Consider the following 72,089-nt stretch of genomic DNA (forward strand, 5'->3'; position numbering starts at 1 on the left):
TGTTGATGCCTGAGTGTTTCCCATATGAAAGACAAAACTGCCCGTCGTTTTGGTTTGTTTCTCCCCCTGCCCAAGAACCTGCCCTGGACCCTGCTGATTGGAATAGTTGTACTCATCGATGCAGCAGCAGAAACACCTCTTGCCCAAGAACCTGCAGTGGTCCCTGGACCCTGCTGATTGGAATAGTTGCACTCACTGATGCAGCAGCAGAAACACCTCTTGCCCAAGAACCTGCAATGGTCCCTGGACCCTGCTGATTGGAATAGTTGTGCTCACCTACGCAGCAGCAGAAACACTAGTTTTGCTCCTTGACCACAAGGAGGACCGAAGAATGTCGGATTTAGTGGCCCTTACCAACACGTTCTCGAAAACCTGCACTCTTGCCTGTCCTCCTAGACCACAAAGAAGACTGAGAAAAATTGGATTTAATGGCCCTTACTGACATTCTTGAAAACCTGTTAGAGTCCTAAGCATTCCCCTGTTAGTAATGGGACTTAACCCATGTCCTATAAAGATGTTATGCCCCAAAAATGAAGTGGAGGGCCAAACTCTGAGGGAGGGGAGGGATACCCAGAGTTGGAAGAGTGCTGGCTTTTTGTCCTCACTTATATGAAAAGGAAGGATATCATTTCTGAAGCTCCCCACATCCTAGCTTCTGGAATAGCTTTTGTTAGGCCTGCTAGGCTGAGGAGGGATCCTAAAATTCCAGATAAGATAGTCCCCCGCCCTGACGGGGCTTTGGGCAAAAATTATGTCTTTCTGATTGGTGAGCCTGGATGCCTAAAGAAGATAACAGAGTCCTGAAGTTTATACTAGAAATCATTCTTAAAGGAGAAAGTAGAAAAGCACCAGAGACAGGGAGTGGTTTTTAGAAGCGGGACTAGCCTCAGAAAAGAGAGGCCCAGAGGAAGTTTGTCTGACAGGCATTAGGACCCAGGAGGCAAGGGTCAGGATAGATAGGATAGATGGGCGAGTCTTGCTTGGGCGACATGACTTTGAGAGTTCCCCTCATGGCTGCAGGGTCAACCAAGTTGTTGTCAGGACCCTGAAGCTGAATGACTTTCCTCTGTGTTGACCTTTGGCTTGGCCCAGAAATACAGGAAAATCTGAAGCTGGTTCCAGACAAACCAATGCTTCCAACTCTGAAGAGTCAGGAGTTGTTAGAGAGCCCTTTCCCAGAAAGCCTGACACCCGTGTCTTTAGTCCAGGGGCCGCACTAGGTGCTTTTAACTGGCCAACAGGTGCCCGGTATTTAGCTCCCAAATTCTAAGGAAAAATCAGACAGAATAGCAAGTGAAAGTAGTCCGATGATGCTCACCGCTTGGCGATAGACGATAGTCCCATCTGGGTCACCAAAATGTGTCTGGAATAGTTCCTTCTGGTGGGTTTGTGGTCTCGCTGACTTCAAGAATGAAGCCATGGACCCTCGCTGTGGGTGTTATAGTTCTTAAAGATGGTGTGTACGGAGTTTGTTCCTTCAGATGTTCAGATGTGTCTGGAGTTTATTCCTTCTGGTGGGTTCGTGGTCTCACTGACCTCAGGAGTGAAGCCACAGACATTTGCAGTGAGTGTTACAGCTCTTAAAGGTGGTGCGTCCGGAACTGTTTGTTCCTCCCAGTGGGTTCATGGTCTCGCTGACTTCAGGAGTGAAGCTACAGACCTTCGCAGTGAGTGTTACAGCTCATAAAGGTAGTGCCAGACCCAAAGAGTGAGCAGCAGCAAGATTTATTGTGAAGAGCGAAAGAACAAAGCTTCCACAGCATGGAAGGGGACCCCAGCAGGTTGCCACTGCTGGTTCAGGTGGCCAGCTTTTATTCCCTTATTTGGCCCTGCCCACATCCTGCTGATTGGTCCATTTTACAGAGTGCTGATTGGTCTGTTTTTACAGAGTGCTGATTGATGCGTTTACAAACCTTTAGCTAGACACAGAGCGCTGATTGGTGCTTTTTTACAGAACGCTGATTGGTGTGTTTACAAACCATTAGCTAGACACAGAGCGCTGATTGGTGTGTTACAATCCTTTGGCTAGACAGAAAAGTTCTCCAAGTCCCCACCCAACCCAGAAGCCCAGCCGGCTTCACCTCTCAATGTGACGTGAAAGTATTACTTTAACTGTATCTGTATACTATGACTTTTCTTTTAAAATAAATTATGTGCTTGAACTATTTTAATACAAGTTAAAATATTTAAAGAAAGGGCTTTTATAAAAATAAAGACAAAGTATAAATTAAAATCATGCAATGAGTAGAGTACTTAAAATCAATAAAACGACACATTCAAAAGGTACATTTTTCACTTTGCTTCTTATATCTTTGGTTTGATTATAAGAAACAAGAGTATAGAGGCAGCTCTATGAACCAGGGCATTTCATGAAAGAACTGTTATGGGGACTACGAATATAATGTTAGCTGGTTCATTCCTGTAGTAGCTAAGCAAAGATGGACTTCCTAGAAGAGCTGGACTTTATAGCCATTGTCAAGAGACTTTCTGTCCATCCAGTTCCACCATTTTAATAGTCATGCATGGACAAATCAATCAATCTGTTATATCTTCCTTTTTGACAAAGCAATTGGGTTTAAAGTACACCACATATGAGCACTTGATCTTGCTCACATTTTAACATTAAGTAGCAAATGTTGAGTTGTTATGAACAATGAGATTTGTGTAATCGTTTGATACCTGAACTATCTTCTGCCATAGGGTGGCTAGGACACTTCTTAGAGAGATTCCTGTATGACATCTTTCCTTGCTGACGAAAGTGTGTTTCTTCTGATCCTAAATTCGTGATGCTCCTGTTATACTGGGTCCTGCCAGAAGATGGGTATCACTGTGCTGTCAAGAGAGAAGACATCAAACCAGAGTTACCTGATTGTCTGCAGAATCACGGCAGGCTTTTCTTTTCCTAGGCAGCAACCTCAGGGGAGGAAGCACTGGATTTATAGTTAAGCCCAGTTCAAATCTCGTGTTTACGATTTACTTGCTAGGCTGATGTGTGCAGCTTATAACCCTTCCAAACCTTGGCTTCCTCAGCTGTACACCGAGAACCCTCCTAGGGCTATTGTGGAATTCAAGAGAGAAAATGCATTAGCAGGAACTTGGCACAGGACTTGCCTAGCACATGGGATGGGATTGGCGAGCTACAGTGTCCAGTGAGAAGAGTGGTTCTCATCCTGGCTGCACGTTACCTGGGTGTCTTTGAAGAAAAACCCCTGTCCGATGCCAGACCAACGAAATAGAACATTATTGAGGTGGGGGGCGGGGGGCGGTTGAGGAAAAATAGCCTTAAAAAAACCCCAAAAACGCCCCCCAACCAACTCTTCCCAGGTGATTCTTAGGAGCCGGGCTGGGAAACACTGCAATGGAAGATGAAATGCAGTAGGGTCTATGGGAAATGGAGGGAAAGATTGAGAGATGCAAATCAACCAGAATTCTAAAGTAGTCAAATATTTGCCTATGCTTCAAATTTCAGGGGTCTCAAATGCTCCCTGATCCTAGTTATGTTTTAGCTGTAAAATACCCATAACAGGCCGGGCGTGGTGGCTCAAGCCTGTAATCCCAGCACTTTGGGAGGCCGAGACAGGCGGATCACGAGGTCAGGAGATCGAGACCATCTTGGCTAACACGGTGAAACCCCGTCTCTACTAAAAAATATAAAAAAACTAGCCGGGCGAGGTGGCGGGCACCTGTAGTCCCAGCTACTCTGGAGGCTGAGGCAGGAGAGTAGCGTGAACCCGGGAGGCGGAGCTTGCAGTGAGCTGAGATCCAGCCACTGCACTCCAGCCTGGGCGACAGAGCAAGACTCCGTCTCAAAAAAAAAAAAAATCCCCATAACAAAAAATTTCATTTAAAAAATGTAAATGTATAGTTATATTTATAAGTTACATCTTACATGTAACTTAACAGTTAATTAACTAAATGTAACTATACACTTAGATTTTTAATTGTTTAGTTTAGTGGTTTTAAGTATATTCACAGTGTTGTATAACCAATCTCTGGAACTTTTTAATCTTGAAAGCTGAAACTCGATACCCATTAAACAATGACTCCCCATTCTCTCCTCCCTTCCACCCTCCTGGCAACCACCATTCTACTTTCTGTCTCTATGATTTCAACTACTCTAGATAACTCATATAATGGGAATCATATAGTATTTGTCTGTTGTAACAGATTAAAAAAACAGCAAAACCCAAACTCTCCCCAGGTGATTCTAAGAAGCTAGGCTGAGAAATACTGCAATAGAAGTTGAAATAGGCCAGGTGCGGTGGCTCACGTCTGTAATCCCAGCACTTCCCAAGGCCGAGGTGGGCAGATCACTTGAGCTCAGGAGTTTGAGACCAGTCTGGCTAACATGGTGAAACTTGGCTCTACAAAAAATACAAAAATTAGCAGGGTGTGGTGGCATCTGCCTGTAGTCCTAGCTACTTGGGAGGCTGAGGTGGGAGAATCGCTTGAACCCAGGAGGCAGAGATTGCAGTGAGCTGAGATCATGCCACTGCACTCTAGTCTGGGTATGGTCTCAAAAAAAAAAAAAAAAAAGAAAAGAAAAGAAAAAGAAAAAGAAGATAAATGCTGCTGGGTCTATGGGAAATTGGTGGAAAGATGGAGAGATGCAAATCAACCAGAATTTAAAATGCCAACATTTCACACAGCATAATGTCTTCAAGGTTCATTTATATTGCAGCATGTGCCAGAATATCCTTTTGTCTTAAACTTGAATAACATCCATTGTATGTACAGACCACATTTTGTTTATCTATTCATCTGTCAATGGTCATTTGGATTATTTCCACCTTTGGGCTGTTATAAATAATGCTACTGTTGAATATAGGTGTACAAATACCTGTTTGAATCCCCGTTTCCAATTCCCTCTCTCTTTTTTTTTTTTTTTTGAGACAGAATCTCGTTCTGTTGCCAGGCTGGAGTGCAGTGGCGTGATCTTGGCTCACTCCAACCTCCACCTTCTGGGTTCAAGCGATTCTCCTGCCTCAGCCTCCCAAGTAGCTGAGACTACAGGCGTGTGCCACCATGGCCAGCTAATTTTTGTATTTTTAGCAGAAACAGGGTTTTACCATGTTGGCCAGGATTGTCCATCTCTTGACCTCATGATCCTCCCGTCTCGGCCTCCCAAAGTGCTGGGATTACAGGCATGAGCCACCACGCCTTGCCCCAGTTCTTTTGGGTATATACCCAGAGGTGGAATTGCTGGATCACCTGGCAATTCTGTGTTTCACTCCCTGAGGAACTGTGGGATGCGAGTAGATGATGGGAGGTTGCTCAGGTACAATGTGCATTGCTCCAGAAGTGGATGCACTGAATGTCCTGACTTTACCACAATGTAGTATATCAGTGTAGCAAAACCGTATTTGTATTCCATGAATATATAAACTCAATTAGCTGGGCATGGTGGCATGTGCCTGTAGTCCCAGTTACTCAGGAGGCTGAGCTGGGAGGATTGCTTGAGCCTGGGAGGTTGAGGTTGCAGTGAGCTGAGATGGCGCCACTGTACTCCAGCTGAGGCGATAGAGTGAGACCTTGTCTTAAAAAAAGAAAAACAGAAAAACCAAACAAAAAACTGTTAGAGGAACTACTGTTTCCTGCAGTGGTTGCACCAGTTTACATTCTCAACAGCAATGCACAAAGATTGAATTTGTCCACCTTGTCTCCAGCATGTGTGATTTTGTTTTTGATAATAGCCTTCCTATCTCATGTTAAGAGATACCTCATGGCGGTTTTTATTTGTATTTCCCTTCCTACTGACTAGTGATGTTGAGTGTCTTTTCACGTGCTTTTTGGCCATTGGTATGTCTTCTTTGAAGAACTGTCTATTGAAGTCCTTTGTCCATTTTAAAATTCAGTTGTTTGTCTTTTTGTTATTGACTTGTAGGAGTTCTCCCACATACATTTTAAAATTCTGTTTCCCGGCCGGGCGCGGTGGCTCAAGCCTTTAATCCCAGCACTTTGGGAGGCCGAGACGGGCGGATCACTAGGTCAGGAGATCGAGACCATCCTGACTAACACGGTGAAACCCTGTCTCTACTAAAAAATACAAAAAACTAGCCGGGCGTGGTGGCAGGTGCCTGTAGTCCCAGCTACTTGGGAGGCTGAGGCAGGAGAATGGTGTAAACCCGGGAGGTGGAGCTTGCAGTGAGCTGAGATCTGGCCACTGCACTCCAGCCTGGGTGACAGAGTGAGACTCCATCTCAAAAAAAAAAAAAAAAAAAAAAAAATTCTGTTTCCCAAAGTGTGTTCCCTGGAACACTGGTTCGGTAGGATCTTAATGGCTTTTGGAGGAAAAAGGGTTCTGAGACCAAACTTATGGGATCCAGTGGGTTAAATAAAATTTAAACTTGTTTCTTTCCTATAAAACAGCTTAGAATATTAATACACTAAATATATATGCTGAATCTCTAAGATGGGAGAGTATAAAATATTTCTCAAACTTACTTGACTACAGAATCCTTTTACAGTATGATGTTTTGCAGGTCTAGAGTTTGGCAGGCCAGGATCTGGGGAATGCTGTCCTTTATTCGCTAAATTGGCTGTTGGAAATTTCCTTTTTTTACCTTATGGCTCGATTTTGTTGTCTCTTCGTGTCTTCTGTTTACTTATTATGGCTGGCGGCTTTCCCTGGGTCTCCTCTCTTCCTTTTCTCACCTCTCTTAATGGCCAGCAAATCTTGTTGAATTTTTTTCCTCCGCAGGCATATCTTAAATCCATCCCTTTTACTGTTTCCCAGTCCTCGTATTGGTTGCTTTAACTTCTACAAAAATATGAACCAGTCTTGCTTGACTCCAAGCTACCAGAATAATCTTCTAAATATGTAAATTTGATAACACCTCTATTTAAATTCCATATTAGCAGTTAGCAGTGGTTGTGTCACAAACTTTTGAGCTGTGTTAGAAAATGTTATTCAAGTATTAGATTTAATGCTGTCTACTTAGAAAAGATACAATACAGCAGAATCAAAGGCGTTCCTAAATCTTTACTCTCAATCACTTGCATTCTTCTTGAAATGAGTGAAAGCATCCTTTCTTGAGGGGCAGCGTTAGAGGGGTGTGATATAAATTACATATAATCTGTAGTCGAGTGTCTGTGTACCATAGTAACCAACTGTTACTGTTGCAGCATTTGTTTTATGACAATCATTGTTTATTACAATGATTTATGTCTTGTTTGTATTTTTTGAGTTTTGTCAAAATTTGATTATGCTTCATGTGTCTTAGAAAAACAGATTATCCTACTTACCAATGATTCTCAATACGGCACAGTATTCTCCCCATCTCTGAGGGTGCTTAGGATGGATATGGGGATTGGGAATGTCATAATGGCTGTGGGTGCTATGGGTGGTCTGGAGCCCATGGTGTTAAATATCCTGCAATACATGAGACGGTTCCATAATTGTCCCACTCCAGGTGTCCTCATTGGGAAGCATTATTAGTCATCAAAGCACAAATTTTAGCAAGGCATGTAGAACCTCATCACACCCAGTCCCTGACTATGTTTTCCGCCTAGCATAATACCCTGTACTTCTGTTCCCTGCTGCTCTCCAGAATGTGAGATTTTCTTGTGCAAATGAGTTTTTTGTGTGCTGTTTCCTCTATATGGAATGCTCTTCCATCCCTGACTGGTTAATAAACTCTTTTTTCTTTGTATTTATTCCTTTGGAAGCCATCTCTGACACCTGTCCTCTGGGGAGAGTTAGTTGGTCTTCTGTGTTCTCGTAGCACCCAGCATACATCTGGTCGCCACTGGGATGTTCACAAACTTCCCCTTCTCTAGGAACATGGTAGCATCGTATTTCCCTGCTTTTCCTTAAACTTCAGCACTATCAAATGACTTGCTTTGGGCAATGAAATATGAGTGGAATTGACATGCGTAACTTCCAGATGGAAACTTCAATAGGCAGTCATAGTGTGCCATTTTTTCTTTATTTCTGCTATGGTAAGCCAGATGATGGCTGCTCTGTGATACCAGGTCTTAGAGTAAGTGGAGCTCCCTGCCAATGCACAATTGATATATAACATGAACAAGAGATGAACTATGTTGTTTTAAGCCACTGAGATTTTTATTTTTATTTATTTTTTTGAGACAGAGTCTTGCTCTGTCACCCAGGCTGGAGTGCAGTGGTGCCATCTTGGCTTACTACAACCTCTGCCTCCTGGGTTCAAGCAGCTCTCCTGCCTCAGCCTCCTGCGTAGCTGGGATTACAGGTGCCCGCCACTACACCCAGCTAGTTTGTGTATTTTCAGTAGAAATGGGGTTTTACCATGTTGGCCAGGCTGGTCTCAAACTACTGACCTCAAGTGATCCACCCCCCCTTGGCCTCCCAAAGTGCTGGGTTTACAGGCATGAGCCACTGAGCCCGACCGCCACTGAGATTTTTAGGTTACTTGTTAGTACAGTATACTCATGCTCATCCTGATGGATATACCTCTATTATAGTAGTTATCACATTTGTTTTTTTTTTTTTTTGAGACAAGGTCTTGCTCTGTTGCCCAGGTTGGAGTCCAGTGGCATGATCTTGGCCCACTGCAACCTCTGCCTCCTGGGTTCAAGTGATCCTCTTGCCTCAGCCTCTCAAGTAGCTGGGATTACAGGTGTGTGCTAATTTTTGTTCTTTTTTTGTTTGTTTGTTTGAGACGGAGTCTTGCTCTGTCGCCCAGCCTGGAGTGCAATGGTGCAATCTCGGCTCACTGCAAGCTCCGCCTCCCAGGTTCACGCCATTCTCCTGCCTCAGCCTCCAGAGTAGCTGGGACTACAGGCACCTGCCACCATGCCTGGCTAATTTTTTTGTGTTTTTGGTAGAGACAGGGTTTCACTGTGTAAGCCAGAATGGTCTCGATCTCCTGACCTCATGATCTGCCTGACTCGTCCTCCCAAAGTGCTGGGATTACAGGTGTGAGCCACCGTGCCAGGCCATTTTTGTATTTTTGGTAGAGACGGTTTAACCATGTTGCTCAGGCTGGTGTCGAACTCCTGGGCTCAAGTGATCCAGCCACCTCGGCCTCCCAAATTGCCTAGATTACAGGCGTGAGCCCCCGTGCCCAGCCATGTGGTTTTGTTATTGTTGGCTTTACCAGACTGTCTCCACAGTAGACACAGTAGATGGTTGGGACTATCAGCTTTTTGCACCTGTGTTGCCAAAACTTTGCACAGTGGCAAACTGTATTAGTTATCTGTCAGTGTGTAACAAATTAGTCCAGAATGCAGTGGCCTAGAAAAATAACAAGCATTTATTATCCTCGTGGTTTCTGGAATTTGGGAGCAGCTTGTCAGGGGATAGTTCTACCTCAGTCTCTCTCATGAGGTTGCATTAAAGATGTTGGGTGGAGATGTAGTCATCTGAAGGTTTGACTGGGGCTGGAGGAGGAGGGGCAACCAACAGTGTCAGAATATGTGAGGGACTGAGAAGCTGTGAAATCATCGTGTTTCAGAACAGGAGGTCAGTAATTCTGAGCATGAAAGTAACAGCTGCAATGGAAAGTAAGATGAGGCACACAGGCAAGTGTAGAGGGATGAAAAAGGACTTTGCTATGAAGAAACAAATGCAGAGCCTCCTGGAGATAGTGAGCTATCAAAGATACAAGAAAAGATGTTTGCTAAAAGAGGTTGCTGACTCACTTGGCTGGCAAGTTGGTGCTGGTTGTTGGTGAGAGACCTCTGTTCTTCCCCACATGGGCCTCTCCACAGGCTGCTTGAGTGTCTTCACAACATGGCGGCTGGCTGCCCCTGGAGCAGGTGATCCAAGAGAGATATGATGGAAGTGGTGATGTCTTTTATGACTTAGCTTTAGAAGTGACACACTGCCATCATGCCATGTTCCATTTATTACATGTGATTCACTGAGTCCAGCACACATCCAAGATGAAGAGGATGAGGGTCTACCTTCTGAAGGGAGGAATGTAAAACACAAACAAAAAAAAATTGTGGCCATACTTTAAAATCACCCCACAGGAACATATTGGGTTCTCTGTAAATACTCCGGAAGGAAATATCAGCTCTTTTTATTCGGTTTGGTGAGAAGTGCCTCAGCTGTTATCCTTTTTAACTCCAATAAATCCCGTTTTTTTTTCTCCCCCTCAATTAACCTTTATTTCAAACTTCATCTCTTAGTTTCTTATTCTCAGCTCCAGAGAATGAATTATGTATAACAAGTTCCAGACATTTTTTTTGTGTGTGTGCCTAAGGTGCTTAAAATAGTAAAGAGCTAAGTCTCACCAACTTTGTAAGTTAGACCCAAAAAAATTGTCCTAGGAAATAGAATGTAATTTAAAATTTTATCATTTCCACAGATTGACAAAATCATCTTTACCTTGTTATTAGAGGGGTTTTTCCCAAGTTGGTAGTGACATTTGGGACTCTGTCATCACCAACTTATTACTGGAGAGGACTATTTTCCTCATCCGTGGTGTTTTGGACAAAGCCCTGGCTAGTCTTCTTAGTCAGGTTGGGCTGTCAGCCTTGAGCTGGTTTCAGATTCTGGGTAGCGATTCTGTCAGCTGCATTGTCTCAGCATGGCCTTCAGTGCTAAAAATTGTCCTTTCTGAGATGCTGAGCTTCTAGGTTTGTTAAAGTGGATCCCTTTAAACATGTTCAATTCCAGGACTTCTTCAATTCCAGGACTACTACCAACCTCTAGTTTTGTTAGGGAGAATTAAGTTTCCCCTTTGCTAAAGCTCCATAGCCACAGCCTTCCCACCACAGAACACTTGCTGAGCCACAGCTCAAATTTCTCTTGGCCCATGGCTGTTTCTCTCAGCTTGTCAGAGTGGAAATGGGTTACTTGGAGATCAGAGGTTGCACACAAATTGAGATGAGGACACCCACATTGGAAAAGGAAAGGTAATAGCTAGAGCCACACACTTGGCTTTTCATTACCTACCCTCTCTGTGGGAAGTTTGGAGGGAGAAGTTGTCCAACCTTCAAAAGCCAATCCCTTGTCCTTCCCTACAGGAACTCATATAGAGCCCTGCCACCTCCTGTTCCACAGCTGAAGTTTCTCTCCTTTGCTGACTTCTCCTCTCCTCTCCTCTCCTCTCCTTTCCTTTTTTTCTTTCTTTCTTTTTTTTTTTTTTGAGACAGAGTTTCATTCTTGTTGCCCAGGCTAGAGTGCAATGGCACGATCTTGGCTCACTGCAACTTCTGCCTCCCGGGTTCAAGCGATACTCCTGCCACAGCCTCTGGTGTAGCTGGGATTACAAGCATGCGCCACCACGCCTAGCTAATTTTTGTATTATTAGTAGAGATGGGGTTTTACCACGTTGGCCAGGCTGGTCTTGAACTCCTGACCTCAGGTAATCCACCCGCCTCGACCTCCCAAAGTGCTGGGATTACAGGTGTGAGCCACTGCATCCAGCCACTTCTCCATTTCTATGGATGCCAGTTTTCTTTATTGTGGGAATAAACCTCTTTACCCTACTGCCTTCTTTTAGCAAATACCTTTTTTCTTGCATCTTTTATAGCTCACTACCTCCAGGAGGTTCTGCATTTGTTTCTTCTTAGCAAAGTCCTTTTTTATCCCTCTACACTTGCCTGTGTGCCTCATCTTGCATTCCATTGCAGCTGTTACTCTTATCCTCAGAATTACTGACCTTACATTCTGAAATATGATGATTTCACAACTTCTCAGTCCCTCACATATTCTGATGCTGTCGGCTGACCCTCTTCCTGGAAGCTTGCATTTTTCTCAACTTAGTGATGTCGGACCCTCTTAATCACCTCTCTGACTTTGCTTTTCTCGCCTTTTCTTCCACCTTCTCTTTCTTGTCTATTTCTTTTTTCTCTCTGCATTCAGAGCGTCCATGCCCTCTCCCTCTCTTCAAGGCCCCTTTGATGACAGCCCCCGCTCAGTGACTCTCAGATGCTTATTCTCTTCCTTTCTCCCCCTTCTTTCAGTCTCATTTTAATTGTCCAGCCTATTCCTGGATCCTGATGGAAATGAAGCTTTTCTTTCCTGCAAAGTTGGTAATGTTTTTCCAGTTTCTTGCATCAATCTCTTCCTGAAGCAAAGAGTCCTTGACTCGTGTGTGAATCATGACAGTCCTTTTATAATATAGCATAGACTTGGCCAATGCTCCCCATGAATAAAGTTCTGTTCCTGGCCTCTCTCCTTTTTACTCATGACTGGCCTTCTTGCAGTAGCCTCCTGTGAGGAGTCTGTGGTTCTGATCACTCCTTATTCTATTAGGACCTTGATTTGGTGCAATGAGTAGGAGCTCGAGGCTTTGAGACATCCTGGGTTCAAACCGGGACTCTGCTGCTTAGCAGTTTAAGCTGCACTGGTCTTCTTGTGTCCAAATGGTCAACCTTGACACCTTTGATTTCTTGATAGTGGTAGAGAACTCAGCTGCCCCTCTTTGAATTTGGAGAGATTTGGATATTGGCTGTTACTGTGACTTGCAGTGGGCTGAATGCAGTTTTGCTCTACTCACGTGGTTGCTGCAACCACCAGTGGAACTGAGTTCAGAACTTAATAACATCGTTGATTCCCAGTCTGCTTCCAGACCAACTTGCTCCTGAGTCTGCCGCATCAGAGCCCAGATTGTGGAGAGCTGAAGGAATTTCCTTTTTCCTGAGGCCATAGATGCAGGATGTTTCCTCCCTAGCGTCAACTACTTCCTGGGACCATAGAACGAGAGATGTGCAAAGCTTCAGGAAAAACTTTACAGCAGAGGTCCTCAGTGGGGCAGTGCTGCCTTCTGGGAGGTGCTTTGGGAATTGGTGGGGTCCTCAGAAGGATTGCAGGGCTCTAATGGCATACGATGGGTGGAGACCAGGGATTGCTGATGCCCTGCAATGTGCGGGATAGTTCTACTCAAGAGTGATTGCCAGAAACCCTGTATAGCTCTGAAACGCCCTGCTGGGTGTGCGTATGGGAGAAAAACCTGTGTAATTATCTAGACATTAACTCTTTTTTATATAATAAAACCTTTTTCTCTTTTCTTCTTCTTCTTCTTTTTTTTTTTTTTTTACCGTTTGAGTATATGCCGAGCTTTCCAATAATGCAACCACCAAGAGTTAGCATTTTAGGAAGTTCCCTGGCTCTTGGAAGCTACTTGTATTTTTAGATTGTCAATTCTACATGCCTACTTCAGTCTGCACTTTTAACAATGACATTTATTATGATTGTACATACAGGTGCAAGTATGTGTCTGCATCATTATGTCTTTCAGTGTGTTTTGTCCCCCATATCTACCTATTAAAGTAATATTTTCAATCCCTGTCCTTTTGTTTATTGTGTATATTACAGTTAGGCTATTATATTAATTTTTAAAAAGTACACACATAGGTAGATATTATCTATGAATTTCATTTCAGCCTGGTAAAGAGCTCATGGTTTTATAAGGAGAGCCACGAGTCAACAGGGCCTATGCTTGCTCAGGGAGGTGTGGGTTTGCTACCATGGCTGAAAGGACAGTGACAAAAATACCCTAATTCATCAACTCCAAGAGGATCATTTCTTCATATTTCAATGATTTTACAATCATGTTTTCTAACTGATGTGCATGTTTAGATACTGTGACAGAAAATTCACATACCACCTTAAACCATGGTGTTCGAATTAGGGAGAGATGTGAATATGAACTTTGTGTCATTTTAAAGTTCCTGATAGTTTAGGCTTGTTCATTGTCTTCATCTTTTTTTTAAATTTCAGACTCTTTTTTTTCCTCTTTCCGGCAAATATGTGTATTTTTAGGGCTCTGTACATTTGCCAAATTAATCTAAGCCGCAATGGATTTAGGTCGCATGTTACTTTTAGGTGGAGAGGCAGTATGGCATATGGTTAAGAATATACAAGCCACAGCCACATGGCCTGGGTAGACATCCTGGTTCTACCTCTTAGCAGCTGTGTGACTTGGGGACCATTGTCCCCATCAGTGGATAACAAAACCCACTGAAGAAGTTGGAGGAGAGTGAAGGTTAGCTACTTATCTATACTGTCTCTACCAGGGTATACTGTATGACAAGGTGGCCTCAGATAAAATCCCATCACTCGCACAGAGATTCGTTAGCCAAATAGTCATGAACAGACAGATAACAGTGCGTACCCTTTTTTCTGCAAGTGTGAGACGCTCTCAGCACTCTGTGATTTTTAGCTGTCTTGGCTAGCACCTTTCATGCAAGACTGACTTGAGACTCTCCTGCAGTTAGCATCAGGCAGCCAGAAATCCTCCTACCACAATGGACAGACATAGGACCATTTAGGGATTGAGATTTGGCTGCCATTCCAGAGGGTGCACATCACAGGTCTTGCTAGATTCTTACACCTTGTTGAAGAGAGGAGAATATCCCCCAAATGTTTTACTTTAATGTTGCCTTCCAAGAGTACTTCTTGAACATTCATTATGCCATTTATTTTTTATTTATTTATTTATTTTTTTGAGACAGAGTTTTGCTCTTGTTGCCCAGACTGGAGTGCAATGGCATGACCTTGGCTCACTGTAACCTCTGCCTTCCAGGTTCAAGCAATTCTCCTGCCTCAGCCTCCTGAGTAACTGGGATTACAGGCATGTGCCTCTATGCCTGGCTAATTTTGTATTTTTAGTAGAGATGGGGTTTCGCCAACCATTTCAACAGTAAGAACCTGTTCTGACATTCACTATGCTAATTAGCCCAACCTTGAGTGTTGATGGCAATATAAATAACAGAAACTTTGTCGCAGACGCCTCTGGGGCAATGGTCCTTCTGATATGACATTAAACCACTCTTTCTGTTTTTTGAGACGGAGTCTCACTCTGTCACCCAGGCTGGAGTGCAGTGGCACTCGCTGCAAGCTCTGCCTCCCAGGTTCAAGCAATTCTCCCGCCTCAGCCTCCTGAGTAGCTTAGACTACAGTCATGTGCCACCAAGCCTGGCTAATTTTTGTATTTTTAGTAGAGATAGGATTTCACTGTGTTGGCCAGGCTGGTCTGGAACTCCTGACCTTGTGATCTGCCTGCCTCAGGTCTCCCAAAGTGCCAGGATTACAGGTGTGAGCCACCACGCCCTGCCACCACTCTTGAGTGTTCTTTTTTTATGAAAACAACCAATTGGCCTTAGAGTTAAAGGTTGGACTAGCCAGCACATGCTTAGCATCACAGTGTGTATATAAAAGCATTTGAAAGTAAATTCCTTGTACCAGTACCTCTTTGGGCTGTTAACGATGTTCCTGTGAGTTACTTTATGTAATGTGTTCATAATATCATCTAATATTAAGTGCTATATAAGTATGTGGTATAATTATTATTGCAAGTGCTTTGATCTATCTTAAGAGCATGTGGTTTTATATGGTCATGTTATTTTTCCCACCAAATATCTGGTCTCCCATATAACATACCAAAAGGAACTTGGTGCGATTGATCCTCATTATTTGTGGATTGTGTATTTGTTAAGTCATCTACTTGCTAGATTTTATTCATAATCCCCAAACCAATACTCAAGGGGCTTTCACAGACATTTGTGGACATTGCACAGAGTGGTGACATTTGAGTCACCTGATATACATGCTCCCAGCTGAGGTGGAACGATGTGACACTCTCCCTTCTCATTTCAGCTCTCATGCTGTCAACAACATCCCTCTCATGGTCTATTTAGAGCTGTTTTTCACATTGTTGCATTTTTTTCTTGGTGACTTCACTGTTTACAATGGTCCCCAAGCATAGTGCTGAAATGCTGTCCAGTGTTTCCGACTTCATCTGGTTACTGGAAGGAGCAAGTGGCACAAGCAACTACCACACTTGGCAAGAGTAGGTGGCTCCTGCCTTGCTTGGTGCAGTGGCCCTGCCCAGGACAACAGTGGCCCAAGGGATGTCAGGTTGCATGACTATTTTGACCCTGCATGCAGGAAGGCTACAATGTGTCTTACACAGAAAATATGTGTGTTAGATAAACTTCATTGCAGCATGAATTTTAGTGCTCTTGACTGTGAGTTCAATGTCAATTAATCAATTGTTTATATTAAATAACGTGTATCGAAACAGAAACCACATAGAAAAAAGGTTATGTATTGATTTGTTGATGAAAATGTTATGAACAGAAGCTTGCATAAACCTAACCTTATATTTTCCGTAGAAGCAGTGGTTCAGTATTCACTAATTCAGTGTTTGCAAAGGCTTTATAGAACATAACTATCATGAATAAGGAGAATCAACTGTACTTACTTCTTAAGGCCTTCTTTTCGATGCTATCACTCTGCAATTGTTCAAGAACCTCAGGAGCAGAACTGGCTACATAATTTGTGGGGCTTAGTGCTAAGTGAAAATGCAAGACCCTTGTTGAAAAATTAAGACTTTTGCTGGGTGCTATGGCTTACACTTGTAATCTCAGCACTTTGGGAGGCCGAGGTGGGCAGATCACCTGAGGTCAAGAGTTTGAGACCAGCCTGGTCCAACATGGTGAAACCACGTCTCCACTAAAAATACAAAAATTAGCCAGGTGTGGTAGTGGGTGCCTGTAATCCTAGCTATTTAGGAGGCTGAGGCAAGAGAATTGCTTGAACCTGGGAGGCGGAGGTTGCTGTGAGTTGAGATTGTGCCACTGCACTCCAGCCTGGGCAATAGACTAAGACTCTATCTCAAAAAAATAAAATAAATAAATAAAATTAAAATTAAGACTTTCAAGATGAGCATTAAACCAAGCCTGTGGGCCCTCTGTGGTTGCACATGTCACGTGCTTACAAAGACAGCCCTGAATTCTGGGGTTAGTCAGTCTGAGAGACCACCTCTAAGCACCAGGCTGGGAGAGAGGGGAGAATCGGCTGCGCCCACACAGCTGTTGCTTCTGGTGGCCAATGATGTTGTAGTTGAAGGTGAAGGCTGTATATTTCAATAGATGCTACTTAGCCACAGTGCATTGGTGCCCTTGCTTGCCCAGGCCCTACCCAGGTTGCCATGCTCCTATTCCTGGAGCTCCCACCACATGACCAGTGACTTCTCCCCAAATCACAAACACTATGAAAGGGCCAGCTCTTGGTAGAGCATGGAATGCTCACCCAGATGTCTACCGTGGTTTTGAAGCTTTGTTCAGGCAACTTTGGTGGCAGAACTCACCTAGTCCATCCAAATTCATCCTGATGAGTTGCTCCAACTTTAATTTTGGGAGAATAGAATTTGGGATCACCAATATTTTTACCCAGGAGTTTCCTAGAGCTTGATGTTAATTTGACTTTTCTCATTCTAGAGGTCTTTGTAGCAAGGTGGAGGACAGCTCTGCTAACTCAGAGGACCAGTAGGCTCATCCCCTCAAAGTGCAAATACCTATTAACCATGTCTGCATCATGCACAGGCTACTTACGTGACCCGACATAGAATAATGACAATTTTCTGGGTCTGCTTTGGAAAAGCAGTAACAGTGATAGCATGAAGGTCATATATGTGGTTTGGCCTGTATCTTGTTCCATTCTGGCCATAACAAAATACATGAACAGGGTGGCTTCTAAACAAAAGTTATTTATTTTTTTATAGTTCTGGAGACTGGGAAGTCCAAGATCGGGATGGTCAGGTTCTGGAGAGGACCCTTTTCCAGGCTGCAGATGGCTGCCTTCTGGTTCCTCACACAGTGAAAGGAGTGAAGGAGCCACCCCACTCGCCCTGCCCCTAGCCTCCTTGATAAGGCACTAATCCCATGCATGAGGGTTCCACCCTCATGACCTAATCCACCTCTCCAAAGGCCACAACTCTTAATATCATCACCCTGGGGGTGAGAATTTCAGCATATGAATTTCGGGAGAATGACACAAACATTCAGACCATAGCAGCTTGCAAAGATATTTTTGTAAATATTCAAACTAGTTGCTAACATTTAAATCAGGAAATTTCACAAATTTCATGGCAGCCTCTCTGGGAAAAAAAAATTCTATTTTTTTTTTTTTTTTTTTTTTGATAACATTAGGCTTCCATTCCCATGTCCTCCATTGCCTGGAGCTGGATAGCAGCTCCCTCTTTACATGAAGCATGAGTTGTCCTCTTCCACAGCCCCCACCTGTCCATTCCTCCCACTCACCTGCCTGGTTTGTGTGAGCAGGGCTGGTATCGATGGCTGACAGGGCCTGCTCTGAGCCCACTGGGCCCAGGTGGTTCCAGTTATTAAATATTTTGAATATCTCCCCTGCTTGGAGCCATTTGAGTTGCTAACCTTGCTCTACAAAGAAGCAGCTGTCAGCTTCTTGCTAAAAAATAAATTTAAATTCTGACTCCAGGGTCATTCTGTTACACTGATTAATCTGTTAGATTGTCAGTATTTGCCACCATTTCATTTGTGGGAAGCAGAGCTTCTAGATTGAGTCTAAGAGGAATTCAGAAAGTCTGGCCATGTCTGTGCTGATAGAGTGGGTGCCCTGGAAAGCCAATTTGCATGAGGGCTGAGGCCCCTCCTGGGGGACAATTCATCCTGATGAAATGGGAGAACCAGGTACGGAGAGCCTGGCCTTGTCAGAGAAAGCTCAGTTGTCAGATAATGGCATGGTGCCTGACACCTGATTTCTCCCAGCTCCTATTGGCTTCTCTGTAGCCTTAGAGCACAGAGCAACAGGGAGGGAAGGAAGAGTTTTTCTTTACAAACTCTGGGGTATCTCTCTGACAGAGCTGGACATAAAAGAGATGAAGAGACATTCTTCCCTACACCACAGACAACCCACCTGTGTTTTATTCTACACACTATGAGCACACCTGTTATATTATTGGCAGGGCCTGGCAGACACTTTAGTGCTGTTGGAGAAGATGTGTGGGCTCCTGTTGATGGTTTTGGGTCCTATCTAACCTCCCCCCACACCCTTCCATGTCCTTAACTTGTTGGAAACAGACACAGGAGGCAAATGGGCTCAGATTAAATGGAGCATGTGGCAGGACAGTTATACTGGCTGTAATTTTCTTAAAATACTTTGGTGTAGATGATGTGCATATGTGTGAAGTTAAGTTTAATATGTACCCTGGGAGTGTAGGTTAACATTTCAAGCATTTGTAATCTGTTTACCTATTACTACATAGAAATCCACCCTAACATTTGGTAGGTTAGAAAGCAATATGTGAATCTCTCTCATGGTTCTGTGGTTGAATGGTCTCAGCTGGGCAGTTCTCAGAGTCTTTCATGTGCTTGCAGCCTGATGGCAGCAGGGGCTGGAGGCATCTGAAGGCTCATCTGCCTGGATATCCAAGATGATTTCTTTCCTCATGTGTCCAGTGCTTGGGCTGGGATGGCTGGAACAATGAGACTAGCTGGGCATCTCTTTCTCCATTTGGTCTCCCCACGGGGCTAGCTTGGGCTTCCTCACATTATGGTGATCTCAGGGAGCCAGACTTCCAAGAGAACATTCCAGGAGACCCATGCTAAGGCTTCAAGGCTTCTTATCACTTAGCCCTGGAAGTCACGTGACATCACATCTCCTGCCAACAATGCTGACTGTGATGGTGGACTTTGTGTATCAAACTGGCTAGGCTGCGGTACCCAGATAGTTGTTCAAACATTATTCTAGATGTTTCTGTGAAGGTATCTTTTAAAGATGAGATTAACATTTACATCAGACTTTCAGAGTAAAGCAGATGGCCCTCTCTAGTGAGGGTGGGCCTCATCCAATTAGTTGAAGGCCTTAAGAGAGAAAAAGGACTGTTCTCCCTTGAGGAAGAGGGAATTCTGCCCATTGACTGCCTTTGAACATGAATGACAGCGTTTCTCCCCTGAGTCTCCAGCCTGCCGGTCTGCCCCATAGATTTGACTTGTCAGCCTCCCTAGTTTCATGAGCCAATTCCTTAAAATCCCTCCCTGCCTTTCTCTCTCTCTGTTTCTCTATCTTTATTTCTATTTCTATCTATCTATATCCTATTGGCCTAGTTTCAGAGGGAGGGGAATTAGATTTCCAAATAGAGGAGCATAAAAAATGTTCAGCCAGCTCTAATCCATCATAATTCTCATCTGAAATTCCCACTGTCTGGGTAATTAGCTGGGATTTGAAAGAGCCTAATGAGGACTCCACCTTCCAGAGGTGGCTTCAAATATCTTGATCTGAAATCTCCAGTGAGGGGTTTTTATTTGCATAAGGGATGTGTAGAAATAATAATTTTCACCAGATGAGTGATTGGTTAAAAATATTTGCCTGCCAGAAAGACTCTGCAGGCATCACCACCTTTGAGTCAAGGAGATTTAAGACCCCGGCCAGGAAAATACGCCAGCACAAACTGAAGGTTAGAAGGTCACTTAGCTGTGTGTCCTCCAATTCTCAAAGGCACTTGTTTGATCCAACTAAAAGGGAGTTGATTACAAATGAATGAAATTCTCTTGAAATTTTCTTATTGGAGAGCCCAAGTATAGAAAACAAGATGTCTCTGAGTTTACAGAACAGGTTGCATGATTATTTTGAGCCCACATGCTCTAAGAAATGATTACACAAACAGAAAATTTGGTCTAAGACTTGTTTTTGTTCTAACATGCTACATAGCAGTGAGCTATGGGGGAGGAGTCACTTAGCTCCCAGCTACCTCTAAAGGTTGGCTGTGACCAATATTGCCTCCTTGTTCCAAATCTGACAATGTTGGGCAGCCCTATGGGCTTAGGTGAGTTGGCAACAGAGCTTCTCTTTCTCACATAGACCTTGAGATTCACATGACTTTGCTTTGCATATTTAGTTGCAGGCTAACGAACTGGAACTGGGAAATTGGAAGCTTGGCTAGGCTGGCCCGCAGCAGGCCCTACTTCATCTGATTACTGGAAGGAGCAAGTGGCACAAGCAACCACCATGCTTGGCAAGAGTAGGTGGCTCCTGCTGTCCTTGCTTAGTGCAGCGGCCCTGCCCAGGACTAAGGTGGCCCAAGGAATGTCAGCTGGGCCCATCTCACCAATCATATTCATTACTCCTCCTTCCAACGGGAGGAGCAGGGAAGAGCTGGAGGGGGTCACTCTACTGCTGTTCCTTTCTGGGGAATAGGGAAGAAGCCTCCCCTTGGAAATAAGAGAATAGAGGAAGGGATATCCCAGCAAAGGTATTTAAGACTCTTGCTGATAATCCTAGATATAGCTGCAGAGACAATGATGGAATCCTGCAGGGGCAGTGTAGACATGAACCACTGACATTGAGGATATTATTGTGACACTGTCCTCACACTGGTGATGGCTGAGGAGAGCCCTATTTTATCCACATGCATTAGTTGTTTCCTGATGGAGACATGAGGCTCAGGTCTGACATTCCCTATGAACTGCCCTTTCTTCAGCCACTTTGCGCCAGTACAGTTCTCTGACCATGGTGGGATCTAAATAAGTATTTGTTGAGTTAATGAGCCCAGCAATAAGAGGCCAGGGCAGGCAATGGGTCTGGTATGAACATTAGGGAGGTTCTTGGTATGTAATTTTACAAACTTGAATGATGTGCAGAGAAACAACGTCCTTTTAAATGAAAGCTGACTTGTGGACTTCTAGGGTTGATTTACCATTTTAATTTAATTTTTTTGTATGTTAAGGTATTTATTTTTAATTTCAGAAACTACAGTATTTTTGATTTTTAATTAAAATACATTTTAGAATTTCGAGATAGGACTTTGAAAATAAACATAGCACAATATACACAAAAGTAAATGACATTACATTAAATTTTACATTGTTTTGCAGTTTCAAATTTCATATGAATGTTCTAAAACAAATTTTAAAATTCTTTTCAATGTTTTGCTTCCCTCGGTGTTCATTATTGCCTATTTATAAAGTCATAAAAGGCCGAAAAATAAGTTTTTACTCATATTGAAAACCTGATTTTTTTTTTCCTTAAAATGGGGGTCTCTCACTATGTTGCCCAGGCTGGTCTCAAACGCCTGGGCTCAAGGGATTCCCCACCTCAGCCCGCTGAGTAGCTAGAACAATAGGCCTTCATGGCCACACCCAGCTGAAAGCCTGTTTTTTTGTTGTTGTTGTTGTTTGTTTGTTTTTTTGAGACAGAGTCTGGCTCTCTCACCAGGCTGGAGTGCTATGGCATGATCTTGATTCACTGCAGCCTCTGCCTCCCTGGTTCAAGCAATTCTCCTGCCTCAGTCTCCCGAGTAGCTAGGACTACAGGCGCACACCACCACGCCCAGATAATTTTTGTATTTTTAGTAGAGAGACGGGATTTCACCATGTTGACTAGGATGGTCTCGTTCTCTTGACCTCGTGATCTGCCTGCCTTGACCTCCCAAAGTGCTAGGATTACAGGAGTGAGCCACCCTGCCTGACTGAAAGCCTATATTTTTATCCTCTGATGGACGAGAATGGAGGGGTATCTCCCACTCTCTAAGCTGGTCCAGTTCTAGTCCTAGGCCTGTAAATGTAGATCACAATCCTGATGAAGTCATGGGTTCCATCAGTGTTATTCTGGCATTGTTAGCGTAATTGTCATGAACATATTTAAAATAGTTTAGGCCACTGAGCAGGTGTAGGTTGTCCCCATAGTCAGTAAGAGGAGAAAGGCCATTTCCTGCCTAACTTGATTCCACCTGAAATTATCCATTTGACTTTGGGACTTGACTGAATATTGGTATGTTGGCTGAAATGACACCAAAATATTGACTGTAATGGCAAGGGTAAAATGTACTCCTCTGTTTTATTAATAGCTACTAATGTAATTTTATATATATATATATATTTTTTGAGACAGGGTCTTGCTCTGTCACCCAGGCTGGAGTGCAACAGCATGATCTCAGCTCACTGCAACCTCTGCCTCCCAGGTTCAAGCAATGCTCATGCCTCAGCCTTCTGAGTAGATGGATTACAGGTGCGTGCCACCACGCCTGGCTAATTTTTGTATTTTTAGTAGAGAGGGGGTTTCACCATGTTGGACATGCTGGTCTCGAACTGCTGGCTTGAAGTGATCTGCCTGCCTTGGCCTCCTCAAGTGCCAGGATTATAGGAGTGAGCCACTGTACTTGGCCAATTTTATAATTTTTTTAATAAAAAAATTAAACAGTAGCATCCAACCATATATACTTAAATATTATATATATATATATTTACATTCATAAAAATAATTATTAGTTTTCTGGATGAAGAACTGAGGCTCCAGAGTTAACTACATCAGTGGCTCAAGCTAGGCTGCATTTTAGAATCAAGGGCAGTGATGTCCAAGTCACAGTGACCAGTGGCATCAGAATCTCTTGGGGTGGGATCCTTTTATTACTATTTTGTAAAGGTCCCCAAGTTAAACTTGAAAAGTGAATTAGGTGATATTAGGTCAGAGATTAATACAAGTTATACTACTGATTATCTTACCCTAGCAAGTATAGGTTAGTTTTTGTGATTTTCTTATGGATGCTGTTTCTAATAAAAGAAGAGGTTGATCTCTTGCTCGATGCAACTAAAAGGTGAGCTATAAAATCACATAGGTGATCACAACTCTACCCAAAGAACAGTGGCGCACCATACTTAATCTCAGCGCTAGTTCTTATCCTCAGGTGCTTGTCATTCATTCTTGGGACTTCAAAATAAATATATAGATATCCAGCAACCGCCTTAGACTAGATAAGTCAAAATCATTCATAAGGAGAGATACCTGAGCATATGAACTTTTAAAAAGGTTCATGATTTTGATGCCTCACCCTGGATGGAACTCTCTCATAGTATGCCACACGGTATGTCCTTAGCTGTATTCAGTAAAATTACAGGGGAGCAGATTCCAGTTTAAGAGAAGACAATGAAAATAATTTAGAGCTACCAAGTAAGAATGGTTTTTTTTTGTTGTTGTTGTTGTTGTTTTAAAATATGGAATGCTTCACGAATTTGCATGTCATCCTTGCGCAGGGGCCATGCTAATCTTCTCTGTATCGTTCCAATTTTAGTATATGTGCTGCCGAAGTGAGCACTGTTTTGTTTTTGTTTTTGTTTTTGTTTTTTTTTGAGATGGAGTCTTGCTCTGTTGCTAGGCAGGAGTGCAGTGGCATGATTTTGGCTCACTGCAACCTCCGTCTACCCGGTTCAAGCGATTCTCCTGCCTCAGCCTCCCAATTAGCTGGGACTACAGGCATGAGCCACCATGCCCAGCTAATTTTTGTATTTTTTAGTAGAGATGGGATTTCATCATGTTGGCCAAGATGGTCTTGATCTGTTGACCTCGTGATCCGCCCACCTCTGCCTCCAAAAGTACTGGGATTGTAGGTGTGAGCCAGTACGCCCTGCCTGGAATGGTTTTAAAGCAGTGAGCTCTCTGTGGCTGGAAGAATAAAAGCAAAGGTTGAATTATCACTCACTGGGAGTGCTATCAAGGGGTTTCAGTAAGTACTTGGATCACATGATATTTGAATTTCCTCACAATTCTTAAGTTTCTATAGCCAAAACTTCCAGCAAATCACAGTTAGTGGATCACATTGTCATGAAAACTCATGATTTTACCAGAAATTATCACAGTTATTTTGTCTGTAAAATGGATTAGAATTTAGTTGTACTGGTGGAACATTGCCTCTGACATCAGTCTTACTGAGGGGAATATGTTTCCCCTCCTCTTCATGCTTGGATGGAGGGAAGGGAAATTCTCCTTGCTCCTTCAAAGCGAGAAGTGTAGGAAAAAGCTCTCTGTACCCTAATTCATTCCTTCCTAACAGAGAACTGTCTCATCCCATGGGTGATACAAGAAGGAACTGAGCATGTGTGGTCCAGCCCTTGGTGGACCTTGAAAGCTAACTGGTCTCAGAATGCAAAGATGGGCTCTGCCCCAACAAGGCAGAGGCTCGCAGTTCTTTCCAATCAGGGAGAAATATTAGTGTCTGGAGAAAAATTCAGCCTTCTCTATTTCAGCTTATTCACTGATAAAGTGGATATTTTTCTCTTCCTCTGACTCCCATTTCTTATTTCTCAACTTGTTCCAAAGTGAAGAGTGAAAGAGACCAAATGAAATCTACAGGCAGGCAGCCCGGGCGACGCCTTGAGCCTAGTTAGAAGTTGACCCTACAGGCAGACAGCCCGGGCGGCGCCTTGAGCCTAGTTAAAAGTTGACGCCGGACCTAACCGATAATGTTATCTATAGATTTCAGATGTTGTATAGACAAGCAATGTGAAAGTCCCTGTCTTGTTCTTTTTCTGTTCTAATTACTAGTGCTTGCCATATATCTCTCAACTTCCTGAGCCCAGTATAAACATATCCCACCATATGTCTCCCCTCCATATATCCCTCAACTTCCTGGGCTCATCCCACCATATGTCTCCCTACCATATATCTTTCAATTCAAAGACTACCATATATCTCAACTTTAGAAGGACACCACCTGGAAAATCCCTGATAAGAACACAGCCGTTTGTGAGAGCGCGGGAACCAATAAAAAAACTGCTAAATGTATAAACTTAAAATGTTAACCAATTGTAATGCTGTAACCTAGAGAATTCCCTCGTTCCTCTGCAACTTTACAAGTCCTGTTTACATTAGGCTATAAAAGGCAAGCGCACGCATTGTTCTGGGCCCTCCTGTATGTTGTGGAACGGAGGGACCAAGTTCGAACTTGCATTAAAGATCCTTGCCGCTTGGCTTTGACTCTGGACTCTGGTGGTCTTTTTCGGGGAACAAACGGTCTGGGCATAACAAGAGGGGAATAAGAGAGTTACCTGTTGGTGTCCTTAAACCCCTCACCTATAATACAGCAGTAAACTGTAACTGTCCATCTCTATGATACTTGGGTTCTGAAAGGTATTGCATTATTTTTTTCAAGTCAGTGAACTCTCATATTCTAAAGAATAAAAAGAACAAGACATTATATAAAATCCCTCTTTCTTTACTGGCATAAAAAATTTGGGATTTCTAACTGCTGAATTGTCTGTCCCTAAGAAATAATAACATTTTTCAAGTTTCCAGTTTGTTGGGAATAATCTTAGTCATGACCTGTAGAAGTTGGTCCTGGACAATCTGGAGATGGGTCTTCTTTATCTTTGTAGGCTGTTCCAAACCAAATACAATACAGAAATTCTTCTCTCTTTTTTTTTTTTGAGACGGAGTCTCGTTCTATCGCCCGGGCTGGAGTGCAGTGGCCAGATCTCAGCTCACTGCAAGCTCCGCCTCCCGGGTTCACGCCATTCTCCTGCCTCAGCCTCCCGAGTAGCTGGGACTACAGGCGCCCGCCACCTCACCCGGCTAATTTTTTGTATTTTTTAGTAGAGACGGGGTTTCACTGTGTTAGCCAGGATGGTCTCGATCTCCTGACCTCGTGATCCGCCAGTCTTGGCCTCCTAAAGTGCTGGGATTACAGGCTTGAGCCACCGTGCCCGGCCGGAAATTCTTCTCTTAAATAACTAGTCAATATTTATAATTTTTCCAGTACACTTAAATCTTCACTCTTATATATTGGGGACCGCGCCGGGGGTGGTGGAGAATGAACAGACACAAGAGACAAAGACAAACAGAGAACATGGCGGCCGCGCCTAGAGCCTCCGCCTCACTTTATTTATATTCCATAAATCCCACGTCAGCAAAAATAACATAATGTAAAACAAACTTTCTGCACCCAGATATAACCTGCTTAGTTCTTTGTCTCTAAGTTCTTTCTTATTTTGTCTGTCTTCTTGGCGCCTACTAGAGTTCATTAAAAGTTTAACTAGAGATACTGTCCTTGACTACTGGAGTTCATTGAAAGTGCAACTAGCTAGAGATACTGTCCTTGAGCCTTATCTATTCTTAGCATATTATTTTCAATGGCCCCTGCACTTATATTCATCTTCATCCCATTCTTTTTCTTCTTCTTCTTCTTCAGTCTCTTCTTCAAGCCTCAACCAACCGTGCTTCCCTGGGAACCTGAATATTTTTCTGGGTGTCCAATTGTTGACAGACTCACTGGCTTCTTCTGAGATCTTCTTCTAGCTTCGTTTCATCTTGCCTATTTTTAAGTTGCATTTGAAACTGTTCTGCAACTTTTTCTTCAGCTTGGTTATTCATGTGAATCTTTTTTCTGTAGCTTTCTAATTTTTCCTCTGCTTTCCGTTTTACTGATGCCTCATGACCAAATGCCACTTTTCCGTGTTTTGATATTGAGAGGAATCGGTTCAACAATACCAACCCCACTCTCACCAAGTGCCTGACCACTTTTATAGCCCATCTTTTGGAGCAAGGCAAACCCTTTGTTTTCACAGCCTAGCGCATTTTTCAACCCATTGTCCACGTCTTTCTTGTTCTTCTTTTAAACTCTTCTGCCTGAATTTCAAATTAGCTTCCTGTTGCTTTTCTTCTTTTCAATGGGCTTCTCAGATTTGCCTTAGCATTTGCAAGCCTGGTCTGATATGCTCTTGGACATTAATGAAGGAATCAGACATTAGTCCTCTTCTTCTGCCATGTTCAACTTCATATGGCTATAGTATCTGACAGCTCTCTACTCGCCCTGGTTCAGCTCCGGGGAGTGTGTGCTGGGCATGCACCCACCGACCAGTGTCGGACTTTCGGGCCTCGGCTCCCTACCATTTTTATAATTTCTTAAATTCTCAGAATTGGAGAACTAGGTGTGGTGGATGTTTTCTCTTTGTCCTTCCAACCTACGCTATGTTCCCCCCTTCCACTCTGCTCTATGTCCTGGGAGGCTGACCTGTCTGAACCTTATCAGTGGGCTCCCTTGTCGTTTGGCACCTGATTGGGTTCAGCTCATGGGGAGCCCAGACTGTGAAATCAGGGCATTAATTTTCCACTTTACCCTTTACCTATAGGTCTCAGCTTCTAATAGGATGTCCCCTCTGGAATCTATGCCTCATCTCCATCTCTGCACGCCCTTCTCCTCCTTCCCTCTCTGTGTCTCCCTCAACCCCCAACATGCTTCATCCTTATTTTGCCCCTTTAGGACTTTGGTAATTGTCTTTCCTTACACTCTCTTTACACTTTTATAACTAGTATCTCTTTAAAATTCTCCTTAAATTACTTAACCTGAGTATGTATCTCTTTCCTGCCTGGACCCCAACCCATATTTTAGGTCAGTGGTTTTAAACTAGGGGTGATTTTATCCCCCAGGAAACATTTGGTAATGTCTAGAGACACTGTTTTGTTTTGTTTTAAATTTTATTTTAGGTTCAGGGGTACATGGGCAGGTAAACTGCATGTTGGATGGGTTTGGTACACAGATCATTTTATCACTTAGGTAATAAGAATATTATACAATAGGTAGTTTTTCAGTCCTCTCCCTCCTTCCACCCTTCACCCTCAAGCAAGCCCTGGTGTCTGCTGTTCCCTTTTTTGTGTCCATATGTGCTCACTGTTTAGCTCCCACTTGTAAGAGAGAACATATGGTATTTTGTTTTCTATTCCTGTTAGTTCACTTAGTATAATGACTTCCAGCTCCACCTATGTTGCTGCAAAGGGCATAATCTTGTTCTTTTTTATGGCTGCATGGTGTTCCATGGTGTATATGTACTACATTTTCTTTATCTAGCCTACTATTGATAGGCACCTAAGTTGATTCCGTATCTTTGCTATTTTGAACAGTGCTGCAATGATCATATGAGTGCAATTGTCTTTATGGTAGAATGATTTATATTCCTTTTGATATATAACCAATACTGGGATTGCTGGGGTGGAATGGTAATTCTGCTTTGAGTTCTTTGAGAAATCACAAAACTGCTTTCCACAGTGGCTGAACTAATTTGCATTCCTACCAGTAGTGTATAAGCATTCCTTTTTTTCCAAAACCTTGCCAGCATCTATTATTTTTTTGACTTTTTAATACTAATCATTCTGACTGATGTGAGCTAGTATCTCATTGCGGTTTTGATTTGCCTTTCTTTAATGATTAGTGATGTTGAACATTTTTTCATGTGCTTGTTGGCCACATGTATGTTATCTTTTGTGAAGTGTCTGTTCATGTAGAGACCCTGTTGATGGTCACAACTGGAGGTGGTTTGGGGATGTTTGCTACTGGCATCTAGTGGGTAGAGGGCAGGGATGCTACTAAATCCTGCAATGCACAGAACAGTCCCCTACAACAGACAGTTATCCAGCCCAAATGTCAGTGATGCTGAGGTTGAGAAACCCCACTTCAGATGTTCACTCACATCTGCTATCACATCACAACCATAAAATCAACACATGTTTACAAACTGCATATAAATAAGAACCACTGAAATTCAAAGTTACGATGTTAACTGAAAGTTAAGGATGGAGTTATTTTGCTGAAATTAAATTGCTGCTCACAATACAAGTGTGGCCCTGACTGCTTTGGTGCTGGTTGTTTTTCATTTTGTTGTATCTAAACTCCATAAGCTGGAGGATAACTCACTTCTCTTAGTATGTCTCTCTACAAAAGCTACCAGAAAAGTATAAAATGGTTGTTCCTAGGGCATGCAGCAGGATTTTGTTGGCTTTTACTTTGCACCAATATAATTTTTATCTAAAGTCTACCATTATTATTTTTCTCATTAACCCACATCAATTGAAGCTATGTTCATTGGTGCCAATATGTTCATAAATGCAACTGCAAAGGACATGGGGTCCTATAGTCCTATGGCAATACTTAGTCCTTCAGATATTTTTTAAGCTATCATAAAAATTAAGGCAGGATATTTAAATAAAATATGGAAGACTCACAGAAACTTTAGAATCTATCCTTGGAGTCCTGTGAGAAAAACACTGTTCTGGTGTTTGATGGAAAACGGGAGTAGCCCCTAGTTTCTCCCCATGGTTGGTGATGGAAATGCGGAAAGCTTCTACTGTGGACAGAAGGTTTTGATAATGGGCAAATAGAGCTTTCTTCTTGGCTGTAATTTTTTTTTAATGCCTCAAAGATAAAGAAAGCTCTTTCTAATAAAATCTTTATCCCCAAGCGGTACACAGCGGGGGGTTCTTACGTATTCCAATCAACATGTTTTCCTTTCTCAGCTATGGCTTTCTAGATGAACTTCCTTTGTAATAGGAAGGAAGATAGTAACATGAGGTTTTTCTCTGCATGAGAAAGATTTGTTTAGTTTCCTCCTTTTTCCCCTGACTGGGGAGGTGTGTAAGCTTCTAAAGGCTGAGGAGTTTTCTCTGTACAGACCTGCTTTGCCGAGGGCTGTATTCCAAATTCCATGAGGACAATACAAACCTTATTCCTGTATCTAATAACACATTCAACTGACCATATCAATCACAAAATCTTGTGTTGCTTTTTATTTTGTTCAAGTGTTAGCACCTTTTGCAAATCTAAAACAATTATGAAACCATTTAAAAACAATAATGCTTAAGTGCAAATACTTAAATGTTATTAAACTGTTAGCATCTTGCTGAATTATTTCCTTATGGTTAATTACTTCATTTCTTTATAGCCAGCCATGATGGATTGCCAGTTAGGGTTGTTTCCTACTTTGTAAGAAAACATAGTTAATGCTTTGAAACTGCTCTGGATACCCACAACAACTTTCAAAATAGTCTCATAGCAATTTTTTGTTTTTTATGGGGGGCCATTAGTTTTAATTTGATTTTTATTTTTAAATAAATATTTAGCTACCGTGATTTTGATGAAAAGCTCTTTACTGGCTTAATGAAGGATTTTTATGGATCTATATAACATCAGTGTCTTAATTACTACAAATGGATAATAAACCCTTTTTCATAGATGAGAATGGGAAACACACAGAGTGAGCACCATTAGGAACAATTGGATTTTCACTTGATAATTCAGTAAAAAAAAAAAAAATGTAAATACTGCAAATAACAGCCCAAGGGGGAGTCTCTGCAGCTCCACCAGAAACCATAGAGCATAACTAATTCTTACAGAGATTTTCTCTGTGTTTTTCGGGCTGTGACAAAAGCAAAATATAAATTCATGCAGGGAATGAAGTAGTTGTTCATTTGGTGGGTGCTAATTAATTTCTCTCTGTTCACTGGAGACATTTAATTCCTCATCATAAAAGGTTCTTGAATTTAGGAAAATACCCAGAGAGGAATATATGACTCTAGGCAAGTAGCCGCAGTATACCAGGAGTATTGAAGATTCTTAAGATGTGTGTATGACTTTAAGGAATTCACTTGGTTTTAGAAACTCACTTCTTGCTCATTCATATTGGCCCATGTCTGGTTAGCAAAAGGCCAATCACAAAATAGTCTCAGAAAGGTTGTAGTTTCACTACTTCACATAAGAAAATGAAGAGCCATTTAGTAGATCTTGCATGAGTTACTGAAATATCTCACTCTTAATAATTTCCTAAGCAGAGATTTTCAAACTGGAGTGTGTCCAAAAATGTTCTGAAAATGAGGTAAAATGCAGATTTGGGGGCTCTGCTCTTTGATAGTGATTCAGTAGTTTTGGGTAGAGTCCAGGGATCTTTGGTGACTACCACACACATGGAAACACATTTTGAAAACACTGGTTTCTTTTGGTAGATTAAATATTCCCCTTGGCATGACTCCTCTTCTTTTCTTTTTATTGTTTTTCTACTATATAAAAGTATATACTTTTTCCCACCCCCCTAGTCAGGTGGGCCCAAATTTGGAATATTAAAGTCTGCTTATATGTAGAAGCATGTTTTTCCCTCTTCTTGGCCATCCATTGTGTTCAGAGACTTTATATTATAGTATCCCAGAGATCATTCTAGAAACGGAATGATAACTGTTTGCAAAAAGTGACTCATACATTGAGTACCTAACTGTTTCTCTACCTTTTTCATAGGTCTGGCTTGAATTGAGGTAGGGGGCCTAAAGACTCTAGGGTCTAGATTTGAAGAAAGATTGTGTTCCCAGCTCCAAAAACTTAATTTGTAGGCTTTTTCTTGTAAGATTTGGGGCCTGTGTTTACAATGACATTTGATTAAAGATAAAGTTTAAAGATTTAATTGGGATTTAGCATCTATTTCCAATAGCATAAAGCATTTCCTTTGCCTGTACTTTGCTCACCTCTGTACCCTACCCCATTTAAAAATTCTCAATGTTCTATAGTGCCTCATTTATTTTCAAACGAACTGATTGCAAAACCAGAACATTTTCTTTTTCTACTTCAATTCCAGAATCTATGAAGTTGTCCTATTTTTCCCACCTCATAATTGACCTCATAAGATCAAACATCAAAAATTTTGATTCAAAAAGTAACACATTTTGAATTCTTAAAAGATCAAGAAAGTACAAAGGAGAAAATGAACATTGTTCAGTTCTACTTCCCTCAGATAATTCAGTTAATATTTTGGCACAGTTGACTCTTAATTTTCCAAACTTAGATTTTGTTCAAGAGCTTACATCACTCACTGTTAGAACGTTTTTGATAACATCTGATCTATATAGCCACACTTTGCCTTTCCTTTGGAGTACCTCTTAAGAGGAGGAAGAACTGTGGAGTTCTTAGAGATGCCCCCAAAGCCTTGTAACAATTCTGTTGCTGACTCCTTTCCAACTTGGTTCTCTCTCCTCATTCTTTTGGAAGTTTTATGAGATCCAATTTGGGACTAGTATAATAAATCATCTCCTCCCCCTCTTCTCTCTCCCTCTCTCTTCCCTCCCCCTTTTTTCTTCTCTTTCTTCCCCGCCCCTCCTTCTCCTTCCTCTTTTTCCTTCTCCCCCTCCTTCTTCCTCCTCCTTCCCTCTCCCTCTCCTCTTCTTTTTCCTCCTCTTTCCTCCTCCTTCTCCTGCTTCTTCTCCCCCTCACATCTTTTCTCAGCTGGCCCTGTCTGGATGAAAACAACCCTTCCCATGGGACTCTCATCCATCAATACCCACGTGACACACTAGTGATGTGGATTTTTCTCTCTGTTGTGACTGCTGTAATTTGATATTTGCCATGCCAATAGCCACCACATGTTTTCTTTTAGTTAAATGACATTTATTTGACATCCTTTGTCACATGAGTAATCTTTATCCTATGCAGTCCATCTATCTTCTTTTGGCGGCATTTTTTTGTTCAAATAATAGCAGTGGCATATATCCGCCAGTTATTGAACACTTTCAGTGTGCCAGGTGCTGGGGTGAGTAAATATATTTACTCACATAATCCTTGCATCTCTTTCTGAGGTCAATGGGGGCATCATGATTTAACAGGTGAGACACTGAGGCTCATAGGGTTAAGGAATTTGCCTTACTGTGGCAGAGCTGGGATTCCACCCCTGGTCTCCTGGATGCTAAAGTCAGTGAATTAACAAAATGTCCTCCCCAAAATTGAAGGAGCTTTAGAAAATGGCATTAAGATGTCTGCCAGTTGAGTGACCCCCTAGAACAGAAAAGATTTATTCTGCCAGGAGTTTCAGTGCAATGAAAACACTCCCATGGAATCTCAAGAGGTCCAAGTTCTAATGGAGTTATTGTCAAGGTCCTACCAACCCAATCTCTCACGCTCAAGGCATCCCAGACTTTAGGTCCACCCCGGAGGCTTTGTCTATGTTCAGTGATGCCTACGGCTCTAATTTGGCATCTTGAACAAAGCCCTTGGAGGATTCAGACAGTGAAGGGCTTCTTGTTACAATCACAAACAGTCTTACTTAGGAACTGTTGTCTGACTGAGCCAGGAAGCAGACAAGACGGTGTAGGTTGTGAAAATACTCCATTTGTCTGGGGTGAGACTGGACATGGGATGAGAGCTAGTGAAATGGGACCTGCTGTATTTCTCATATAGAAAGAGAATAAATCTTTAGGCAAAGGGAAGGTGGAAATCTGGCTTGGAGTCTGGGAAGTCCATCCTAGAAGAGAGGAGGTAGTCACCAATGGCATCCCAGTGTAAGCTCTACTAAGTGACCCTTAAAACCTGTCAGACCCTGGCCGGGCATGGGGGCATGGGGGCTCACACCTGTAATCCCAGCACTTGGGGAGGCTGTGGAGGATGGATCACGAGGTCAGGAGTTCAAGACCAGCCTGGCCAAGATGGTGAAACCTCATCTCTACTAAGAAAATACAAAAAATTAGCTGGGCGTGGCGGTGGATGCCTGTAATCCCAGCTACTTGGGAGGCTGAGGCAGGAGAATGGCTTGAACCCAGGAGGAAGAGGTTGCAGTGAACTGAGATCGCGCCACTGCACGCTAGCCTGGGCGACAGAGTGAGATTCTATCTCAAAAAAAAAAAAAAAAAAACAACAACAACAAAAAAAACAAAAAAACCCCAAACAACCAAACAAACAACAAAACCTGTCAGACTCAAATTTAATTTTAGTCAAATTTAGGAGAGAATTTCTTTGGAAAAATAAAATCAAGAATTTCAACTCTTGTTTTCATTGTTTGGAGGCTGACGATGAGAGGGGAATAAACAAGATGATTTTCCTCTTCAATAAAGATTTACCTGCAGGAGAGACCTCCTATATTTGACCCCTCCCTTCTCTATAGAACAAAATTATTTTCAGGAACAATTATGAAATGAGACAAAGGAGAGACATGGATAAAAAGGATATTCAGTCTAAATTTTCTTTTATCAACTTTGTGTATGGTCATGCTATTAAAAAATAAAGATAAATGTTACTGCACCAAATTGGAAAAAAGTAATGAAGAAAAACTTGATTATGTTAATGTGTTTTTTTTTTAAATGGGGGAGAATCTTTATACGGATATTCTTTTGTAGTAATAGATACAGTTTTTCTTTTTAAAGCTTCTGCAAATCTGTCAAGTACTTCCAAAAGGTGGATCTTCACATATGCAGGTTTAGTAGATGGTATAGCCAGTTTTGTCAAACTATCTTTGCTCATGATTGGTCACAGAACAGTTATTAATTTTAATTTTAAAACATTTCTTTCACACACAGCAACAGATACACAAATATTTGGGAAAAGTCAAATATAAGGCTAAATTTGACAATGATTCATAAAAATATTGTTTCACCACACGTTCTAGAATTCACAACATTGCCCATGTCTTTGTTTATTCAGGATGGGTTTTAGGGGGTTTCAAATGTCTTTGCACTTGAAAAAATTTAAACACAAACACTCCAAGTGGTCATGCTGAATGACACAATTGAATGAACTCGAATTTTGTTTCTTGGTCTTTAGAACCACTGTGTTGTCTTTGTCTTTATTCTGGAGCTTCTGGGTAAACACAGAAGTATGTTGTCCTCTGGGGATTGGAAATAGGAACTGTGACCACAGCAAGCTCAAACTATTGGGAACTTTTTTTGTGTGTGGGGGACAGTGTCTTGCTGTTTCACCCAGCTTGAATGCAGCGGCGCGATCTTGGCTTACTGCAACCTCCGTCTCCCAGGTTCAAGCGATTCTTGTGCCTCAGCCATATGAATAGCTGGAATACAGCTGTGCACCACCATGCCTGGCTAATTTTTGTATATTTAGTAGAGACTGGGTCTTGCCATAGTGTCCAGGCTGGTCTTGAACTCCTGACCTCAATTGATCCACCCACCTTGGCCTCCCAAAATGATGGGATTACAGCCATGAGCCACTGTACCTGGCCTGGGAACTTACTTTTGATACCAACACGAGCAGTTGAGTCCCTGTGTGTTCAGAGATGACTATAATGCATTCTCAGAATTTACTTTCATGTAGAATATGATGTTTATTAAATAGGAAAGCCATGCTAATTTGAACCTTACACATTTGTATTATTGAAACCGAACAGAGTAACCACAATTGTTTAGACTCAGACCAATGAAAGTTTTTTGTTGTTTCTGTTTTAGGGATAATTTTTTCATTAACATTCTTTAGAATTGCCAGTGCATGGTGATTATGAAAAGGAGACCAACTCCTAGGTACTGTAGTTTTATTGTTTTTTATTTCCAGGATCATATACCCTGCTGGGCCCTCAGTAATCTCTATTGAAAGGATTGCTTTGGCTTCAGATGTTTTGAGCTATTTCTAGGCCATTTCGAGACTCTCTTTTCCCACCACTTTTCTCCAATGAGAGGTCCTCAAGAACAGAATCTGGGCCAGGGTTAGGATTCGTTGGAAATGCAGTCTGTTGGAGGATGTAGTCCAGTCTGAGTGTATGAGCCCACTGCTCCACCCCCATGAAAACAGGAGCTCTAAGTCGCCCACCAGAGGGGGTGAATTTGTCTCATTCACTGTCATGCTCACTCCCGGCCCCCAGGTGTCTCACTGTGGTCAGAATTCCCTATGACTCCGGTACAGAGCAAAGTTCAATTGTAGATATCAAGATTGGATCCCTTTACCAAGGTGCCTCAATATACCAGCCCTCCCCCTTGCTACCTGAGGCAGAAATGGTGCCAACCCAGCTCTTTGAGCCATGCCAGCAAGTTGTTTTGGGTTTTGCTTTTTTTTTTTTTTTCATCAGCTGTGCTTATCCCCCCCACCTCCAGTTGCAATTTTTCCTAAAATGGCTGCTGAATGGCACCATGTATCAGGAGACAATCTTGATCAGCTAATTCCATTAGGAGATGGCCCCTTTGCTGGACAATCTCATCAGAAATTCCCCTGGAGGAAAAATTAGTATTAAATTTGGTTGAGGGAATCCTAATTACATACGAAGACAGCCCCTATAAAATATATCCTTTGTGTGATGAGACCAAAAAGACCCAGGCATTCATCCTTATTTTGCTAGTGCTCACTTCTTAGAGATTTTATTTTTACCATAGAAACAATAAATACAGCAAGTAGTGTTCCATGTTCAGTGTGGGATAGAATCCTTACTGAAATTAGGAGCATTGGGAGCCTCTGAGACTAATAAGTCCACAGAACATCTGGAAGAGAGGCAAATAAAATGTTTCTCGCAGTTTTTTAAGGGAGAAACAAATGGGATTTGGGGAGTAGGAGGTAGGTGACTGAAAGTGCTTTGTTTCACATGAAAGATGAAACGTGATTAGGCCAGGAGGTTCCCAAGGAACCCTGAATAATACAAACCAAAGCCTATTAGGCATCACATACTTCTTGTGTGAGGGGTTGTTTGCCAGTCCTGGGCTTATTTGCCTCTGCTCCATTCTTTGTCACTCTACTACTGTTCTTAAGGAAGAGGGGAATGACCCTCGCAGGCTGCGTTTCTCAGGTTCCTTTATCACCTGTCTGGGTTGGGCCAATGGGATGCAGGGGTGGGAGGTTAGAGGCTAGGAGGCAGGAATAAACAAGGGAATCTCCCCCACTAGCCCTACCTTTTTGCTTGGGCAGTGTTTCTGGCAGCAGCTGTGTCTCCATTACATGCCTGAAGGCATGTGATGGTTCTAGCTTATGCTGGTGGCCCCAGACCCGGGGCTCAGATAAAGCCACCCCGTGTTAGTTCATTTTGTGTTGCTATAAAAGAACACCTGAGACCGGGTAATTTATAAAGAAAATAGGTTGATTTGACTCACCGTTCTGCAGGCTGTATAAGAAGCATGGTGCTGGCATCTGCTTCTGGTGAGGGCCTAGGAGGCTTCCAGTAATGGCAGGAGGTGAAGGGGGAGCTGGTGCATCACATGGTGAGAGGTGCAGCAAGAGAGGGGATATCCCAGGTTCTTTTCCAACAACCAGACCTCATGTGAATTTATCACTATGGGGAGGGCACCAAGCGAATCACGAGTGATCTGCCCCCATGACCCAAATGCCTTCCACCAGGTCCCACCTCCAGCATTGGGAATCACATTTCAACAGGAGATTTGGAGATGGCAAACATTCAAACCATATCACACTCCTTCCATTCCTTTTTTACAATTTTTTTTTTTTTTTTAGATGGAGTCTCGCTGTGTTGCCCAGGCTGGAGTGCAGTGGTATGATCTCGGCTCGCTGCAAGCTCCGCCTCAGTGAGTCCCAGTGATTCTTTTGCCTCAGCCTCCCAAGTAGCTGGGACTACAGGTGCGTGCCACTATGGCTGGCTAATTTTGTATTTTTAGTAGAGATGGGGTTTCACCTTGTAGGCCAGGCTAGTCTTGAATTCCTGACCTCAGGTGATCCACCTGCCTCGCTCTCCCAAAGTGCTGGGATTACAGGCGTGAGCCACTATGCCCAGCCAGAAAAGTTTAAAAACACTTTTTAACTTTAATTTTAGATATAGAGGGTACATGTGCGGGTTTGTTACATGGGTATATTGCACCCAGGTCGCGAGCATAGCACCAAGGAGGTAGTTTTTCAACCTACCCCTCTCTTCCTCTCCCCCTCCAAGTAGTCCACAGTGTGGACTATTCCCGTACAACTAGATTATTTCTACTAACTTAGAGTTAAGATGGTTGACAAAGAACTGTACCTAACTTTCTTGGGATTTTAATTACTTTTTAACTTTTAAGTTCAGGAGTACAAGTCCTGGTTTGTGACATAGGTAAACGTGTATCATGGTGGCTTGTTGTACAGATTATTTCCTCATTCTGGTATTAAGTCTGGTACCCACTGGTTATTTTTCTTGAGTCTCTCCCTCCTCCCACTTCCCACCTTATGAAAGGCCCCAGTGTGTGTTGTTTCCCTCTGCGTGTCCATGTGTTCTCATCATTTAGCTCCCACGTGATTCTTTTCTTTTCTTTTTTTTGAGATGGAGTCTCTCTGTTGCCCAGGCTGGAGTGCAGTGGCACGATCTCAGCTCACTGCAAGTTCCGCCTCCTGGATTCAGGCCATTCCCCTGCCTCAGCCTTCCAAGTAGCTGGGACTACAGGCGCCTGCCACCATGCCTGGCTAATTTTTTGTATTTTTAGTAGAGACGGGGTTTCTCCATGTTAGCCAGAATGGTCTCAATCTCCTGACCTTGTGATCTGCCTGCCTTGGCTTCCCAAAGTGCTGGGATTACAGATGTGAGCCACCGTGCCCCACCCCCCACCTGTTTCTTTAACCTCCAGGCTGTGATGGTGTCCTGTTGTTGCTAATCTCTGGACTGCCTCACTGGCCCCTGGAGGCATCTCAACTCTTTTCTCCATTGGGTGGCCAGTTCCCTGCTTTAAATTCCCTGTTTCAAATATAGAGAAGTTTCTGGTTTTCAGATAGGATCATGAAGGACACACCCCAGTGAGAACCATACACGAGGCAGCTGTTCAGTTTATTCTTCACTTCCAGAAATGTCCATTCCTGTTCTTCTCATCCTCCTCCTTGCGATATACCTCCTTGGATTCCATCAAGGACCAGACCTAAATTATTCTGGACTTATGTCTCTGCTGCTCTGTGTGCTATTGGTAACAAATATTGTTCATGTTTAGAAGATTAATTGATTGGATGGATTTAGGGGGCTTAGTAAATAAACTGGATACTAGAGCTGTGGACTTGGGAGTAGGTGGAAAGCCTGGCAGCCCCTTGGGAATAGGGATGCTCCTGCTACCCCCACATGGCTGACTCTAACCTCATCTTCCAGCGTGGTGACCCCCAAAACTCAGAGTCCCAGCAGAGAGAATCCTAGAGGCTGAGCTTGAGTCACAAGGCCCCCTCTGTCTGTACCAGTGGACACGGATATGGGAAGAAGGAATTTTGTGATTCGGATTCCATAATGGGCACAAGTGTCTGTAATAACCATCCCACTAAGACTACACACAAAGAGGTGATTCCCTGGAGGGAATCTGGCCACTGTTGGGAAGGGGACACGGAAGCTGAGCAGCCATCAGGGGACAAGTACTCGCCACATGCTGCATGAAAGATGTCTCCTTGTTAGTTATTATTCTGGTCTCTCCGGGAAGGGTCTGAGAGTAACTGCTGTTTATTGACACTTGGCTAAGAACATCATCTCATTTAAGTTGGTTTATAGATGAGCCGACTCATCTGTGGCCCAAGGAGCTGCAACGCAAAAGTTCACACAGCTGGAAAAGTAGCACAGCTGAGTTTTATTTTGATTTTTTATTTTTACTTTTGGAAGGAGTCTTACTCTGTTGCCCAGGCTGGAGTGCAGTGGTGGAATCTCAGCTCACTGCAACCTCCACCTCCTGGGCTAAAGACAGCTGGGTTTTAATTCAGGTGGGTCGGACCCCAAGGCCTCGGATAGCAACCACTGTGCCATCATGAAGCTGAGGGCTGACCCGATGAAGCTGCCAAATGGAACCTGCCTTGCTTGCTTTTCATTGCCCACCTCTAGTTCGTCTCGAAACCTATATAGTTAAATATCACATCGCTAAGCAATCCACTAGTTCCTTATAGAGAACATCGCTGACAGGTCACCATGGTAACAGTTGCTTAAAGTTGTTTTTTAGGAACTAGGGGACAGCTCTTACCCAGTTCAAGCTGGTTGAAACCACAGTCCTTCAACTAGGCCCTGCACAGTTGGCTGCGAGGTGATTTTTTGACATCAGAAAGCTGAAAACTTCTCCCTGAGATCATGCTAATCTGCTGATTTCTGAACATGTGTTCTACGAAGATCCATGAATCTCGACTACCCTTGTGCAGATCACCCAGTACCTCACTCTTATGCCCAATCTTCTCTCCCCACACCTCGGCCTGCCTTGCACCTCTATCCCATAAATATCCTTAAAACCCCATCTTCAGGGAGGCAGATTTGACACCTGCTTTCCCACCTTCTCTCTTGGCTGCCTCGTGAATCAGCTCTTTCTCTTTTGTAAAAACTGTTGTCGGCCGGGCACGGTGGCTCACGCCTGTAATCCCAGCACTTCGGGAGGCTGAGGCAGGCAGATCACGAGGTCAAGAGATCGAGACCATCCTGGCCAACATGGTGAAACCCCGTCTTTACTAAAAATACAAAAATTATCCCGGTGTGGTGGTGGGCACCTGTAGTCTCAGCTACTCAGGAGGCTGAGGCAGGAGAATCGCTTGAACCTGGGAGGCAGAGGTTGCAGTGAGCCGAGATTGCACCACTGCACTCCAGCCTGGTGACAGAGCAAGACTCCGTCTCAAAAACAAAACACAAAACAAAACAAAAAACAAAAAACAGCAACAAAAAAACCCCCAACCTATCATCATAGTGATTGGCTTGCTACATGCAGCAGAAGGAACCTGATTCAATATCAACAAAACCTGCTTCCAGAGGAGCTGGTTATGGTCACTGCTCACCCTCACCAGATATCCCATTTCACACCTGGGTTGATTCAGGTTCTGGGAGAGTCACTTGCTCAAGGGTGCACATGGCTGGAAAATGTTGGGAGCTGTATCCTACCAATGACTCTCCATCATTCTATCATTCCCCAGGGTGTTTTCCTGAGAACTCCAGTCATGTGAGACATTCTGCAAAGAAGAGGTAAACAAAAATACCTGTGGTTGCTTCTACCTGGAGAAAGCTACAGGAGATTATCAGATTATCTCCCTCTAAGGAGTCAGAGCATAGGGTGTATTAGAGGATCCGAAAAGTCCTGAGATAATAAACCTTGCTGAGCTTTGTTTAACTCGGAATTTACTAACCTAATTGGACCTTGGAACACACAATACTCATTAACATCTCTTCTAATGAGCACCATTTAGGAAAATTTTACTGTACCAACATTTTCCTACTAGGTAAACTGATGAAGATGTTCATAACCGGAGATGATCTGCCCACGGGCTGTGGCTGCTTTGAGGCATGGGGGAAAATAACGTGGTAATTTGGGGGTGCTGTGCCACAATGGTGTGGGGTGGTCTGTGCTAGTTCAGAATTTCCAGTTCCTCTTTAGACCTACCTGCATTGCAAGATATAGCTTATGTTTTCCGAGTGACTTTCTCTTTCCTTTCTTCCTCAAATACACAGGCATGCTAACTTGGTGTGCCATTCTTCTAAAAATGTCAAAATGCATTAAAATAGATTTTGGGACTGTTATAACACCAGTCAAAGTAACTAGGGGTCTCTTAGGTATTTCAACACTACCTTTGGAGTCAGTACTGGTTTCAGTGCTTAGTTAACGGATTCATAATCTGCAGTTAGAGGCAAACTAATCATGTCATCTAGTCTTTTCCCCACAGAAAGGCATAGAAAAGCATATTCTCTAATTTGATTGAAGCATTCCCAATTAAAAAAGCAGTCACACCTCAAATATTTTTTACCTGACCTCGTTTTAGATATAACATGGCAATCTTTCTAAATGGGATTTTCTAGCTTGCACATGTGTGGTTATGTGTGTTAATGGTGGTGGCAGTGGTTGTCATTTAGTGATATCTTCATTAGAGCATTAAAGAATAAGGTCTCTGCAGAATTACACTGACTGTATTTGAACTGTCACCCATCTTCCCATGATACACTGCAGCTTGCATCTTTTGGCTCTAAAGATGCAATGCTGTAAATCTAGAAAGAGACAGGGAAATTACAAATTAGGCATATTGTACTATTAGCTGCAGATTTCATGGTAAATTCTGTGCATAAAAATTTCCCTGCAATGGTTCTATGTATAGGAATTTGTACATACTCCATATAGATCTTTCAAAATGAAGACTGATGAAAAATGGTTTGGCCAAGCAATAAATACATAATGAAGCATCACCTTTGATCTTTCCTGCTTTCTATAAGGTCAAAGTTGGGATAGGTTATAAATCATGATTTATGCCCTTAAGTCTCTGATTTTTTTTTTAAAGCAGCCTTTCCACTACATTGGTTTGATTTTGAGTTGTTTAATTATTCATCAACCTGCAATACTTTCATTTCTTCAATATTGGGCATATTTGTTTAATTTTGGATGCAATTTGATTTTCAAGATTTGGCTTTGTTTTTCAACCTCAATGTATTATCTTTGTTTTTAATCTATTGCGTTACAGTAAACATTAATGTGGAGACTTTGTTGCAGTAAATAAAAACCTAAAATATTCCATATACACACACATATATATACATTATGTATGTGTGTGTGTATTTATGTCATCAACTGTTATCCAAACAATAATTTTTTAATAGAATTTTCACTTTTTTTCCCCTGATACCTCCTTTTCTATTTTTCTTCAAAACCCAACTGCTAAATGCTCCCAGGAACTGTGGCGACTCGGAAACATGAGATGTTTCACACACAATTATAATGATTTTAACAATGCTGCTTGACTTGATGGTGTAGGCATTTGATGAGAAAGAACTTTCAACAATGGCATTTCTTCATAAGATAATTGGTTAATAGAGAAAACCTGATCTGGTTTTGCACTTCCTGAGTGGCAACCTGGTCTTCTCAAGCAAGAGAGACAGCAGCAAATTCCTTATTATCTTATTGGTTGGTCTTAAATTTTAGGGTTGATGGATGCATGAGACTCTGTAACACACATAGTCCTGAAACTCCACGCTATTTGATGTTAAAATACATCAGTCAACTTTTAAGCATAACTTGATGCTATAATTGGATACCGGCAAAAGCTTATTTCATACATTACTTCTGTTAATTTGTTTTTATGCCCCAGTTAAAGTTCCATGCCACTTAGTACTTCATGGGAAAGAAACAGTTGGCATCATACTTAAAAAAAACCCTGGGGTGCCTTACACACTGGGTAAAATAACTCTTTCCTCCCCTGCATTGTCTTCATACCTTGAGAGTTAGTTCTTTTAACTATGAAATTGTTGAAACAGCACAGAATATTTTAGCGAAACCAGCGTCACCTCATTAAGCATCCTTAGCAAGGGTTGAATGTGGCCATGTGGCCACTCTAGTGAATATAGTCCCAGCACTAAAAAACATTTATTGCCACCATTAAAAAAAAGAACTTTTAAAATGAGTTTGAAAGAAAGCCATTACCTCCTTAACTACCAAATAAACTCAGTGGTCTATGTAGATTATGATGAAATATCTCTGGTGCTTCAATCGTATTCTCTTTGTTCCATAAGTTGTAACTCATGCTGGGCTTTTGCTGACAACTTGGTAACTCTTCTCGCCTTTCTCTGTCCCTCCCCATTCCCTTCAGCCTGACTTCTCTTGCTTACTGTCTGTGCTTTGTTTGCTTTATGTTCTTGTCTTCATCTTGGAATACACACATCTTTGTGTGTGTGTGTTTAAGGTATAGAAACTTTAAATAAAACGTAGTTGGTTTTGCAGGGTGGGAACTGGCATGTATTACTTTGAGATTTCTGTTAGCATTTTTTTGTTGTTGTTGTGAATACTGCAATTTATTGATACATATAGATTGCAACATACTTAGGAGGCTTAAGATAATCAGGTATAGAGAAGCGTCCAGTTTCCCCACCATCAAACTGGCCAATATCTACCAGTTCAGTTTCTGGAAATCCAAGAATCGTAAAGGATATTTTTCAGCAGTTTTTCACCCCAACAGGACAGTTCACAGAGGCTTTTCCTCTACCTATTTTCTCCTGCTTGCTTTGTAGCACATTTTGAATGTGGACATGCTCTGTCTTTCAATACAACGGTAGGGGTGGGATTTGGCAAAATCTTTTTAGGAGCAATATAATCACAAGGGTCTCCACAGTCATGCCAGACAGCCATTGTCTTGGCCTTGGTCCTAATACTTCCCCAGTAATTTCAAAAGTGCTTTCGGCAAGAATTAGTTAAATCTCCCTTTTTAGCCAGGCCATAGTTTTAAAACTCATTGCAAATCATAGGTACATTGTTATAACTGGAGATTTCCTGAAAGAACTGGAGGTCTCCTGAAATTAAATGCAGGCATTCTAATGAAAAGGGACTCAGCAAAGCCAGCATCAAGGTGTGTGATGTTCATGGTTATTTTAAGCCAACAATCTCTCTACTGGGGCACAGGCCCAAACTATCTGCTTTCATTTAAATCCCCATCCACTACTGCTGAGCCTGGCAAGCAGGACAAGGGGCAAGAAGCCTTCCCAGCTGCAGAATGGCAGCCAGGGATAGGGGAACAAGTTGGGATCTCTGGTTCTAATTTTCCTTCCCCTCTGTTCTAGGTGTCTCCCTACATATTTTATTTTATTTTATTTATTTATTTATTTTTGAGATGGAGTCTTGCTCTGTTGCTCAGGATGGAGTGCAGTGGCACAATCTCAGCTCACTACAACCTCCGCCTCCTGGGTTCAAGTGATTCTCCTGCCTCAACCTCCTGAGTAGCTGGGATTAAGAGCATGTACCACCACGCCCGGCTAATTTTTGTGTTTTTAGTAGAGGCAGGGTTTCACCATGTTGGTCAGGCTGGTCTTGAACTCCTGGCTTCAAGTGATCCGCCCACCTTGGCCTCCTAAAGTGCTGGGATTACAGGCGTGAGCCACCCTGCTGGGTCTCCATATGTATTAATACTCCACAAGCTTCACTTTTCTCATCTTGGAAGTCAGGATAAGTCCAAGTTTGTGAAACAAAACCAACAGATGGATATGAAAACACCAGTTAACATAAACTATTGATGGCAGGGCTGGCTTCCTGCGCATGTGTCCTATGCAGTCACATAGGACAGGTGCTCAGAGGGGCCCTGTATTGGTTTAATACTCTGCTGTCACCGTCTTGAAATTTTGAATAATTTTTGAATAGTGGGCTCTGCATTTTTATCTTCCATTGGATCTCCCAAATTATGTAGCCAGTCTTGACTGCAGGGCCATGGTTGGTTTGCAGAGATGTTTTTGTTGCTGAGCCCCTGCTCCAGGCAGGTGTAATTCAAGGTCCTGGGTCATTCTTTGGCCTCACTAATTCTAGTCCAGGATAGAGGTTCTTGCCACTGATGCTTTCACCTACAAGACAGAGGTGGATGGACTGAGAAGCCAGTGACCTTAAAGCCTCAGGGCTTCTCTGTTGCAGATTATCTCTCAAGGCTTTGGGTGGACCTCTAGCAATTTAAAAATCATTTTTATGCAAAATTGTGTAACCTTTGACTCTACCTGTGCTGTTAGGGAGTACTTTCTGAAAGTTAATGGGATGTTTTCAGTTGTCATGATAATTGAAAGGGGGCAATGCTGGCCCTTGGTGGGTAGAGGTAAGAGAGGCTAGACTGCCACAATGCACCCTATGGTCCCACATGTCAGAATTTTCCTGTGTCTCCACATGATGTCCCACATGACATTCAAATGACCCAATCAGATCTTGTAGGTGAACACTGGTTTCATTTACAGAAGCCAGGAACTTGATGCCATTTTCCACATAAGTACGATATACTTTTTGCATGCTTTTAATACATACAGCATCATCCAGGAATGCAAGTACAGTCAAATTTGAAGGAATATTATAGTTTGTTTCATCTGGAACCAATTCAAGAACTATTTGCTATCTTTGAAATTTTGTCACCGATGGCAACACTGCTAGTGACACTGAACACTTGATCCAGCGTGCCTGTATGAATCCACACTGACTGTGGCATCCAGGGTAGTTTGATGCACGGCTATACACAAGTGTACTTATTTAGCCCTTATTTCAACGTGTCAACTGCAAACCCACTCATTATAAGAAGGTGCCAGCCCCTGACGTCTTGTTATATGGTCTAGCCTAGGGCAGGAATCAGCAAACTAGGGCCTATAGCCCAAATCCACCCTGTGATCTGCTTTTGCACAACCCATGAGCTAAGGATGGTCTTTACATTTTTAAAGGGTTGTAAAAAAAAAAAAAAAAAAAGACTATACAACAAAGATCCTATGTTGCCCACAAAGCCTAAAATATTTACTTTCTCATCCTTTACAGAAAAAGTTTGCTGACTGCTGGCCTACAATAATAATGCTCACACATTTCTATGTTGAAATACATAGCTCATTACGGATTATTTTCTTTTTTATTTCTCCTTTATGTTACGGTAAGGACAACTGAGTCAAGCAATTTGTCTGCCAATTTGATTACTACCTACTTTTTTTTATGTTTTGAGATGGAGTCTTACTCTGTTGCCCAGGCTGGAGTGTAGTGGCTCAATCTCAGCTCACTACAGGCTCTGCCTCCCAGGTTCAAGCGATTCTCCTGCCTCAGCCTCCTGAGTAGCTGGAATTATACATGCGCATCAACATACCAGGCTAATTTTCATGTTTTCAGTAGAGACGGAGTTTCGCCACGTTGGCCAGGTTTGTCTCGAACTCCTGGCTTCAATCCATCTACCCACCTTGACCTCCCAAAGTGCTTGGATTAAAGGTGTGAGCCTTTAAATATCCAGCTGAGTAAAAAGGTCTTACGGAACATTTTAGTGTAGTTACCATTAGGCGTCATGATGCTGGGGAAGGAAAAAAACACAGATGGCCACTATGCTTCCTTTCTGTCAACCCTTTTTCACCTCTTTGGCTCAATGAACACAGCTTCTAAATTTTCCATGAAACTTTCCCCAATAACTACAATCCATAGTAATCTATCCCTCACTGAACTCCTTAACATTTACTGTATGAAATTGATCAAATTGTTTATGGTGGTAACACATCCAGGCGTGAAAGCATCCTTGAGGTAAAATACATCCTTATGAAGCTAAAATAAAGGAAGAAACATTACTTTTCATGTTGGTGGACTATCCTGTTGGATTAGGGGTTGAGCAGGCTTCTGTGGCCTGGCGCACCAAGATAACTTGCTTTGTCAAAGAGAATTGGTTCTACATTTCAAACTGATAATTTACAAAAACTGCTTGGTGGAGCAAGTGTTTCTTTGCTTTGGAATGAACAAGAAATTCATTTATCATTTGATAGTAATAGACACCAACGTGGTAACAATGGTCTATCTGCAGTTGATGAGGTTGTTCTAGTTATCTGATGCTATATGACAAACAACTCTCCAAAACTTGATTGATTCTTGAGTGTGCAGTCTGGATGCAGTCTAGGAGTTGTCAGGGCAGCTTATCTCTGTTTTCCTTGGGATCATCTGGGATAGGTAGAAGGCTGGAATCATCTGAAGGCTCACTCATATGTCTGGTGCCTGAGCTGGGGAGACTGAAACAGCTGGAGGCTAGAATGGCTAGGGCTTTTGGGCATCTTTCCCTGTCTAATCTTTCCATGTGATCTCTCCAGCATAGAGACTGCCTACATGTCAGCTCAAGGCTCCCCAAGGCATATATTTTGAGACAGTGAGTGAGAAAGAGAGAGAAAGAGAGAGAGAAGGATGAAGAAGAGGAGGAAGAGGAGAAGGCAGAGGAAAAAAGAAAGAGAGCAGCCAAGTGTCAAGCTGAAGCCACATCACCTTTTATGATCTAACCTTGGAAGTTACATAGCATCATCACCACTGAATTTTAATTGGTCAATGAAGTTGCAAAGACCCACATAGTTTCAAGGGAAGAGAACATGGATTCTCAGCATGGAGAAGTGTTTTTTTTTTTTTTTTTTTTTTTTGGAGGCAGAGTCTTGCTCTGTCGCCCAGGCTGGAGTGCAGTGGCCAGATCTCAGCTCACTGCAAGCTCCGCCCCCCGGGTTCCCGCCATTCTCCTGCCTCAGCCTCCCAAGTAGCTGGGACTACAGGCGCCCGCCACCTCGCCCGGCTAGTTTTTTGTATTTTTAGTAGAGACGGGGTTTCACTGTGTTCGCCAGGATGGTCTCGATCTCCTGACCTTGTGATCCGCCCGTCTCGGCCTCCCAAAGTGCTGGGATTACAGGCTTGAGCCACCGCGCCCGGCTGGAGAAGTGTTAATGTCCCATTGTTAGAAGAACTTGAGGATTGGGGTGAGGGGGTGTGCATGTAGCCATCTTTGAGAAAATACAAACTAACACAAACACTAAATATACATTTATAGCCTTTAAAATATATATAACTTTCCAATTTTCGAAGAGAACATATTCCTTTAAAAACCAGAAAAATTGGCCAGGCACGGTGGCTCACGCCTGTAATCCCAGCAATTTGGGAGGCCCAGGTGGGTGTATCACAAGGTCAGGAGATCAAGACCATGCTGGCCAATACAGTGAAACCCTGTCTCGACTAAAAATACAAAAATTATCTGGGCATGGTGGTGCATGCCTGTAATCCCAGCTACTCGGGAGGCTGAGGCAAGAGAATAGCTTAAACCAGGGAGTTGGAGGTTGCAGTGAGCCGAGATCATGCCACTATACTCCAGCCTGGTGACAGAGTGAGACTCCATCAAAAACAACAACAACAACAACACCAGAAAAATTACAAGAGACTTTGGCTAAAACAACAACAACAATGCTTGGTATAGGATCTTAGAACAAAGCCGTGGCCAGTATACAGTGTGGTTTTTTTGCCCTAATCTAGCCACTCTCATCACTGATTATGACTGCATTAAGCCTGTTCAACATAGAACAAGGCACTGGTAGCCTGACTGGCCAAATGACAAATGAACTGATTTCTTCTCAATTCATCTTGCTATTTCAGACCAGCACCAGTGAAAGGCTCAGGATTTTCTAGGTAAAAGAAGTAGAGAAACCTCCCTGAAACGATTGCCTGTCCTTTCTGTTCAGTGGGATTATGTAATTGTCAAGACCAGTGTTGGGCTCTGGCGACAACATCCTGGCCCCAGGGCATGGTGGCAGATGGAGTACAGTGTCTAATCAGCGTACACTCCCCCCATTGCAGCCTGGCCACATAAGGAGAGCAATAATAGCGCTCCAAGAATGAAAACATCCATCAAAGGCTGACAAACCTCTGACATAGATTTTCCTTAATGTTACTAAAGGAGCTAGTTAAATGTGATGGAGTTGCTAATAAAAATTATTTGGTGGTCCTAGTGAAACAGCCCTGTATGCCCTGTTCACCTTCCTTGTTAGGCAAGCAGGGAAGCCACAGTAGAATTTTTGGTGGCTAATATTGATTGTAGTTTGAAACACAAAAGGCAACCAGGCCAATGCAACTCAATTCAGTTATCTTTAGGAACTGGAGACGACACAGCAGAGAAGTGTTATAATAGTGGTCTTCGCTGGCTTTGTCATTTTAGTCCACGAGCAGATGCCCTCAAGCGAGCAGGAGATGACAGAGTCATGGATCCACTTTTCCCTCAGTGAGTCTAATATTTTGCTCTTTTCATAAAACATCGTCCCTTAAGGCAAGACAGCTAGTTCTTCTGGGGCTCAGTAGAAGAGAGAGTGATGTGTTATGTGCTGGAGGAAAAACTAGTTACAGAGGAATTAATGAGTGAGATAGTTTAGTAGCAATGTGGTACCTCGGTGGTTCTTAAGTTGTGTTCCCTCGTGCCACATCTGCACTGACCATAAAACATCTGGGGTGATAAGGCATGGGTCCAGACTGATTACTTGCTATTTGCAAGTGTCCATTGCATAGAACCCTTGGTTCTGGTGGCTTTGCCCATCTGAGGAGATGGGGCTCTTTGGCCAAGCTAGGAGACCTGAGGCCTGGGCCTCTTGTCTTCCTTCCCTTGCTCTACACAGCCATCCCTCCTGAGATCTGGCCACCTGCCAGGGATTAGGCAGCCAGCAGGTTCTATGTTGCAGCCATTCCAAGGACACAGAGACCCCTGTCCCCTTTCTGGTTTGGAGGAATTACTCCTCCCTTCTCTGCTCTTTTCCCAAAGCTGTCTTTCTCTCCTCTCTTCTTCCTTAGCTCTTCTTGCATTATGTCTTTCATGGCCTCGGACTTTTACAAAACACAGGGCGGGGGTAACATCAGCCTGCTTCTGGCTTTTCCTCTTATTTCTCTGAGTCTGGTGCAGCATGCTGATTTTACAGATCAGGAAACTGAGGCCTGTGGAGATGAAGGGATTTGGGCAAAATTACGCTGCTGCAGGCTGGGTTGGGCCTAGGTTCTTCCACCTAAAGCCCAACCTGTCTGTGTACCTCTCCATCAGTGGGAGCCAACTCTTCACCGTACAGGGGATGCACTTCTGAATGCCCTCTGCACAGAGCTGTGGAATTGGTGTCAGAACATCTGGAATTCTGGCTTTCATGCTGCTATTGTGGTGTGACCTTGACCAAATCACTTGACCTCCCTTAATCTAAAATTATTAAAATCAAAAACACTGGCTTTACCAACCATACTAAGATGATTAGGATTAGATGAAAATACTGAAAGCCTTTCGTGAGTTATATGTACCACACGGATAACATAATCAACTCTTCTAATTGCTCTGATCTGCCTTTACTTCTTCAATCCCTGGGTGATCATATTCTTCACCTCTTCCAGTCCTTAAAAATCTCCACAAACAGAGCCGTGATATCACTGCATGGACACTGAAGTCATTTATTTGCTTATTAGTTTCTTGTGGCCTGGGACTATTTCTTTCCTCAATGGAGTTTTACTTCTCCTACATGAAAAGTTTGGGTTGTCATCACGTTGACAGGATTCAGTGAATCATTAATCTGTGTTATTAATAGTTTGTTACCAAACTCATTGCTTTGCTCATAAGTGGCCCTGGTCCTCTCAATTAACTATTGTTTCACCCTTGTCTGTTGTGAAAGGGTTTGACTGTGCTCTATGGCAGTTCTATCCTGGAGGAGTAAGTTCTCCTTATTGAAAATAAAAAGCTCCTCTCAGATCTGCTTTGCAAACATAGCCCTGCCTCTTGCTCAAGATTGGTAGGTCTTAGGTGCCAAGTACAGCAGAATGCTGCTTTTGTAGCTGTCTGTTGCCATCTGCATAATGGGAAGTGTTATTTATGTAACTGACTGCTTTCCTTACCAAATTGAGTTGCCAAAGGTCAGGGGCCCCTCTCTTCTTTATACCATTACCAATGCCACCTTGCGAGGTATCATATTGTAATTACCTAAGAAAGCTTGTTTGAATTGAATTTTACTACGATTTTCCTTCACCAGAAAAAATGGCTGGTAGATTTGTGATGAGCTGTTGGTGTTCACATACCAAGTTTATTTTGCAGAAAATTGGTTGCTTAACTAAAGAGGGTAAGTACAACAGACTCATCTTATGCCATGTACAATTGTACCAAATAGTATGTTGAAGTGGGTGAAATCATGGTATTGACAGGTCCAAATGTCTTACTACTGCAACTGCCAAAATGCCTCTAGGATTACTTTAGAAATTGCCTTGAAAATAAGCAGGCTTAGAATTTAGGAGGGTCATGAAAGCAGAATGTATGTGTGTTGGGTATAGTGGGAATGTTTAAAAAATACAGGTTTCTAAACTCTACCCCTCAAAGAGTATTCAGTGGGTTGAGATGAGGCCCAGGAATCTGCATATTTCACAAACAGTCCCAGGTTTGCAGATGAAGGGGGTCCTCAGAGAGCAAACCCTGATATTTCCTCCTAATTCATTAACAAAAGAAAACCAACATTAGAATTGTTGGTAGCATTGAGATTTCTGAAGAAGTATTAAAAGGTTGCATGACTCAAAATTTCAAGGAAGGGTAAAAACCTTAGAATTTTCAACCTGGGTAGAATGCGCATGTATTCCAGGTAAAGTCCAATATGGGAGACAATGTTGCAGTTATCTATTGCTACATAACAAACTACCTAGTTTGTAGCTTAAGATAACCATTTTATTTTGCTTTTGATTTTGTGGGTCAGGAATTTGGGAAGAGCTTGGTAGGGCAGTTTGAGTCTGACCTGCAGGTCATCAGCTGGGCCTATGGGGCTGGATGATCCACTTCCAAGATAACCTTTATAGTCACATGCCTGGTACTGCAGTGTTTCTTAACATTTATCTATCTATCTGTTTGTCTATCTATCTATCTATCTATCTATCTGTCTATCCATCCATCCATCCATCCATCCATCCATCATCTATCTAATTTCCTCTAAAGCCTCTTCATGTGGCTCAGCTTCTCAGAGCAAGATGGTTTCAGGGCAGTGGTATTTTTTGCATGGTGACTAACTTTCAAGAAGCAGGAATTGGAAGCTGCCAGGCCAGTTAAGGGTGACACGTGTAACTGGCACAATGTTACTTCTGCTGTATTACACTGGTCAAAGGAGTCATGGTGCCTGCCCAGAGTCAAAGGGGCATAGAAATAAACTCCACTACTTGATGAGGTATTGTAAGGTCTCATTTCAAAAAGAGTATGTGGGATGGGGGATGTTGTCAAAGCCATCTTTGGAAAATACAATCTGTCACATGTCACTCACTCAAGATTAGGCAAAGAGACGGTCTCCTAGGGTACATATACCTAGATATGAGAGTCATATTGTATGTATCATTTAGGAACGAATGCATTTATTGGTAATGGAAATGTGGGTGGTAGAATATTATAGAATTCCATCTTTACAGAATGTTTATTCTGTTTCTTTGCATATTTTCTTGGCATTTTTGAGAAAAGCAAACTCATATCACATGCACATTTTTACATTTGTTTCATTTGTCCTACACACTTTCTCCATGAGCGAGACTTCAATAATCAGTGCATCCAACTTATTGCATAGCCTTGGAATGTTTGAATGTACTCATGAGTCAATTTTAGATTCATATATCCTCTGACTTTTCTTGAGTTTTAAAAAATTCATACACTCTTGTCTTAACTCCTCAGTGGTATTTCCTCTTTTCCAATAATACCTAAAAATCCAATTTCTTTGCTCCGTCAGATGTGGGTCTTCCATTTTGATTTCTGCTTTTTCACTCTTTGGCAATTGGTGCTATCATATCAGTGACACTAACTAGTGGTTTTATTATACTACAGTGTAAAAGAATTGCATTTCCTCTACATTTTTAAATGTCTTATCCACATTCAGGCTGTGCATACATTTCACGGAAATGCCCTGATCTTGTTAGTTGATCCACAAATAGCTCCTCTATATATTTATGGTAATACTTTATGCTGAACTACAGTTTCACACTTAGAACTGTCCCTGTTGGTTTGTCTGTTTTAAATGTCATCTGCTCATATTTATAAATGTAGAATGAGCTTACTTAAATTGGATTTCTTGGGCCCAAGTCACTTCTGATTTTCCTAATGACCAAATAACCAAAAAGCAGAACAGATTAAGAAGAAAAAAGAAATCTCAGGCACACACACTTTCCAAGCAGTCAGGGTTTGTTTAAAGCTGCTTTGTTTGGCAGGAATGGTTAATAAAAGAAACATTCCCCCAAAGAATTGTTGTGGTCTTTAATTAAACTCCTTTCCCATAGGTTTGTAATATCACGTTGAACAATATTTGGTCAGTTTCTCTGCCTGGCTTTCTTAGTCACATGCTGGACTTTATTGGATCCCGGGTCCTGAGGGAACATTAGGAGCAGAGAGAGGCAGGCCACATCAAATGAAAGTTAATTGTGTTTAAGCTGTGTTGGAAACCAGCCTCCAGTGCGCCTTTGCTGAGAGCCAAGCTAAACATGCAGGTGCCCCAGCTGTCAGGCTAGGCCCAGGGCAGAGCATTTACCTGACATAGAGGATGTGCAGCTACCCAAAGACTGGTGACTGTGGAAGAGGCCAACTCAAGGCCTTGCTTTTTGACCTTCTTGGGCTCCCGAACAATGGTCAATGAGGTGATTCATTCTACTGTGGGGGCTGGAAGTTGGGTTTTCTTCAAGAAGGGAGTGCTGCTGGATAGCAGCAGTTCATTAAGACTCAGAACTGTCTGTGGAAAAGCTGTGATGAAGTTCTCTAAATGACATGGATGCTAAGCACTGTTACAGTTGCTGAAGAAATGTTTTGTCTGGCTCTCTTCTTGCCCTCGAATTGAGACTCATATCAGAGCAGACACCTGCCAGGCATATCTGACATCAAAAGTGGATCGTTTTCCATGGAAATACCCCTTTTCCTTCTTATCTGCTCTGAGGGTGGACCACTGCTGTCTCCCCAGCCCTTGGCACATCCCTGAACACATGTCCTTGGGAAGGGGACACAGAGGTCTCCTGGGGCACTGTTGACAGTCTGTCTCTTTATCCGGATGGGAGTGCCACACCTGTTCATTTCATGATCATTTATTCAACAGTTCACATGTTATATTTACATTGCTATAATTAATTAGGTTAAAACATGAAATTGCTAAGAGTGGACCATTTTTTAATACATAAAAATGGCAGTTGTGTAAAATTCAATATAATATATATTACCCAGGAAATGATAAAATAAGATTGTGAAAATACCATCAAATGTATCAGTGGTCACAAGATATATATAGGCCCCAAAGAGGCATTTGTGGGTGGTGATTGTAGCAGCTGTTCCACTAAGTAGTGGTCCTCTTTTCTTTTGCTTTGTGTGACAACATAGTGTGGTGGCTAGTGCCTGGCCCCATAGCCTGTCATGCTTGGGTTTGAGCCTCTGCTCTCCTATGTACCAGCTGGTTGGCCTAGGGAAAGATTTTGAGCCCATTTTTCCATCTGAAAATGAGGCTGGTGATGGTACCTACTGCATAGGAGCACTGAGCAGTAGGTGCTCACATTTGATAACACTTACCTTGCCTGATGTGTCTCCTGCCATGTCGCCTTGGAATTTTCATGCTCTAGATGATCTGGACTTCTTTTGTTTTTGTTTGTTTGTTTGCTTTTGGACTTCTTTTCACTTCAGTGGGTATGCTACATTCCTGTATTAGTCCATTCTCCTGCTGCTAATAAAGACATAACCAATAAAAAGACATACCCTAGACTGGGTAATTTTTAAGGGAAATAGGTTTAATTGACTCACAGTTCTGCATGGCTGGGGAGGCCTCAGAAAACTGATAATTATAGTGGAAGGGGAAGCAAACATGTCTTCTTCCACATGGTGGCAGGAAGGAGAAGTGCCAAGCAAAAGGAAAAAAATCTTATAAAACCATTAGATCTCTTGAGAACTCACTATCATGAGAACGGTGTGGAGGTAGCCACCCCCATGATTCAATTTCCTCCCACCAGGTCCCTCCCATGACATGTGGGGATTATGGGAACTATAATTCAAGATGAGATGTGGGTGGGGACACAGCCAAACCATGTCAGCTCCCTTCTGCTACTAAGTCTCTGGATATGGTGTCTCCCTACTTTCCAGAATATTCTTCTCCCATATCTTTGCCTACTTGGTTCCTCCTCACACTTGAGATCTTGGCTAGTTTCTTGATTTTTTAGCTGCCCTTGGCATCTCTGACTAGGTTACAACTGTTGAGTCTTTTACACTCTCATAGAACCATGCAACTTCCTTTTGTAATATGGATCACAGCTGTGATTTCAGAGGAAGCTGTGTGATGGTTTGATCCATCTGTCACCCTCATTTAACTGTGGGCTCAGTATGGGCAGGAAATTAAGAATGTTTTTGCTCATCATTGCCCTCTGGGGGACCTAGCTCACAGTTGGTGCTCCAGAAATATTTAATAAATGAAGTTTTATACAATACCAGTTCTTATATTTTAAGGCTTTAGTGAGAGTCCCTGTATTTCTGATAAAATAGTAAAATAGAAAGCCATGTTCATAAGTAGTGTCTATATATGTCTGTATGAGAATAATAGATAACAGATAAACCCATCAGCTTCCAAAAATTCACCGTGGGCATTTTGTGCAAAGTAGTGAGTAGGCAGGATAGTGGACGTTTTAAGAACAAAGACTGTCAGATGTCTGACTTCAAGCTCAGTGCTTCACATATCTCTGCTCTGTGATCTTGAAAAAGTTACTTTATCTGAAACTCAATTTCTACGGATGTAAACTGGATATTAAAAATAGTACCCGAATGCTATGGGTTGGAGTATGTCCCTCCGAAATTTATATGTTGAAGTCCCAACTCTTAGTACTTCAGAATGTGACCTTATTTGAAAATAAAGACTTTACAGAAACAATCAAGTTAAAGGGAGGTCATTAGGGTGGGCCCTAATTCAATACTGGTGCCCTTACAAAAAGGAGAAATGTGGACACGGAGACGTGTTTTCTGAAGGAAGGAAAGGAAGATGATGGAAGAGATACAGGGAGAAGATGACTATCTACAAACCAAGGAGAGAGGCCCAGAACAGATCCTTCCCCCATAAACCTCAGACGAAACCAACCATGCTGACACTTTGACTTTCGACTTCTAGGCTCCAGAACTGTGAGATAATGCATTTCTCTTGTGTAAGCCACCCAGTTTGTGGTACTTTGTTATGGCAGCCCTAGCAAACTAATACACTGAATGAGCCAACTTCATATATAATGATGCTATGTATTAATCTAAAAAACTAATGACTTACAGCAGAAAACATTTATTTTTCCTGTTCATGGCCTGTGGGTTGACTGCGGTTTGTACCGACTCCAGGCCAATTGGCTTCAGATCTACTCCTTGTGCCTTTATCATTCTGGTACTTGGCAGCTACTTGGGGCCTTTTCTTCTCATGAAATAAGGCAGAAGAACAAGAGGTCAAGAAAATGTTGCAAGCCCACTGGAAGTTTCTTATGGCATTATGTCTGCTGGATCTCACTGACCAAAGCAAGTCACCTGGCCAAGCCTGATAGGCAGAAACACATGCTATCTACTCTAGTGGAAAGCATTGAAAATCACATGGAAACAGGAGAGGGTGACAGTAACCCAACTGACTGCAATACCTGCACATCACAGGGTTATCTTCAATAAATAAGATTTTGCATATAGAATTTTAGCAGAGGCCAGGCTCAGTGGCTAACTCCTGTAATCCCAGCACTTTGGGAGGCCAAGGTGGGTGGATCACAAGATCAAGAGATCAAGACCATCCTCACCAGCATGGTGAAACCCTGTCTCTACTAAAAATACAAAAATTAGCTGGGTGTGGTGGCACACACTTGTAGTCCCAGCTACTCGGGTGGCTGAGGCAGGAGAATCACTTGAACCCGGGAGGTGGAGGCTGTAGTGAGCCGAGATGGTGCCACTGTACTCCAGCCTGGTGACAGAGTGAGACTCCGTCTCAAAAAAAAAAAAAAAAAAGAAAAAAAGAAGAAAACAATTTAGCAGAGTGTCTGGTACCTAGTCAGTGCTTGATAAATTGTTGTTGCTGTTATTATTGTTGTTCTTATTCTTGAACAAATTCTAGTGTTTATCTTCTATTGCAAGTCTACATGGATATTTTCCCTCCAAACAAGGAGAATTAGCTGGGTGAATTGTATTAATATTTGGTTGAGTAAAAGTCTCTGTAGACCACATTCTTGCAGCTGTGATTAATTCTTTTAAATTCTTTTAAATTGCATGTCTGCTTCACTGGATTGAAACAGAGATATGATTTCAAGCTTATGTTTCTTGTTAGGACATTAAGGCCACAATTAAATGTCTTTTTTTTTTTTCCTCTTTGAAAAAAATCAAAGACTCTTAAAATGGATTGTTGTGAAAGGACACATAAATATGTTTTAATCGATAGCTGAATTCTCCAAAGCACCATCAAGACAAAGTGTTAAATGTTCTGATTAGATTTGTGATTGGTTAGGCTAGAAATCTATACAGTTGCATGTCACACAATATTTAATAAATGGCATGTAGAGTATCTTAATTGTACCCATTTATCACTTCCCTCTGTTTCTAGATATATAAAGTTATCAAAATCTGAAAACTCAAACATTTTATTGTGGAAAAGGTTGGTTGGGCTTCGTTCTGTGCTTCTTTAGCTGTATTGGATCTGGTTTTGAGTTAAATATTTCTGACACAACCTTCATGACTCATTTACATTTAAATAGCAACAGGAAATCTCTTTGCCAAGAAGGCTATTGGAATCAAATTTTACACCAGATTTTTTAAAAAGGCTTTATTACCTATTATTTTGTACATCAGAATACTTTTTGCTTTCTTCTTTGCAAATCTAAGCATCAGAGGCAGTGTACAAGTTTATTATTTTTCATCTTGGGCACTTATTGCATCTGATACTCATAATTTATAACAGTTGCTATAATTTTAAAAATTAGAAATGAATTTCAGAGTTGCTTATTGCCATTGCTATTGAATATTTGTTACAGAGAGCTTGAAGTATAATAAATGCCCTTGAACTTGTTGTTACAAGTTGAATGAGATCTACTTATAGGAGGGGGAGTATATAATTATAGGAAAGGTGATAAAATCAAATAGATTCCAAATCAGCAAACTGCGGTGTGATTTATAAACACCTAACTGATGAGAACATTTAATGCAACTCAATGCATGTTGAAGATGATCCAGAGCAAATCTCTGTAGCTGAGAAAAGAACACTTTAGATAGAGGATCAGAAGACAAAAATTCCCAGGCATCCAAATGGATTTCATCTCCCACACTACCTCATATCCCCAGGAATTCTTTTAAGAAGGCATTAGAATCACAAGAAGGCTTCCAAGCTTATAAACCGACATCAGTGGCATCAGCTTAGTTAGATGTTGTTGTTCTAGATGTCCGTAGGAGGAAGAACAAATTCATTGTTTGCTGAGATCTTGTTATGATTTTCCCTGGAATAGATTTTTTTCTTTATGTTTTAAAAAAGAGGTTTGGAAAGGTCTTGCTTAATAACTTAATTATTATTAAATTCTTACTCTGTACCAGGCATTGAATGTCTTACTTCCATGAGTTCATTTTCTTCCTTCTGAAAGTCGTTTGAAGTAGGTCACATTATCCCTATTTAGGCCAAACTGTGGCTAGTAATAGAGCTGGGAGTAAGATCTTGGCAGCCAACCTAGACAGTCCACGTTCTTCATCACTATGCTTGTTTTCACTACCTCCTTCTAGTGGGAGGCATTGAAAATCACATGGATCCCCTCCCTCTTTCTCTCGGGTGCTCATGTAGACACCCTGCATGCTGTGCTTTGCTATAGACACTCGAGAGCAGGCATGTTTATGCAGATAGGATGCCTGTCTTCAAGGAGCAGATAGTCTCCTGCAGGACACAGACAATAAACAAGGAAGCAAATAAGTGTATAATGTAGTTTCAGGTTGTGCAAAGTGCAATAAAAATAAAGCCAAGTAAGGAGCTGGAGATCTGGAAGGAGGGCATTGATGACAGGAAGGTTTTCAACAAAAATACCATGGTGTTCAAAAATTCATTGACTCACTTGCTGGAAAACTATGAAGCATGCCTTACCAGTGCAACTAAGTCTTATCTGGAAAGTCTAGGAGCCTCTTTGTGGGTCTTTAATCTACTGGATCACAGATGAAGAAAGTATAAGCCAGCAGGTGGCATTTCTAATGATCTCAGGACAAAACCTGGGAATTACTTGTTTCACTGTGATCCCCCTCCCCTTGTCTTCTCTTTGAAAGTCCTGTCTGGAAGAAGCAGCAAATTAATTGTTTTGTTCTTGATTGAGAAGGCATTATACCTGACATTGTTCTTCTATAATACAGACCTAATGAGGGAGAGTGACCATTTAGGAAAATTATATGGGAGATTTGAACAATTTTTGTAGGGTGAATGTTGGAAACTTAATGTCAGACTATTAATGTTGAAAAATATAAAAATAGCCTTTCATCACCTGTTTATTACTTCCTTTCCTCATTTAACTAAGCAGATGAAAGTCAAGAACTATGAGTTGATTCAAATGGAGGATAAGCTAGGAGAGGGATTGGCAATAGGCTTTATCTTAAGCACCTAGCCTCACTCTTCTTGGAGGTTTCTTGGAGTGCAGTGTTGAGAAGAATTCTGGAGTTACAGTTGGGCTTGGTGGCAAGAAAGCCATAGGCAATTAGTTATCTGCTGGGAGTCCAGGTAGGAGGAGTGGCCTTGAATTTGCAGACCAATGTTGGAACCAGGTTGTGGAAATCACTTTGATTCCTTTCTTATGATTGAGTTAGAAAACATAGTGAGGAAGCATATCTGATGGACTTTAATTAAGACTGACTCCCTCCTTTCCTTCTTCTCATTCCTCCCCTCCCCTCCCTCCCTCCCTCCTTCTTTTCTTCCTTCCTTCCTTCCCTCTTTTTCCTTCATTCTTTCCTTTTCTTCCTCCCTCCTTCCCTTCCTTTTCTTTCCCCCTTTCTTCCTTTCTTTTCCTTCCTACTTTCCTCCTTCCTTCTCTCCTCCCTCTCTCTCTTCCTACTTACCTGTTTTTCTTCTTTCCCTTCCATCTCCTCTTTGTCTCTCTCTTTTCCCTCCTCCTCCTTATACCTTTCCTCTTTCCCTTCTCCGCCAAACTGTACAACATGACAGAGTTCATAGTTACAAAAAACACATGTTCTAGAGTTGGACTTCCTGGCACCAATTCTGGTGTTGTTCTATCACATCCTATTAGTGTGCACCTTGTGTAGGACACTGAAACTCTTTGAATTTCAGCTTCCTTATCAGCAATATGGGAGAATAACACCTCCTTCCTCACGCCTATCATTTTGGGACTCTAGCAATATTACTTACAGGACTGTTTCTCAATATGTGACACATATGCCACTGTTGGGAGGTTTACATGGTTTTAGGAGTTTTACAGACAAGGCATTAAATAAAATGGCCTTCTTTTGTTTTTCTTAGAATCCTTCTGTTAACTCAAGGATAACATCTTAATTTAGAGTTCTTTTCTCTAATAACGTTCTAACACTGCTTTATTAGCTAAGAGAACAGACCCACTCAGAGCTCTCTGTTGAGACTGTCTATAGCCTGAAATTAATAATGTCATTTGCATTGTATTGTATTTAGAATTATCTTCCTTTATAATGAATGATACTTGTTTTATACTCAGAGAGAGGGTACAAAGCTTCCTTTCTCATTTTTGTGCAAATGTGAAAAGTCAGTCTATTTAAAGAAAATTCCAAATACATAATGGAATAATATACTGTCATGACCTTGAGATGCGGCCTGCAAATTGCTAGTGGTCAGGTGTATGCAATGGAGTCGATGGAGACAGACCACAGGGATGGGGGAACCAGTTAGGAGCAGGTTAGGAGAGGGTTCTCTCTGTTCTTGCCATACTGGCTTTCCTTCTGTCCTTCTGTCCTGCCAGATTGTCCTCTCTGCTTATAGTTCTTGTCCCCATTTCCACTTCCCTTTGCCGAGTTTTTTTTATTTTTCAGATTTCTGCTCAATTGTGGCTAGGCATGGTGGCTCACACCTATAATCCCAGCATTTTGGGATGCCGAGGCGGGCAGATCACTTGAGGTCAGGAGTTCGAGACCAGCCTGGCCAACATCATGAAACCTTGTCTTTACTAAAAATACAAAAATTAGCTGGTGGTGGTGTGTGCCTGCAATCTCAGCCTCTCGGGGAGGCTGAGGCAGGAGAATCGCTTGAACTCAGGAGGTGGAGGTTGTAGTGAGCTGAGGTCACGCCACTGTACTCCAGCCTGGGTGACAGTGAGACTCTGTCTCAAAACAAACAAACAAACAAACAAACAAACAAAAAAAACTCCAGAAAATGGTCATGTTCCTTGATTCTTCCTGAAAGGCCATATTGTTTGTTATTGGTTCTTCTAGGATTGTGTTCAGTTTCTTCTGAGCACACATCTCTGGCTAATTCTATATTAATTGGTGGGATTGTATGAGTGGTGTCTGTCCCTGTTGGACTATGGGCTCCTTGTGAACAGGGTCCACGTCTGTTCTGGTTCAGCATTATCCCCATCACCTACCAGAATATAGAAATTGTTACATTTCCTGTAATTTACTAAAAAAATTAATATAGACAGTTTGATATATCTCTCCATGTAGGTGTAAGTTAACTTTAAATTCTAATTTAGAAGTAGTTAACATTTGGATTAATCTAGTCAGGAATTCACATTCCAGGACTGCCATCTGATATCCCTGTCTGAATCTGTACTATCTGGTCTGTTAATTAACGTAAGGGATGTTAGAAATAATTTTTATTGGTAAAATAAATGATGTTCAAGACATCTAATTGGTTAGAAATCCACTCTTGCACAAATGGGGTTCAAGAACAAGGCTAATACAGGTCTAGGACACTGGAAGTTCCAAGTCCCCCATTCATGGGTGAATTCTATTGCCTAATTTAATTAGATGGGAAGTAAATCTGTCCTTAGAACACTATTAATTGTACTTTACAAAGTACCTCAAAACCCTGAGAACAGTGACTTTGCCCTGCTTAGGCCCAGGTAGTTTGATTCTCTGGGGACCTGGGGACCATAAATGGTTGATGGTATGGTAGAACTCGATCTGAGGCTTGCTTGCGTTGTGACATGCCACCTGGGTAAGAGGAAGGGTTGAGGAGCCTGTAACTCTTAATCACCTCCAAACATTGGAGGTCCCCCATATTCACCAAAAGAGCTTAACGACTGGTCATGGCCACTTGGCTTTGGTCATATTACAACAAGAGAGCAACAGACAATGGCTGAAGGTGGAATAAAGGGAAGAGGCGGTGGCGGGTTGAAGAATATTGAGACAGAGTCAATAGAACTTGATGACTGATTTATGGGGGTGCGAAGGAGGAGGCAAAGATGACTGAGGTGTGGGTCCTGGGAGCAGGTTTTGAGGTGTGGTTTGGTTGAAGGAGGCTTATTATCCTGTCTTGTAAACCAGGCTGGTCCCTGGCTCCATTAGGAAGCAGACAGTGTTGGTCTTTGCTCACCTGTCATCTCTCCTTCACTAGGCCCCATTGTCTAATCTACTTTACCCATGCCTCTGTCCTAAGTAACATCCTACGTGTCTGGTGTGCTGAGGCTATTGCCCATGTCTTTGTTGTCTAGAAAAAGCACTTTGGAATTGTTTACTTACCCAAGCTAAACTGGATGATAATGGCTGGAAATCTTATGGGGTTCTAGTCCATGTAAATAAATATGTGGTTTTTTTAAAAAAAAAAACTTTACATTTTGAACTCATTTTAGATTTACTGAAAAATTACAAAATCAGCACAGAGAATTTTCTTATATATCTCACCCCACATCCCTAATTATTAGATTCCCCCCCCCCCTTTTTTTTTGAGAGTCTTGCTGTGTCACCCAGGCTGGAATGGAGTGACATGATCTTGGCTCACTGCAAACTCTGTCTCCCAGGTTCAAGCAATTCTTCTGCCTCAGCCTCCCAGGTAGCTGGGATTACAGGTACCCACCACCACACCTGGCTAATTTTTGTATTTTTAGTAGACATGGGGTTTCGCCTTGTTGGCCAGACTGGTCTCGAACTCCTGACCTCAGGTGATCCACCTGTCTTGACCTCCCAAAGTGCTGTGATTACAGGCATGAGCCACCTTAATAAGATCTTAGGCTGGGCCCTGTGGCTCATACCTGTAATCCCAGCACCTTAGGAGGCCAAGGCAGGAGGATTGCTTGAGCCCCAGAGTTTGAGACCAACCTGGGAAGCACAGTGAGACCCCAATTCTAAGCAAACAAACAAACAAAATAAAAACACAAAAATGAGCTGGGTGTGGTGGCATTAGCCTGTAGTTCTAGCTACTCAGGAGGCTGAGGTGGGAGGATCACTTGAGCCCAGGAGGCTGAAGCTGCAGTGAGCTGAGATCACACCACTGCACTTCAGCCTAGGTGACACACTGAATTCCTGTCTCAAATAAAAACAAACCTCAAAACTTTTGCTGTATGCTGTGGCTCACGTCTGTATCCCAGCACTTTGGGAGGTCAAGGTGGGTGGATCATTTGAGGTCAGGAGTTCAACACCAACCTGGCCAACATGGTGAAACTCCATCTCTACTAAATAAAAAAAGTAGCTGGACATGGTGGTGCCCGCCTGCAATCCCAGCTACTTGGGAGGCTGAGGCATGAGAGTTGCTTGAGCCCTGGAGGCAGAGGTTGCAGTGAGCCAAGATCGTGCCACTGCACTCCAGCCTGAGCAACAGAGCGAGATTCCATCTCAAAAGAAAACAAAAACAAAATATTTATAATTGTGGTACAATTATCAAGAAGAAGTTAACATTGGTATAGTACTATTAACTGAACTATAGCCCTTATTCAAAACTCACCAGTTTTTCTCCCAACACCCATTTTCTGCCCCAGGACCTCATCCAGGCCCCCATATTGCATTTAGTGGTCATTTCTCTTTAGTTTCCTCCAGTCTGGGACTGTATATCCATGTTTGCTTGTCTTCCATGACCTGCATTCACACTTTTGCAGAGCACTTATCAGTTATTTTGTAGAATAGCCCTCAGTTTGGGTTTATATGTTTTTTCGTAATTGGACTGATGCTATGCATTTTTGTCAAGAATTCCACAACAATATAGTGTCCTCAGTGAATCATAGGAAGGGGTGTGTGATGTTGATATGTCTTATTACAGCGGGTGTTTTCCTTGACCACGTGGCTAAGTTGGTGGTTGCCGAATTTCTTCTGTCAAGTCACTATATTTCCCTTTGTAGTTGAAAACCTGATCTGTGATTTTTAACTTGGTAGCATGGCAATAAGGGAAATAAAATTTTGTACAGAAGGAGAAACTTTCCCCTTCTTCCCAACCCCCATTTAAAAAGCTTTCATTTGAAAAATATGGTTTGTCCTAGAAAACTTAAGCAGAATGGTTGATGTGGCTAAAATAAACCTATATTTTGGCTGTTTCAGTGACAGTTTTAACAAATGAAAATAGTGAAAACAGTGACAATTCCTTTCTCCATTCTGCCATCTCTGTAAAAACCCGCCTTTGATCATTTTACTTTCCTGATTAAAAACATTTGGTGGGTTCTAAATGACTATAGGAAAGTGTTCCAACCTCCTGGTTTGCCACTCAAGACCTTCTGCAATATGACTGCAATTGACTTTTCCATCTCTTTCCTACTTTCCTTATTCTCTGCCCTCCACTCCCAGGAATTCCATCTCTCAGCTGTGTATAAGAACCACCATTCACTGGGTCTTTTTTTGCTTATGCTGTTCTCTCAGCCAGGACCATTCTTCTTTTCTCACCTCTACCATTTAGAACCCTTGTTCTGTTTTGATAAATATTATCTCACACTTTCTGTGCAGTTATTAAGCTATGGTCTCTCAGTTTCAAATCTATGCTTCTATACTCTGCTTTGTGATGCTGGGACTGGACTGTATAAACCACATTTCTGCATTTGCCAACTGCTTTGTGTAAGGGTCTGCCCATATGGGGAACTAGAGGATACTGGAAGATATTCTATTCCTGAAATGACTGCCCCATAGTGCATCTTCACCCTGGCAGCAGCAGTTCCTTCTCGTAACAGCACTGGGATTCATCTGCAGTTTTCCCAGTGCTGTCAATATCTGCCACAGTATGCCTGCCCAGTGATACCAGTAACAGCTGGCCAGTGACCTCTTTTTTTTTTTTTTTTTTTTGAAGCGGAGTCTCACTCTGTCGCCCGGACTGGAGTGCAGTGGCCGGATCTCAGCTCACTGCAAGCTCCGCCTCCCGGGTTTACGCCATTCTCCTGCCTCAGCCTCCCGAGTAGCTGGGACTATAGGCGCCCGCCACCTCGCCCGGCTAGTTTTTGTATTTTTAGTAGAGACGGGGTTTCACTGTGTTAGCCAGGATGGTCTCGATCTCCTGACCTCGTGATCCGCCCGTCTCGGCCTCCCAAAGTGCTGGGATTACAGGCTTGAGCCACCGCGCCCGGCCGGCCAGTGACCTCTTTATAGAAGTTTGGGTTCCAGTCCCATGGGAATTCCTCCTCTAACCTCAGGGTTAACAGCACTATGTGGATAGTACCCTTTCTTCAGAGGTCTGCTTTGAGAGAACCTTCTCTAAATTAATAATTCCAACTTCTTCCTTTGTTCCCTGCATCCGTAAGAGTGGGAGCGACTTCCTGCAGTTGCTATCTATGTGGTACCTTCACGTTCCCTTTTTGCCCTATACAAAGTTAACATCCTTATCTCTAAATGACACTTTTTTAAAAAAAATTACATTCTCTTTGTTATAAAAAGCCCCCTTGGGCTGGACGCGGTGGCTCATGCCTGTAATCCTAGCACTTTGGGAGGCCGAGACGGGCGGATCACGAGGTCAGATGGAGACCATCCTGGCTAACACGGTGAAACCCCGTCTCTACTAAAAATACAAAAAATTAGCCGGGCGAGGTGGCGGGTGTCTGTAGTCCCAGCTACTTGGGAGGCTGAGGCAGGAGAATGGCATGAACCTGGGAGGTGGAGCTTGCAGTGAGCCGAGATCGTGCCACTGCATCCCAGCCTGGGCGACAGAGTAAGACTCCGTCTTGGAGAAAAAAAATACTTTTTTACCAAAGCCACAGTTGGTAATGATGATGGTGAAGATGGCTGTCATCATGATCATATCTCCCTGGTTTGAGAGAGAGGGAGGGAATCTGAATAAACCCAGCTTGGCTCAAAAGTCTTTCCCGGTCCAATTAGCTATGGCCAGGCAGGAAATGCCACTCGGTGGAAACATGGCTGCCAGCTGTGGGCAGCCACTTCCCATAGATGGGGACACAGTTGTCTCCCAAATACGTGTGGGAGTAGGGACTGCGGCCCAGAGGAGGAAGACTAATGTCTGGTCACTCTGATGGTGGGAGGAGACAAGAGGAATTCTTCTCCAGCTCAACTTCTAGGATAAAGTCTGACCTTTAAGTCCAGAGGGCCTCAGCTAGATGTCTAAAGAAACTGTTTTCCTGAGGGACTTTTGAGATTCAAGACACAAGCTTGGCTGCCCTGCACCATGGTAACAGAGCAGGACTCAGAGTTTGAATAAGGGACACAATTTTTTTTTTACTGCATGGAAATCTAGTATGGCTTTAGTGCAGCAAGGAGTGAAGGGAGCTCAGTGCCATGCGGGCTTTTCTTCTTTGGGAGCACTAGGGAGATTGCATTCTGGACACAGAAACAGCGTTCTCTGCAGGGCTGGGCTGCCATGGCAATAGAGGAAGGAGACGATGTTGGGGCTGCCCCACCCAACAAGTGCCAACCAGAATGCTAGAGAAGAAAGATACATTGAAAAAAACTTCCCTCAATAATAGGAGCTTTTGAAGTGAGGGCTGCAGAGCCAGTGCAATTGACACATAAATGTAATTTCGCTTGTACTTTTCACACTGGTGAGGTTTAGGATTGCTCAGATTACATTCAAACCTGCCCAACCACTGTTTTCTTTTTTTTTTTCTTTTTTAATGGAAACAGCTTAGTTGTTCCATATCATTCACCTATGGAAGCCTCTCATCTTCCTGAAGGCTCAGACATTTAAAACTCAGGCCAACCAAGTAACAACAACAACAACAAAAAGCCCTGGCTGTTAATCCCCTGGTTTTCACTTACACGCAGAACTGTTTGCTTCAGTGACACCTTTTCGGAGTTTCCAGGAGAATGAAGTTGACTGGTGAGGGGCTTTTGAGACTGTCGACTCCCCCAAAGGCCATTTGGGGTTTGTCGTTAGCAGACTTGGCCAAGCATGCGTTGAAATAACTCATTACTCGTTCTACCTGTTGTTTTAAAAAGGCAGCATTGAGACTGCCTTTGAATATTTTGCTGTGGGGGTTTTGGCAGAACGTATTTCAAAAGGGGGAAGAAAATAACAAAGAGTGGGCAAAGGCAAATGAATTTCCTATGACCACTGGCTAGTTAGGGCACATGCATATGTTGTGTGAGGGTTGAATTAGAGTATTTGGAGACCCTGTACTATTCTTTCTGAAGCCCTTTACTTATTATTCATGGTTTCATTATGGTCCCTTTTATTCACACACACATCTAGGGGAGGGGGCAGGTGGTGGATTTAGTTTTAAAAAAGCAAACAAACATAAAACTTGCCATATATTTTAGAGTTATAGGTGCATGCATTTCTTTCCTCCCATCAAATCTTGCTTTTCCATTTTAGCCACATAAATGGTTGTCATAGTGATATTTCCTTCCAGCCTCCTTAGCTTTGGTATGGAGCAGAGAGCTCGGAGAGTATCCAGTGACCATAAATCCATTTTCTTAACTGTCCCCTTCACTCCCTGAAACTAACCAGATATGAGATCGGCTATGGGCTGCTCCTGCTATCCCCAAATGAGTGGAAATTATGTCAAAATTAGGCAAAAAATTGACTCTTTGTCTGAGTTACTCAGAGTGGTATTGTTTATTTTTGGAGAAAAGTATGTTAGTTTGGTGTTTCAAGGAGCACTTAGCCAGTAAAAGTCATGATTTCTGGGATCTAGCAGGAAAGCGGACATTTCATTCCTTCTAAAAATCTCTGAATATCTTGCATGTTGAGTAGATTCTCAAAAGTTGTGAGATGCAAAGAACTTAAAACAGAACTGCCATTCAACCCAGTACTCCCATTACTAGGTATATATCCAAAAGAAAGCAAACCATTCTACCAAAAATACACATGCACGCATATGTTCATTGCAGCACTGTTCACAATAGCAAAGACATGGAATCAACCATGGTAGACTGGATAAAGAAAATGTGGTACATAGACACCATGGAATACTATGCAGCCATAAAAGGAATGAAATTGTGTTCCTTGCAGCAACATTGATACAGCTGGAGGCCATTATCCTAAGTGAACAGAAAGTCAAATACTACGTGTTCTTATAAGTGGGAACTAAACAATGGGTACTCATGGACATAAAGATGGCACAACAGACACTGGGGATGACTAGAGGGGAGAGGGCAGTAACAGTTGAAAACCTATTGGGTCCTATGCTCACTACCCAGTTGACAGGATCAATGGTACCCCAAACCTCAGCTTCAAGCAATATACCCAGGTAACAAGCCTGCGTAAGCACCCCTAAATCTAAAATAAAAGTTGAAATTATTTTTAAAAACATTGTGAGATGGTTGAAAAAATAATTTAAAAACATTTCTTTAAGTCAACTTCAGACTTCCATCTTTTGTAACATTTGCTAATATTATTTTGTAAAACTTTTGTGTATATTAAGATCCAGCATCATCTCTAAAGATGTTTCCTTAAGGATTTTTTTTTTTTTTTGAGACAGAGTCTCGCTCTGTCACCCAGGCTGGAGTGCAGTGGCACAATCTTGGCTCACTGCAAGCTCCACCTCCTGGGTTCACGCCATTCTCCTGCCTCAGCCTCCTGAGTAGCTGGGACTACAGGCACCTGCCAACATGCCCAGCTAATTTTTTTCTTTTTTTTTTTTTTGAGATGGAGTCTTGTTCTGTCACCAGGCTAGAGTGCAGTGGCACAATCTTGGCTTACTGCAACCTCTGCCTCCCGGGTTCAAGCAATTTTCCTGCCTCAGCCTCCCGAGTGGCTGGGACTATAGGCGCCTGCCAACACGCCCGGCTAATTTTTTTTTTTTGAGAAGGAGTCTCGCTCTGTCACCAGGCTAGAGTGCAGTGGCACAATCTTGGTTCACTGCAACCTCTGCCTCCTGGGTTCAAGCAATTCTCCTGCCTCAGCCTCCCGAGTGGCTGGGACTACAGGCGCACACCACCAGGCCCGGCTAATTTTTGTATTTTTAGTAGAGATGGGGTTTCACCATGTTGGCCAGGATGGTCTTGATCTGTTGACCTTGTGATCCACTCGCCTTGGCCCCCCAACGTGCTGGGATTACAGGCATCAGCCACTGTGCCTGGCAATTCTTTTGTATTTTTAGTAGAGACAGGGTTTCACCGTGTTAGCCAGGATGGTCTCGATCTCCTGACCTCGTGATCCGCCCACCTCGGCCTCCCAAAGTGCTGGGATTACAAGCGTGAGCCACCGCACCCAGCCAGGATTTTTTTTTTAAACAAAAACATTTAACTAGAATCCAGAGGCAAAGACTTCAGGAGCATCTCAGCAGTTGAAGGTTCTAAGTTATTGAGAGACCACAGAGGTGAAGTAATTGAAGGGAAGGGGGAAGAAAAGTCACGTCCTGATCCCAGTTCAGGCCAGGAGTGTGGCTGTGAAGGACTGGGTATTTGCCTTGAGTCTTTCCTAGGGGTTATGTGGGCCTCCCACCGGAGCTGGGCTAACTTCCATCATAGTGGGGCAGGCAGCTATCATCTGTGACACAAAATAGGAAAAAAAGGGGCAGAGATGACTTTGGACAATCAATTATTTGGGATACTTTTGACTGCCAGAAAGAAAATAGCATCTGAAAGTGGCTACGTTAATGTGCATTTCTGTTCTTTCTAACAAGACATTGGGAAGTAAGGAATTACAGGGTTGGTTCAGCAGGTCCTTAACGCCATGGTCCTGCGGCATTGTCTCTGCAGTTTTTGACCCTTCGCCCCTCAGTTTAAACATGGTTCCTGCGGCTCCAAGTTTATATCCTAACGCAGCAGTGTCCAAAGATGGAAGGAGGGAGGAGAGGATAAACATGCTCTACTTGCTCATCTCTCTGTCTCTCTTTCTCTTTCTCTCTCTCTCTCCCCTTCCTTCTCCCTCTCTCTGCCTGCCTCCTTCTCTCTCTCCCTCTGTCCTTCTCTCTCTCTCTTCCTAACCCCTCCCTCCCTCTCTCCCTCCTTCTTTCTCTCTCTCTTCCCCTCTCCCCACTCCCTCTCTCCCTCCCTCTCTCTCTCTCCCTCCCTTCCTCTTTCTCTCTCTGCCTCTCTCTTTCTCCCTCCCTTCCTCCCTCTCTCTCTCCCTCTCTCTCTCCCCTTTCCTCTCTCCTTCTGTCTTTCTCCCCTCCACTCTCTCTCTCTTCCCCCTCTCTCCCTCTCTGTCTCCCCCTTTTCCCCTCTCTCCCTCTCTCTCTCCCTTCTCCCTCTCTCTCTTCCCCCCTCTCTTGCTCTCTCTCGCTCCCTCTCCTCTTTAAATCCTAGATACCTCCCCACTGCTGCACATGTCCACTTACATTTCGTTGGTGGAACTGAATCACACGACGTTCCAAGTTGCAAGGAAGGTTGGGGAAGTGAGTATCTAGCATTTTCCATTTCTGTTGTGGGAGGTGGATGCTGCCTATAGGGCAGAAGGGAGAAGTGCCAGGCTGCTGTGTTGGTAATCATAAGTGTCAGCCATAGCTAGAGTTTTGAAACTGAAAAGACTGAATGACCACTGCTTTACCCTGTAGTCTTACTTATGAAAAACTGGCACCAGAAGAGAATCAATGACCTGCCCACACAGCTTGGTGTCAGATCCAAAGTCTGAGTCTACATGTCTACATTTTTTGACTCACGACATAGAACTGAGGTTGACGATGACTAACATTTGACTTGCATATTATAGCTAGCATAGTGAGGGCTTTGTTCAGCATGTATTAGCTTGCTTAATGTTTGCCTTTGGCGCTGCGGGGCCTGCAGGCTTCTCAGAGCAGAGGGTGCATCTGCTGCAGCTTCCCACGTCTCCTGCTGAAAGGTAGCCAATCATTTCTTCCTAATTAACGATCAAACATGATTTCAGATAGTCCTTCTCCTAAGATGCCATGGGAGATGTCCCTTGTATCTGTCAGTGGTACTGATCACGTTGTCATTTTTGGCAACTAATTCCCAGAATGAATAATAAAATTATAATAATCTCGCACCAGAGGGACGGTGACCAATTTGTAAACTCCATTAAGAATCGAGCAAAGGATTGTCCTCTAATGAGATAGACAGCGTCAGGGAGACCATTCATCAAGCCTCTCTGTCACAGATGCACAAAGGGACCCTGGAGGGAGGGGCTCCTGGAATGCAGGCAGACCGGGGCGGGTTGTCTTGGATGTGCATTTCCATTTTGTCATTGATCAGCTGCCGGAGAAGGAATGACAAGCAGAACACCAGAGTTCTCCATTGTAAGGCTCCGGGTGTGTTTATGCCACCTTTGATTCATTCCCCACGGAGTGAGAAGCATTACTCACCATTTTCTCATGTGCCAGAAAGAGAAATGGAATCAACGGGCGTATCATCTCCTTGTTGGAAAATGACAGCTCCCTTATTATAAATCCCGAATAAATTGATGGAAGAGCTGTTCAAACTTCATAGATATAAATGTTTCCTGGGATTAATGGGAACTTATTCCTAGAAATGACTTACAGTTCAGGAACCGATCTTTGAATTGAGGTATTGTTTATTTTTCCTGTAGATGTCATGATAAGCAGTGGAGCACAGATGGCAAAGGTTTTCTATTTACGCCATCCCTGTTCCCCACGACTTTCCCACTTCCTGGGGCCAAACGTTTATAGCTTTAGAAATGCTAAATTATCCCTACCTTTTGGAAGAACAGCTTCTTCCTTTTGGAAATACTTTACAGGAGAATTTGAAATTTGTAAACCTCCTTGTTTTGTGGGAAACCATGGAGATGTAACCCTTAAATTGTAAGACAGAAAC

General features: G+C 42.6%; 1 non-coding gene and 1 pseudogene across 1 annotated transcript; both read right to left on the reverse strand.

The window, feature by feature from the left end:
• Positions 1-23,679: 23,679 nt before the first annotated feature.
• LOC117084564 lies at positions 23,680-23,786 on the reverse strand. The gene has a single exon (XR_004437497.1). It is a non-coding gene; the product is annotated as a U6 spliceosomal RNA (small nuclear RNA).
• Positions 23,787-25,778: 1,992 nt separating this feature from the next.
• On the reverse strand, positions 25,779-27,278 carry LOC117076482 (annotated as a pseudogene).
• Between the last annotated feature and the right edge of the window lie 44,811 nt (positions 27,279-72,089).

This window comes from Trachypithecus francoisi, unplaced genomic scaffold (assembly GCF_009764315.1).
Source record: "Trachypithecus francoisi isolate TF-2019V2 unplaced genomic scaffold, Tfra_2.0 Lachesis_group0, whole genome shotgun sequence".
Lineage (NCBI taxonomy): Eukaryota > Metazoa > Chordata > Mammalia > Primates > Cercopithecidae > Trachypithecus > Trachypithecus francoisi.